The 72,089-nt window shown below is 45.0% G+C and overlaps 2 protein-coding genes across 6 annotated transcripts; one reads left to right on the forward strand and one right to left on the reverse strand.

The window, feature by feature from the left end:
* Positions 1-6,170: 6,170 nt before the first annotated feature.
* On the forward strand, positions 6,171-38,792 carry LOC120050491 (sodium channel protein type 2 subunit alpha-like). 5 transcript variants are annotated; one of them, XM_038997081.1, is made up of 27 exons: positions 6,171-6,437; positions 7,429-7,547; positions 8,598-8,687; positions 9,272-9,400; positions 12,306-12,397; positions 15,997-16,278; positions 20,628-20,691; positions 21,675-21,816; positions 22,154-22,360; positions 23,156-23,419; positions 23,658-23,855; positions 24,252-24,387; positions 24,865-25,103; positions 25,803-25,976; positions 26,240-26,596; positions 26,832-27,011; positions 27,054-27,377; positions 32,305-32,440; positions 32,826-32,980; positions 33,433-33,606; positions 33,965-34,087; positions 35,013-35,288; positions 36,010-36,063; positions 36,295-36,432; positions 36,841-36,945; positions 37,197-37,467; positions 37,591-38,792. In XM_038997081.1, exons 1-27 carry the CDS (start codon positions 6,171-6,173, stop codon positions 38,790-38,792), a joined length of 5,898 nt encoding a protein of 1,965 aa, XP_038853009.1. The 5 variants fall into 5 exon arrangements, with proteins under 5 accessions (XP_038853009.1, XP_038853008.1, XP_038853010.1 ...); XM_038997080.1 differs by lacking the exon at positions 12,306-12,397 and adding an exon at positions 12,583-12,674 and having other exon boundaries at positions 23,658-23,999; XM_038997082.1 differs by lacking the exon at positions 12,306-12,397 and adding an exon at positions 12,583-12,674.
* A 5,391-nt stretch (positions 38,793-44,183) lies between these two features.
* On the reverse strand, positions 44,184-56,076 carry LOC120050756 (cysteine/serine-rich nuclear protein 3-like). Its single transcript, XM_038997314.1, has 5 exons — positions 55,920-56,076; positions 54,964-55,223; positions 47,876-48,172; positions 46,727-47,638; positions 44,184-44,213 (listed from the first exon to the last, which is right to left on the reverse strand). The coding sequence occupies exons 1-5, from the start codon at positions 56,074-56,076 to the stop codon at positions 44,184-44,186; spliced, it is 1,656 nt and encodes a 551-aa protein (XP_038853242.1).
* Positions 56,077-72,089: the final 16,013 nt, after the last annotated feature.

The raw sequence follows: 72,089 nt of genomic DNA on the forward strand, positions 1-72,089 counted from the left end.
CACAAATATCATACCCCGAAGACATGCTAACCTCTCACTATTACAATAACTGAAGGTTTTTGGGCAGGGTATGATATTTGTGCATCTGTAACTTTCTCACTCATCATTATTCACAATTTATTCAGGACTATCCTCAATCATGGTAACATTCAAATTAATGTAGATGTGTTTAGAAACATATTCCATTTTTATTTACAATAAAGTGAATCCAAAATGGCACAATACATTATTTATTTCCGTTGGGCACAAAATAATCTGAAACACATCCAAGACAAACAGCAAATGCATCCAACCAGTTTGTAGTCACAAGCTTGATGTAATCATTGAGTGCTAGGAATATGGGACCAAATACTACTACACTTGACAACTTGAATACACATAGAAGTGAATTAGTCCCAATACTTTTGGTCCCCTAAAATGGGGGGACTATGTAGAAAATGTGCTGTAATTTCTAAACGTTCACCTGATATGGATGAAAATACCCTCAAATTAAAGCTGACAGTTTGCACTTTAACCTCAGTCATTGTATCATTTCAAATCCAAAGTGCTGGAGTAGAGACAAAACAACAAAAAAGCGTCAGTCCCAATACGTTTGCAGCTCACTGTATAAGAAGTCTACATACAACCGTCTGTCTGCTGCAACAGATATTGCCGTAGCACGAGCAAGACATAGTCTACACCATTGCATTGGGGCAAAAACAATTAGCGTTTTGTGTGATGTAATATTTGTAGTTATGCTGCCATATAGTTAGCAGTCTGCCTCAGGTTTAGCCAATGTTTGCAAAGATGCTAAACAATGGTTTAAACATTAAATCGCTATTGACTGCCTGTCTGACTTACTTGTACGATATGATGTGTAGGCTACATATAACTTGCCTATCTGCATGTAACTCCCCTCCTGAATAACATACGAAATTGCTAAACAACCCGTTTGTGTTGTGCTTATTTTTGCAATAGCCTACTGTTACAACAGATCTACGTTTCTTCAAACTGTCTCGTGAACAAGCGGAAGCAGAGTCATGGAGTGACTGAGCAGCAGCTGAGAGGTAGGCTAGTGGACCCTGCATCTAGCCTGCATCTAGGAAATCTCTGTCGTTCGCTGGAATAATTATCGGACCAAGGCGCAGCGGATGTTGAGTTCCACATAATTTATTAGAAAGTGAAACTTAGCAAAACAAAACAATAAACGAACCGTGACTACAGCGGTGCTACGTGCACTAACTCAAAACAATATCCCATAAAACACAGGTTGAAAAAATTCTACTTAAATATGATCCCCAATTAGAGATAACGATTACCAGCTGCCTCTAATTGGGAATCATACAAAATCACCAACATAGAAAGACAAAACTAGAACCCCAGAAAGAAATAATAAACTAGACTACCCCCAGGTACGCCCTGACCTACTCTACCATAGAAAATAAGGTCTCTCTATGGTCAGGACGTGACAATCTCCATATTTTTTTCAACATCAAGCCAGAAAATCCGGAATCGCCAATCCATTCTATTTAATAGCTCAGACTTCCAAATATTTTTTTTTACAGATTTTTATTATTGGATTTCAGAAAACATTCACACAAACAATACAAGACGATAACCAATGATAACCTGGATGGTTGATGCTATCTAATGGCCAATAAGAGGCTTTGAAGCCAGAAGGAGCAGTCCTCCACAGGAATGAAAGGAATTCAACAGTAAGTCAATAAAAGGACAAAATTGCATGTATTTAAATATTTCTTTTTTTGTAGTGGGCAAAGTATCATTAGCACTCTCAAATGTGTTTTTTTAAGGAATATGTTTTATATATATAAAATAATGTTAAGTTCCCTTAATATAATTTCAATGTATGCATTAAGGTGTCTGTTATAGAACATACTTGTCAAAAACGAATGTAGACATTAATAAATGCATTTCAAAATATTTTTTTACAACGGAGGGGAGTGCCAAAATGGCTGTGTGGTGGCTTTAAAACAGCCCCCCCTGTCAGACATCTAGAGATATCATTGGCAATAAGCCAGATCCATAATTATTGGTACCCTTGATAAAGATGAGCAAAAAATAGGAACACCCCTGTTTTCAATACTCTAGCGCCCTCTCCTTGCGAGGATAATGACACTGAGCCTTTGTGTAAAATGTTTTCAACTCCATCCACAGCTTTTCAATGGGGTTCAAGATGTTGATTTGTCATGAACAGTGCTTGTGCCCATAGAAATAGACGTGGCGTGAGCGCACAATGGGAGTGTTCCCACTGGGGGCCCGAGTGAAAATGTTTGGGAACCCCTGACATAGACAATTAATGACAATACATTATTATTTAGGCTACCTTCCTATGCTTCTTTCTTATCATCTCCAAATTATGGCTTTACTTTTTTTTATACATGGGTGTCGCAATTCGATCATTTAATTAGTTGTAATACATATCAATGACAAGAACCCTATTGTTTAACAGATTTGCCTTCAATTGACATATACATTTCTTGCAATGCATTTATCAAAATTGGCAGGGATTTTGTGGTCTCGAAATGTGTGTTACTCAAACACACGAACGCATTGAGCAACAAAAAAATCCAATCGATATTGTTCAAGTAGCTTGAGTCATTTGCGGTCATGTCTCGATAATGGAAAAATAGACGGCACCACTGCCTCTTAGATGACATAAGATATTCTCATGGTTATAGATGAAACACTGCTACTTAGAATGTAAAAATAGAATATAGATGCAAAATACAAATGTTTATCCATATTTCAGCTAACAGCATCCATAGTGGATCCATTACAAGGAATAAACAACCGGTAAGGAAGGGCACGCCCAGGCACTGTGAGAGGTCCATTCACACCCATTCAGTTGGGTGGATGACGCGCGCTTGGGAAGCTTTGTCACTCAATCACGTCGCTGTGTTTTCAGGGATTGTGGTGATTGAAAGAGATAGCCACTCGTGTTACTTAATGTTCCTCGCCCTTTCCAGCTATGATCTGAGTGCCTCGGTTTTTGGAGACTTGTGTGCGTGTCAGATGTTGGTGGCAGGGCGGAGATGTTACAAATGAGAAGCGGTAAATTCGAGGAAATATACGGATACGTCAATATGGCGACAGCTGCCGCCTCCCCTGCTCGTTTTGAATCCACGACAATTAAGGTATGGCTACTAGCCTCACCTTCTCTTTCAGATTATACTTGTAGCCTGTGCTTATTGTTCGTGGTAAAGCTACATAACGTATTTAAAAGCAAACCACTGCACTTGTCTAGACGGATTTATTAGCCATCCATCGATTCCTAACTTGTTTCACACCTTCATGTGTTTGGCTATGCGTTTCATGATGACAACATACCTGTGGCTCTGTTAGTAGGTTACCATTTGGTTTCTGTCTGCCGTTTGGTGTATGAGCCCCAAATTTGTGTTTTCTGGTTTGATTCGCGTTTCAGCACCATGGACAGCAGACGTGTTCAGAGAAAATTTGGCTACGCAGCAATACGTACTAATATGAACGGTTACTACTACTCATATGTCACATTTAATGTATTGATATAATAACAGTATGTATTGCTTTAATGTATGTCTTGAGTACATACGTATGTGTTGATAACAGCCTACATAAAGTCTCGAGGGATTCGTGTAACTTTGAACAGATCGGACAACATTCTAGCTGTGATATTGATCACAGGCCGAGTATGATATTCCCAAAGCTTCTTTATCCCTATCACAGACAGACATCATAATATTAAAACAACCTTTTTAAATGTGGAGGTCGACATTTTAAACATTCTTTGAATAAATGCCATCCACCCAGGACTACCTTTTGATTTGAAATGTCTTCGGAAATGTAATGTCCATTCAAAGCCCCTAACATACCAGACAGTATAGCTACCGATGCATGCTAGAACTGGAGATACCATTTAATTCATCTTTAGAGTATAGAAATAATCAGTGTCTGCGGTGTTGTTTGACTCCAGGCAAAACAAGCCGTCAGAGACTGGTTCAGTTGGGGGAGTGTGTACTAGCATAGTGTCTAGCAAACCTTTCATAGGGCTGTTAGGTGACGTGCTGTCAACTAACTCACACATCAGAGCAGTGGATCCCCAGGCTGTCTTTAGAACACAAGCTGATGGGTTTATGAAGTTCCCCATGGGAAAAGCTAGCTAGCACACAGTGACACAGATATGGTCTACAGTACAAAGAACCATAGGATATATGAGGTCACTGTAATTCCTCATTTATGCGCCTATTCCATGCCATGAATTAGAGCAAAGGTGATTTCGAGTCACACTTTATTTAGATAGTCCTGACAGTCCATCTGTAGATGCTCAAACGATGGTCATACTATCAACAAACTCTCTGTTGATAAGCAACAGGTTGCTAAGGTTACGCTTAGGGCTAGGTTTAGAATAAGGGTTATAGGGTAAGGGTTAGTGCTAGGATAAGGGTAACGGTTAAGTTTAGGATTAGGATAAAGGTTAAGGTTAGTAAATAGTTCATTGAATTGTTATTTATAGTCTGTCGAAACACCAATCAACTCTGAAAACACCTACTTTGATGTCAGTTGCTCAAACGGCAATCAGAAACCAAATGGTGTTAACATGATGAATGCAAATGAAATCCCTCCTCGGCTGGCCTAGGAGCCCCATGGAAGTGTATGCTGGGTGGTGTGACACTGTTTTGGATGTGCCATGTGTCAGTAGTAGTCTCATAAGTCAGACAGTATAGGGTTGCTAGGTGACACAACTGCAGCTCCTCCATTGTTTCAGAAATATTAAATGGTAAAGACTGACAATAAAGGCTATGTCAGTAGTACCATTCTGTAACGAGGATCACAGTGCTAAAGATGTGATGAGAGAGGAGCCGGTGGGGGAACACAGTCCTATTCCCTGGCCCCTGCTCCCAGACAGGAAGGCCCCACTGCCCTCACTGGCGTCTGAATATGTGTTGTCTTAAAGGTACAGGCTTTGTTCTAAGGGCCCACTTGGGTTTTAGGGGAGTGCTTGTTTGTATTTCTCCCTGGGCCTCTGGAGGAAACAGGGTAGGCCTTTGGAGAGAGGGGAAAAAAAGATAAATGGGGGGAGAGGAAGGTGTGTGTGGGCGTTGATTGATGTTGATGGAGAATCAGGCCATGGTGAGAGAGAAAATGAGTGTTTATTTCCATCACAGATGTATCCACAATGAGTGCGATCTATCCACAGCAGTTGGCTGTTTTTAAATCAACCACAGTGGCAGTGACAACCCTGGGGACATATTGAAAGTCACCTACATAGAATTACACTTTAATACGCTTTAAAAAATCTCTGTGGTCACCTACATCTCATTTAACTTGGTGACCACTTCCCTTCTCAGCAGAAAAAGAGTGTGTATTGTTTCATACAAATAAAAGGGGTTTTTCAATGTTTTATTCGGCTGAAACAGGCCTCTGATGTCCAGTTTGGTTGGCCTCGGCCAAGGCTGTCTGTGTCCCTCTGCATCAGTTCAGGTCCCTCTTTGGCTGTCACCAGGCTCAGCCCTCTCGCCTTGCCCTCGTCCCCGCCTATGACCCCCTGGGCATCTCGAAAGAAAGACTACCCAGAGTTCAGTGCGGGCAGAGGAACTGTGCGAACCCTCTCTAATGTCTCCCCTCCTTTTCGCTGTGTGTGTGTGTGCGTGCCTGCCTGCCTGCCTGCGTGCGTGCGTGCGTGCCTGCGTGCGTGCGTGCGGTTGACAGTCATCCAGGGTTTCACTCTCAACAGTAGATATATCTACATGTATGAGCTGTGTGCACATTACCCTGTAATGCTCTTGCCACGTTGATGTCTTCAAGTGGAAAGATACTAGGATTAAGGATGCTACACTAAGTCTCTTTGATCGTCCATCAGAGAGAGAAATAAACCAGGTCTCTGTGTATGATGACGTAATGGTATATCTGAACATGGTGCTACAGTACAGTAAGTTACAATAGAAGTCATGGGAAATTACGATTATATTGCCATTCATGCTGTTTCAGTTGTACGTATTTGACGTTCATCTTAGGGGGAGGTGAGAGTATTTGTCTAAACATACAGTAGAGTACTGGGTGTATCCCAGGCCACTTGTCATGCACAACATGTGCTATAGGCTAAATGTTGTAGCTGGGCCTTCCTGATCTCCCTCTCCCCAGCCCCCTGCCCTGGCGGAGCCCCAAGCTTCCCTGTGAAGGAGCACCATGACAAGATGGCACAGCTGCTTGTACCGCCCGGACCTGACAGCTTCTGCCGCTTCTGTCCCGACTCGCTTGCCGCCATCGAAAGGCGCATCACCGAGGAGGAGGCCCGGAAACCCCGCGTTGACCGCTGTAGCGACAGCAATGACGACAACGAGCCCAAGCCCAACAGCGACCTGGAGGCGGGGAAGTCCCTCCCCTTCATCTACGGGGACGTCCCACAAGGCTTTGTCTCCACCCCTCTGGAGGACCTGGACCCCTTCTACTCCAATCAGAAGGTACTGGACACACCCACACCTAGCTTAAATTCCAGATCTGTTTGTGCTGTCGTGCCAACTCCTATTTCATGTCATATGGGACTCAGGCTAAACCCCACCCACAACCGTTAAGGTTTGGTCTATTTTTCAATCCAAAAGCATTATGATACATTCATACTTTGCAAGACTCATTGCAAGACTCATTGGCAATCACGTTAGCCCCTGCTGGCCATTAATGACACATAGGAGTTCACAGAATGTTCTGAATTTTAAACAAAGCTAGCATACTGTGCTCCAAAGCGGCAACATGGTGCCATGTCCTCATGCTGCCTTCATGTGCCATGTTGTGTCATTTATGTATTAACTGGTTCACTCAGTGATGCATCTTCAAAGAATAACAAAAACAGACCAAATTACATTTGAGACACTGTTTCTGAGCACTCAGTTCATATTAACACACTCCAGGATCCTCCTCAGATGGTGCCAAGGCTAACTAGCAGCCAACACTCTAGGGTCCTCCTCAGATGGTGCCAAGGCTAACTAGCAGCCAACGCACAAGTGACAGGAACTGAGCTAAACTGTGGCCCCAGCTGAGTCTTTGATGTAATCATCCAGACACAATGTACTGCAGAAGCCCCTTCTGTTTACAGAGCCTGCCTAACACTTTCACACTGCCATTATCAGACACACACATACACACCCACATAGATGGCAACACACACACACACACACACATCATGAGTCCATCTGAGAGAGAGAGAGAGGGACTGCCTGGCTGCTCTCCTGTCCTCTGGGGTTTGAGCGTGCCAGACAGAAGGAACAGCACCAATAGTAACAGGACCACAGCCTCAGCACACCATCAACAGTGGAGGACAATGTCTTGGCCTTGCCTTGGTGCTGTGGTGGTGTGTACAGCTGGGATGGGTATTACTGCATGTAATTTGGGCAACTCAACCTCTCTCTCTCTCTCTCTCTCTCTCTCTCTCTCTCTCTCTCTCTCTCTCTCTCTCAGACATTTATAGTATTGAATCGCGGCAAGGCAATATTCCGTTTCAACGCCACTCCTGCCTGTTACATCCTAAGCCCCTTCAATCCTCTACGGAGAATAGCAATTGCAGTTTTAGTACACTCATATCCTTTCACATCTATATCAAGGTTTGGTTTGATATACTTATGGCCTAGTTTGGTGTCATATAGAGCAAATATGTGAGAGTAATGTGACTAAATTGTATGTTGACTTTGAAAATATGTTACGGTAGGGGGTTCCCTGAGTGGTTCGTGACCATGTGACCTGACCAAGAAAAACTCTGGGTCGATATTTCTAGGCTGTATAGGGCATGGAGTTTTTCGGGTTATTTTTATATTTTAAAAATTATTTAACCTTTATTTAACCAGGTAGGCTAGTTGAGAACAAGTTCTCATTTACAACTAAGACCTGGCCAAGATAAAGCAAAGCAGTGCGACACAATCAACAACACAGAGTTACACATGGAATAATAAACATACAGTCAATAACACAATAGAAAAGTCTATATACAGTGTGTGCAAATGAGGTAGGATAAGGGAGGTAAGGCAATGAATAGGCCATAGTGGCTAAATAATTACAATATAGCAATTAAACACTGGAGTGGTAGATGTGCAGAAGATGAGTGTGCAAGTAGAGATACTGGGGTGCAAAGGAGCTAAATAAAATTAAAAAATAACAGTATGGGGATGAGGTACTTGGATGGTATATTTACAGATGGGCTATGTACAGGTGCAGTGATCTGTGAGCTGCTCTGACAGCTGGTGCTTAAAGCTAGTGAGGGAGATATGAGTCTCCAGCTTCAGTGATTTTTGCAGTTCGTTCCAGTCATTGGCAGCAGAGAACTGGAAGGAAAGGCGGCCGGAGGAGGAATTGGCTTTGGGGGTGACCAGTGAAATATACCTGCTGGAGCGCGTGCTATGGGTGGGTGCTGCTATGGTGACCAGTGAGCTGAGATAAGGCGGGGCTTTACCTAGCAAATACAGGTCGCAGTGGTGGGTAGTATATGGGGCTTTGGTGACAAAACAGATAGCCTATGGCCTATGGTCACGGAACACTCGGGGCCTAGTCCTCATTATTAGTTAGCCTTGATGTGACATTGCTTTACATGTGTCTCTGAACTTGTTGGGTTCTTTCCTTGACTTGTGTCTCTGTACGATGTTCAGCATGTTGATCATGTTCACCATTCTGACCAACTGTGCTTTTATGACTCTGAGCAACCCCCCGGACTGGGCCAAGAATGTTGAGTAAGTAACTTATATTCTAGATTTAATCCCTGTAGGTTACTTATTATTGGCTGTTACACTATTCAATTGACACCAGTTTTTATAGCTTCCTTGGTAAGACAAAGATACAATTCTGTTTCCAGTGTGAGAATGCGTAATTGCGTTTGGCCTCAAGTAATCTCTCAGACATTTTTACTGTGAGAAACCAAAATAAATGAATTAGCATGACAATTCAAACATTGGCTACGCTCTAGTGTCCACCATAGGAGGTTGGGGGCACCTTCATTGGGGAGGAATGGAGAGGGATATGTGGAATTGTATCAAATACATCAAACACAAGGTTTGATGCCATTCCATTCGCGCCGTTCCAGCCATTATTATGAGCCGTTCTCCCCTCAGCAGCCTCCACTGATATCCACACTAGCATAAGACTTACAATTGTTTTCTTGCTATCAAAATTGGAACAGAGCCTACATTGGCACAGGAGAAATAGTGTTGTTTTGGTCTAGCCCCGGAAAACAGGTATAAGATTTTGATTGAATAGGGCTGTTGTTGTTGACTTCCATAGCAACTACCATAATGCCTTTCTGTCTTGGTTTGATCAGGTACACATTCACAGGGATTTACACATTCGAGTCTCTCATTAAAATCTTGGCGAGGGGGTTCTGTGTGGGGAAGTTCACCTTCCTCAGGGATCCATGGAACTGGTTGGACTTCATGGTAATCTCCATGGCGTAAGTATTACCACAGATGTACAGTTGAAGTCGGAAGTTTACATACACTTAGGTTAGAGTCATTAAAACTTGTTTTTCAACCACTCCACAAATTTCTTGTTAACAAACTATAGTTTTGGCAAGTCGGTTAGGACGTCTACTTTGTGCACGACACAAGTAATTTTTCCAACAATTGTTTAAAAGACAGATCATTTCACTTATAATTCACTGTATCACAATTCCAGTGGGTCAGAAGTTTACATACACACGTTGACTGTGCCTTTAAACAGCTTGGAAAATTGCAGAAAATTATGTCATGGCTTTAGAAGCTTCTGATAGGCTAATTGACATCATTTGAGTCAATTGGAGGTGCACCTGTGGATGTATTTCAAGGCCTACCTTCCAGCTCAGTGCCTCTTTGCTTGACATCATGGGAAAATCAAGAGAAATCAGCCAAGACCTCAGAAAGATAATTGTAGACCCCAAGTCTGGTTCATCCTTGGTAGCAATTTCCAAATGCCTGAAGGTACCATGTTCATCTGTACAAACAGTATTACGCAAGTATAAACACCATGGGACCACGCAGCCATCATACTGCTCAGGAAGGAGACGCGTTCCGTCTCCTAGAGATGAACGTACTTTGGTGCGAAAAGTGCAAATCAATCCCAGAACAACAGCATAATGAAGATGCTGGAGGAAACAGGTACAAAAGTATCAATATCCACAGTAAAACGAGTCCTATATCGACATAACCTGAAAGGCCGCTCAGCAAGGAAGAAGCCACTGCTCCAAAACCGCCATAAAAAAAGCCAGACTATAGTTTGCAACTGCACATGGGGACGAAGATCGTACTTTTTGGAGAAATGTCCTCTAGTCTGATGAAACAAAAATAGAACTGTTTGGCCGTAATGACCATTGTTATGTTTGGAGGAAAAAGGGGGAGGCTTGCAAGCCGAAGAACACCATCCCAACCGTGAAGCACGGGGGTGGCAGCATCATGTTGTGCGGGTGCTTTGCTGCAGGAGGGACTGGTGCGCTTCACAAAATAGATGCCATCATGAGGAAGGAAAATTATGTGGATTTATTGAAGCAACATCTCAAGACATCAATCAGGAAGTTAAAGCTTGGTCGCAAATGGGTCTTCCAAATGGACAATGACCCCAAGCATACTTCCAAAGTTGTGGCAAAATGGCTTAAGGACAACAAAGTCAAGGTATTGGAGTGGCCATCACAAAACCCTGACCTCAATCCTATAGAAAATGTGTGGGCAGAACTGAAAAAGCGTGTGCAAGCAAGGAGGCCTACAAACCTGACTCAGTTACACCAGCTCTGTCAGGAGGAATGGGCCAAAATTCACCCAACTTATTGTGGGAAGCTTGTGGAAGGCTACCCGAAACGTTTGACCCAAGTTAAACAATTTAAAGGCAATGCTACCAAATACTAATTGAGTGTATGTAAACTTTTGACCCTCTGAGAATGTGATGAAAGAAATAAAAGCTGAAATAAATCATTATCTCTACTATTATTCCGACATTTCACATTCTTAAAATAAAGTGGTGATCCTAACTGACCTAACACAGGAAATATTTACTAGGATTAAATGTCAGGAATTGTGAACAACTGAGTTTAAATGTATTTGGCTAAGGTGTATGTAAACTTCCGACTTCAACTGTATGGATGACTTGTATTTCCAGCTAGGATCAATAGAATAGGATATTATCTAGCATTGCTGACCGTATCAACAACAAGCATGTTTGAGTATAGGACTGATGTATGTATTCCTCCTAACCAGCGTAGATTTGATTAAAAAAAAGTATAATTAATATAACACTCCACTACAAAACTGCTACTCATGTCACTAATCCAAATATCAATATACACTGACTATATCAAACATTACGAACACCTTCAGTTGCTCCCCCCCACCTTCACCCCACACTCAAAATGCTGGCCCATGACGAGTGTGAAAAACCCAGCAGCATTGTAGTTCTTGACACAAACCGGTGTGCCTGGCACCTACTACCACACCCCGTTCAAAATATTTTGTCTTGCCCATTCACCCCCTGAATGGCACAAATACACAATTCATGTCTCAATTGTCTCGAGGATTAAACATCTTTCATTAACCTGTCTCCTTCATCTACACTGATTGAAGTGGATTTAATAAGTGACATCAATAAGGGATCCTAGCTTTGACCTGGATTCACCTGTTCAGTCTATGTCATGGAAAGAGCAGGTGTCCTTAATGTTTCTACACTCTGTGTATATTCTGATTCTGCCATGTAACTGGAAGGACTGGTTTGAAAAGTGTGGACACAGAGGTCTGTCAGGCCACAGAGGTCTGTCAGGCCACAGAGGTCTGTCAGGCCACAGAGGTCTGTCAGGCCACAGAGGTCTGTCAGGACACAGAGGTCTGTCAGGACACAGAGGTTAGAGTTATGAGGTCAGAGCAGTGCTCTACACTCAACACTCTAGACCAGTGGTATTCAAACTTTTTCAGTGGGGACCCCATTTTTTTTGCCAGAATTTCTGGGGACCCCGTTTATTTTGTTCTCGAGACCCCACCCCAAATCTAATGGTGCAGCCTTACATTCATTACATTTCTATTTTTACATTAACAAATAGCCATCAATTCATTCCATTTTAATCTCTCTTCAAAATGAAAAGAAACCATTAACGAAATTTACTAAATAAAATTGTATCATTCAAGTAATCTTTCTCAAAAACGTATATACTGTATGTATGATATCTAATGTACTCCTATGTTTATGGTGTAGTGCATTTCATCTAATTAATTCCACTGTGAAAGTGTGTGCTTGACGTGTATTCATATGCGCGTATGTGTGCACCTGCGTCTGTACGTGTGTGCATTTGCAAGTATGTCAGCATACAACGCTGATTTTTAACTGTGCATTTAATCCTGCAGGTATGTAACAGAGTTTGTAAACCTAGGCAATGTTTCAGCTCTGCGCACTTTCAGAGTATTGCGAGCTTTGAAAACTATCTCGGTAATCCCAGGTAAGAACCTATGTCTGCTCTCTCACCCGTCAGCCAAGATGTCTTTTGTTTGTGACATTTGTCGACCCCCCCCCCCCAACCCCCTTGTGTTGTCATGGTGTGTGTCCTGTGCGTGTGACTTCCCCCTTCCTTCCCTTGCCCCTCCTCCCTCCCCCAAACCGCCCCCATGCTGCCTTCCCTTACAGATATGTGACAGAGTTTGTGGACCTGGGTAATGTCTCGGCCCTCAGAACCTTCAGGGTTCTTCGAGCCCTCAAAACTATATCAGTCATCCCAGGTGAGAGAGCCCAGGTCAGAGGTCAGAGGTTAAATGTTAAACGCTTAAATGCTAGCAACAAGGCTATAAGCTAACAGCTAATGGCTAATTCACTCCATCTGAGATACAGTAACTGCTCATCTCACGTTAGCTTAGCCTAGCATTGTTGCCTCTGTCACGCTGCCTTTCCACAGGCCAGTAAAAGCAGGAATCCAGTCCCACTCCATCGAGATGGAGAAGATTCCACGCTTTTAGACACATAACGTTACTTTCACTTTCTTCCTGTAAATCTCTTTCTTTGTTATCTTGCCCTTTGGGGAAATTAAGTAGAATATTTATGATTTGTTTGTCTTTTTATGCATGAGACATTGCAAAAGCCAATTTGTGTGGTGAGCATTTGTGTCTAGGGTTCCCCCTCTGTCCATGTTCTATGTTGCATGTATGTCTTGTTCACTGTGTATGGTGGTTGTTGAATAGGGCTGTACTAGAGTGATGCTAGGCAATGCCATGACACACACTCTCACAAAGTTGTCATCTCTCGGTTTCATGGACGAACCAATCACATCATTGGCCCCATGATTAGTGGGGGTCTCTAACCTCAACCTACATCAGCCCGCTTTCAAATCACATCAAATCAAAGTTTATTTGTCACATGCACCGGATACAACAGGTGTAGTAGACCTTACAGTGAAATGTTTACTTACAAGCCCTTAACCAATAATGCAGTTGAAAGAAAAATACAAATAAAATAAGATTTAAAAGTAAGAAATAATTATAAGCAGCAGTAAAATAACAATAGCAAGGCTATACAAAGGGGGTACCAGTACAGAGTCAATGTGTGGGGGCAGTGGTTAGATGAGGGTAATTGAGGTAATATGTACATGTAGGTAGAGTTATTAAAGTGACTATGCATAGATAATAACAGAGAGTAGAAGCAGCGTAAAGGGGTGGGGGGGGGGAAATGCAAATAGTCTGGGTAGACATTTGATTAGATGTTCAGGAGTCTTATGGCTTGGGGGTAGAAGCTGTTTAGAAGCCTCTTGGACCTAGACTTGGCGCTCTGGTACCGCTTGCCGTGCGGTAGCAGAGAGAACAGTCTATGACTAGGGTGGCTGGAGTCTTTGACAATTTTCGGGGCCTTCCTTTGACACCGCCTGGTATAGAGGTTCTGGATACCCTCTGTAGTGCCTTGCGGTCGGAGGCCGAGCAGTTGCCATACCAGGCAGTGATGCAACCCATCAGGATGCTCTCAATGGTGCAGCTGTAGAACCTATTGAGGATCTGAGGACCCATGCCAAATCTTTTCAGTCTCCTGAGTGGGAATAGGTTTTGTCATGTCCTCTTCACGACTGTCTTGGTGTGCTTGGACCATGTTAGTTTGTTGGTGATGTGGACACCAAGGAACTTGAATCTCTCAACCTGCTCCAATACAGCCCGTCGATGAGAATGGGGACGTGCTCGGTCCTCCTTTTCCTGTAGTCCACAATCATCTCCTTTGTTTTGATCACGTTGAGGGAGAGGTTGTGGTCCTGGCACCACACGGCCAGGTCTCTGACCTCCTCCCTATAGGCTGTCTCGTCATTGTTGTGATCAGGCCTACCACTGTTGTGTCGTCTGCAAACTTAATGATGGTGTTGGAGTCGTGCCGAGCCATTCAGTCATGAGTGAACAGGTAGTACAGGAGGGGACTGAGCACGCACCCCTGAGGGACCCCCGTGTTGAGGATCAGCGTGGCGGATGTGTTGTTACCTACCCTTACCACCTGGGGGCAGCCTGTCAGGAAGTCCAGGATCTAGTTGCAGAGGGAGGTGTTTAGTCCCAGGGTCCTTAGCTTAGCGATGAGCTTTGAGGGCACTATGGTGTTGAACGCTAAGCTGTAGTCAATGGATAGCATTCTCACATAGGTGTTTCTTTTGTCCAGGTGGGAAAGGGCAGTGTGGAGTTCAATAGAGACTGCATCATCTGTGGATCTGTTGGGGTGGTATGCAAATTGGAGTGGGTCTAGGGTTTCTGGAATAATGGCGTTAATGTGAGCCATAACCAGCCTTTCAAAGCACTTCATGGCTACAAACGGGAGTGCTATGGGTCGGTAGTCATTTAGGCAGGTTACCTTAGTGTTCTTGGGCACAGGGACTATGGCGGTCTGCTTGAAACATGTTGGTATTACAGACTCGGACAGGGAGAGGTTGAAAATGTCAGTGAAGACACTTGCCAGTTGGTCAGCGCATGCTCGGAGTACACATCCTGGTACTCCATCTGGCCCTGCGACCTTGTGAATGTTGACCTGTTTAAAGGTCTTACTCACATCGGTTGCAGAGAGCATGATCACACAGTCGTCCGGAACAGCTGATGCTCTCATGCATGTTTCAATGTTACTTGCCTCAAGTGAGTATAGAAGTAATTTAGCTCATCTGGTAGGCTTGTGTCACTGTGCAGCTCTCGGCTGTGCTTCCCTTTGTAGTCTGTAATAGTTTGCAAGCCCTGCCACATCCAATGTGCGTCGGAGCCAGTGTAGTACGATTCGATCTTAGTCCTATATTGATGCTTTGCCTGTTTGATGGTTCGTCGGAGGGCATAGATGGATTTCTTATAAGCTTCCAGGGTAGAGTCCCGCTCCTTGAAAGCGGCAGCACTACCCTTTAGCTCAGTGCGGATGTTGCCTGTAATCCATGGCTTCTGGTTGGGGTATGTACGTACAGTCATTGTGGGGACGACATCATCAATGCACTTATTGATGAAGCCAATGACTGATGTGGTGTAGTCCTCAATGCCATCAGAAGAATCCTGGAACATATTCCAGTCTGTGCTAGCAAAACAGTCTGTAGGAAAACTGTAGTTTAGCATCTGCTTAACATCACTAAAACCCCAACACACTTGGTCCCTATCAAACTGAATGATCGCAATTTGTCTATTATGCCATTATTACATTGCTGTACAGATCGCTAAGTAATGATATGAATATGATACGATATCTGTAGTGATCTGAGTCTATTCAAAAAGAGAATTTGATTATCAACAAACATTAGACTTTCTGTGTAGACAGTTTGCCAGGGGTTTATCTAAGTGTGTTATGAACTGGGTGATCTTAACACCAACAACACCATCTCTGGAGAGATCCACGAGGAAAAATTATCAGTCTCTTCCTCAACTGGCTCCTGTATGAATGCCATACAGAAACTTGACATATGGATCTCCTATGCTGCTTGCTAGCTATCATTTGGTGGCTGAAGCATTTCTATATACCTTAGCATTTCTATACTATATTTCTATACTATATTATGTATCTGTTCTATTAATCAGTTGGAGCTGGTAACCAGGACTGTGCGTCGTCCCTCCCTTACAGGACTAAAGACCATCGTGGGCGCTCTGATCCAGTCGGTCAAGAAGCTCTCCGACGTCATGATCCTCACCGTTTTCTGTCTCAGCGTCTTCGCCCTGATTGGCCTGCAGCTCTTCATGGGAAACCTGAGGCAGAAGTGTATCCGCAACCTCGTCAATGACACGACCACCGACGACCGCCTGAACAGAACTCTGGGAACTCCAGACTTAAATGGAACCGATTTCAATGGAACCGATTTCAACATCACTAGCTCCGTGAACTGGACTGAGTACATCAACAATGAGAGTAAGCTAAGTGCTTGTTTGTCTGCAGGGGCGCCGGGGTAATGAGGGTCAAGTTTTATACCTCAGACAGTATCTGAGTCACACTACTCAGACAGACTTCATATTCTGTGTAATAAAACTAGACAGCCCATGCCCTGCCCACTTTCTGTGAAGCAGCATGATAAAGAGTGACAGCGATTGGCCGGAAGGCCGGGGCAAGTGCAAGCAGTGCCTGGTGGGAAATTGTGGCAAACGTGGCAGATAATCGCCCACAACAACCCCCTTCTCCCCATCCCCTCCTACACCCTGTCTGTGTGTGAGAAAACAGGCACATAGAGAGAGAGAGAGAGAGAGAAGGCTGGTCACTGGCCGCTGGTGGGGCGCGGCAGGCAGGCAGGCAGGCAGGCAGGCAGGCAGGCAGGCAGACACACAGACCAGACCAGCAACATATGACACTGATGTCATGGGGAGAGAGGGGACAAGGCGGAAAGGGAGGAGGAGATAAATGAAGAAGAGAGAAAGGGTAGAGTGAAAATGGTCTAAGGATAAAGAGGAAATGGATTTACAAAGATAGAGAGAGCGAGAGCGGGAGAGAGAAGATAGAGAAAACAGGGGAAAATGACAGTCAGTGTTGACAATGGAACTGATCCAATATCATACAAATAAATCCATTTGAGTGAGAGATGGAAAGATGGAGAGAGTAATGGAGGATGTGAGTCACAGAGGTCTGGGAGGGAGGTGTAGCAGTTAGCTGGGTGAGAGTTCCAGTAAGCCTCTCCAACTCTCTGCAGCCTGCAGCTTTTAGTATTCAAGGCCAGTAGGTCACGGGGTCAAACTCTCTCTTGGACGACTCTGTCCTCTTTCCCTGAGCTGTTGTACACTGTTAAACAGACAGTATATGTCTCCTTGACCTCCAGTCTCAGGGGATGCATTGGTTTGAATAATTGATATCCTTGTATAATGTAATGTTTACTCCTTGCATCCTTTGTTTTTGTGAATTATTTATTTATTGACAACAATCTATCATTCACCCACAGTAGTTGCTATGGTGTTAATTGTGGTCCTCCTTGGTCCATAGTGTTCCAGGTATGGTCATGATGAGATATTGTTAGAGTTATTGCCTCTGCACTATATATATATATATATATATATATATATATATATATATATATATATATATATATATATACACACACACACACATATACATATATATATATATATATATACATACACACATACATATATATATATATATACATACACATATATATACATACATACATAAACACATATATATATATATACATACACACATATATATATATATATACATACACATATATATATATACATACACACATATATATATATACACACACACATATACATATATCAAATTATATATATATCAAATTATATATTTTATATTTGAGATTCTTCAAATAGCAACCCTTTGCCTTGATGACAGCTTTGCACACTTTCTTATTCACAATGACAGCCTAGGAACAGTGGGTTAACAGCCGTGTTCAGGGGCAGAACATCAGATTTTTACCATGTCAGCTCGGGGATTTCTATCTTACAACCTTTCGGTTACTGGCCCAACGCTCTAACCACTAGGCTACTTGCATCATCACTCTTGGCATTCTCCAACCAGCTTCACCTGGAATGCTTTTCCAACTGTCTTGAAGGAGTTCCCACATATGCTGAGCACTTGTTGGCTGCTTTTCCTTCACTCTGCGGTCCGACTTATCCCGAACCATCTCAATTTGGTTGAGGTTGGGGATTATGGAGGCCAGGTCATCTGATGCAGCACTCCATCACTCTACTTCTTGATAGCCTGGAGGTTTTGCCCATTCACAATTTTGCCCATTCTTGCCCATTCACCTTCTGAATGACACACATACACAATCTATGTCTCAATTGTCTCTAGGCTTAAATCTGTCTCCTCCCCTTCATCTACACTGATTGAAGTGGATTTAACAAGTGACATTAAAAAGGGATCATAGCTTTCACCTGGATTCACCTGGTCAGTCTATGTCATGGAAAGAGCAGACCTCCTTAATGCTTTGTACAGTCAGTGTGTGTGTGTGTGTGTGTGTGTGTGTGTGTATATATAGTTGAAGTCGGAAGTTTACATACACCTTAGCCAAATACATTTAAACTCAGTTTTTCACAATTCCTGACATTTAATCCTAGTAAAAATTCCCTGTCTTAGGTCAGTTAGGATCACCACTTTATTTTAAGAATGTGAAATGTCAGAATTATAGTAGAGAGAATGATTTATTTCAGCTGTTATTTCTTTCATCACATTCCCAGTGGGTCAGAAGTTTACATACACTCAATTAATATTTGGTAGCATTGCCTTTAAATTGTTTAACTTGGGTCAAACGTTTCGGGTAGCCTTCCAAAAGTTTCGCACAATAAGTTGGGTGAATTTTGGCCCATTCCTCCTGACAGAGCTGGTGTAACTGAGTCGGGTTTGTAGGCCTCCTTGCTCGCACACGCTTTTCAGTTCTGCCCACACATTTTCTATAGGATTGAGGTAAGGGCTTTGTGATGGCCACTCCAATACCTTGACTTTGTTGTCCTCAAGCCATTTTGCCACAACTTTGGAAGTATGCTTGGGGTCATTGTCCATTTGGAAGACCCATTTGTGACCAAGCTTTAACTTCCTGACTGATGTCTTGAGATGTTGCTTCAATATATCCAAATACTTTTCCTGCCTCATGATGCCATCTATTTTGTGAAGAGCACCAGTCCCAGCTGCAGAAAAGCACCCACACATGATGCTGCCACCCCTGTGCTTCACGGTTGGGATGGTGTTCTTCGGCTTGCAAGCATCCCCCTTTTTCCTCCAAACATAACGATGGTCATTATGGCCAAACAGTTCTATTTTTGTTTCATCAGATCAAAGGACATTTCTCCAAAAAGTACGATCTTTGTCCTCATGTGCAGTTGCAAACCATAGTCTGGCTTTTTTATGGCGGTTTTGGAGCGGCCTTTCAGGTTATGTCGATATAGGACTCGTTTTACGTGGATATAGATACTTGTGTACCTGTTTCCTCCAGCATCTTCACATGGTCCTTTGCTGTTGTTCTGGGATTGATTTGCACTTTTCGCACCAAAGTACATTAATCTCTAGGAGACAAAACGCGTCTCCTTCCTGAGCAGTATGCCGGCTGTGTGGTCCCATGGTGTTTATACTTGGTTATAATTGTTTGTACAGATGAAATTGCTCCCAAGGATGAACCAGACTTGTGGAGGTCTTTTTTCTGAGATCTTGGCTGATTTCGTTTGATTTTCCCATGATGTCAAGCAAAGAGGCACCGAGTTTGAAGGTAGGCCTTGAAATACATCCACAGGTGCACCTCCAATTGACTCAAATTATGTAAATTAGTTTATCAGAAGCTTCTAAAGCCATGACAGCATTTTCTGGAATTTTCCAAGCTGTTTAAAGGCACAGTCAACTTAGTGTATGTAAACTTCTGACCCACTGGAATTGTGATACAGTGAATTATAAGTGAAATATTCTGTAAACAATAGTAAAAAATGATTGTGTCATGCACAAAGAAGATGTCCTAACCGACATGCCAAAACTATAGTTTGTTAACAAGAAATGTGTGGAGTGGTTGAAAAACGACTTTTAATGACTCCAACCTAAGTGTATGTAAACTTCCGACTTCAATTGTATATATATATATATATATATATATATATATATATATATATATATATATATATATACATATACTGTATATACTGAACAAAAATATAAATGAAACATGCAACAATTTCAATGATTTTACTGAGGTACAGTTCCTATAAGGAAATCAGTGAATTGAAATAAATGATTAGTGTGCATGTAAGCATACTCACTTGTTTCCTTAACACTTAGGCATTGAAGAGATGCTAACTAGAATAGAGCACTTGGCGCTAATACAAGAGAGTGGAGAGGACAATACTATTTCAGCAGAATTTAGTTGGTTAATTTGATGCAGTCAAGTCAGTCGTTTATATTTTGGTTCAGTATACAGTATATTAAGGACACCTTCCTAATATTGAGTTGCACCCCCCTTTATACCATATATATACAGGATATAATGACAATAACAATTATTTTAATAAAGTGCTTTTGTTTATTTTACTTAAAGCACTCAACCACTGGGCCACAGCATATTGTTTGCTTAATTCATAAATCAGAATTTTGTACAAGTTTGAAAACCCATTAAGATTATTGGCAAAATTTCTAATCTTTTAATCCAGTTTCAAACCTCCCTCCTCTTTTTCCTCCCTGCCTGCCTCCCTCCTTTCCTCCTGCGCTCCTCAACATATTGACTGATTTGTTCCTCTCTCTGTTCTTCCTTCTAGGTAATTACTATTACCTCCCCAACCGCAGGGACGCCCTCCTCTGTGGGAATGGCAGTGGAGCCGGGTGAGACTTGACAACATCCTTTATTTATATAGCCAATTACATTCACCAACACAGCCTCAACACACATCCGGAATTACTGAGCACGATTGCATGCACACAATAAATATGATTATTGTGCACTGTCAGATTAATGTAATAGTTTGATTAAAACCTTTACATGCTTTGCAAGAAGAACGATTTACATAATAATCATGTTTAAATGGACACATCTGAAAATCAGCAGACAAAATAAACGTTTTACAACACTGAACTTGTTATTTTTGCAAAGACTATTTGATTCTGAGTTTGGACAAATGAAGTTTGTTTGTGAAAAATATTTCAAAGACGCATCCTTTCAGTTTTTCCCGAACTCACTTCCCTCACGCATACGAGGGAGGCTAATGCTTCCGGTCCTGGCACATGCACAGATCAAATACACAGCTGGAACGCCGATTAAGCTGTTTACATGTCCTAATAATTAGAAAGATTGCTCAGAAAACCAGGTGTTTTAATCGACTTTGACCTTACGCCGATTTAAGATAATCAGATTAAGGTGTTTACATGACTAATGCCATACTCGGCCTTATGCCATAATCAGTTTAATATCGAGTTATTAGTGTGCATGTAAGCATACTCACTTGTTTCCTTAACACTTAGGCATTGAAGAAATGCTAACTAGAATAGAGCACTTGGCGCTAATACAAGAGAGTGGAGAGGACTATACTATTTCAGCAGAATTTAGTTGGTTAATTTGATGCAGTCAAGTCAGTCTAATAAAAACGGATGCCACTTACTGTGGATAGTGTTAATGTAGTCAGGCTGATCTTAGAAAATCAAATCATATTCAGTGTAAGTACAGTTAAGTCGATCTAATGAAAACCAATGCTGCTCAGTGGACGCTGTAAATATCCACTGTATCGCTCTGTACTGTACAAGTGGCTTGTGGTTGTGGTTTAGTGACCACCACATGACCTGTGTGTTGTGTATGTGGTTCTTCACCACAGGTTGTGCCCAGAGGGATTCACGTGCATCAAGGCGGGCAGGAACCCAGACTACAACTACACAAGCTTCGACTCATTTGGCTGGGCCTTCCTGTCCCTGTTCAGACTCATGACCCAGGACTTCTGGGAAAACCTCTACCAACAGGTGGGCCAAAGCTATTGGTTAGAAACAAAATGGCCGCTCACTGTTTGCTGATCTGATACACTTGATCCCCTTTTAGTGCTTTATCATTGAAAATAACAGTGAAACAACTCAGGAATACTGGTAAAGAAAAGAAAATGCATATAATGAAAACAATTATCTAACTACCTTCCTCTATCCCTCTCTCTCTCCTTTCCTCCCTCTATCCCTCTCTCTCCTTTCCTCCCTCTGTCACTCTCTCTCTCCTTTCCTCCCTCTATCCCTCTCTCTCTCTCTGTCTCCTTCTCTCTTCCTCCCCCTCTCTCCCTCCACCGTCCCTCTCTCTCTCCCTCCCTCTTAGACCCTGCGAGCGGCGGGGAAGCCCTACATGATCTTCTTTGTGTTGGTGATCTTCCTGGGTTCCTTCTACCTGGTCAACCTGATCCTGGCTGTGGTGGCCATGGCCTACGATGAGCAGAACCAGGCCACCATAGAGGAGGCAGCCCAGAAGGAGGAGGAGTTCCAGGCTATGCTGGAGCAGCTCAAGAGACAGCAGGAGGAGGCATTGGTATTGGCTGATTTCTGCTTGTGCATTTGCTTGCAGAGCTTGACTTTTTTTATAATTTGCATTTGAGTCATTAGAGAGACCGTCTTATCCAGAGCGACGACACAGTAGTGAGTGCATACAGCCAAAGTCCTCCCTGTCTTTCTCTGTCTTTCCCTACCCTGCCCTCTATGGCCCTTCTCTCTTAAGTCCATAATCCTCTCTTACATAAGTATGTCTTGGTGCTTGCTTGGTGTCAAGCTTCTACAGACAAGGGTGCTCCATTACTATGGAAACAAGAGGTAGATAGAGAAGGAATAATTACTCTGTGCGTTATTGGTAGTACAGCATTAGCTTCCGTGGAGGGAGGGAGGTTCCATCTGCTACATATAATGTCTTATTTACAATAACAGCTTGACCAAGTGTCCAGCAATACAATAATAACAAAAACATGGATATCACAAAGATTTTATATACTGAGTATATGCATGGTTGCTTTTGAAAAATGAATGACTTTGTCTCCCATGCTTTTTGTTGTTGTAAATGAATCCACAGTGATTCAGGTTATGCAGGGCTTGTTATTATTTCAAAGAGCAATTGGGTTGTTCACTTGCTTCCGGAACAGATAACCTTTTCATCTTTGCCAGTTTCGTTAGGAAAACAGTCAGTTTGTGGGACAAAACACAGGCCTCCATTTTTAGAAGTTCTTTGAAGCTGATTTGGGTATTTGTGTTGCCTGCCGTTCTGCTCTGTGCTCTGGCCACCAAAGACGGGTGCCGGTTGCCGTGACAACTGTGCTTGTGTGGGATTGGCCGGCAGGTTGCCGTGGCAGCAGCCACAGAGAGCCACGGAGAGTACAGCGAGAGAGGGGGGCCCTCCACAGAAGCCTCCTCAGGGACCTCCAAACTCAGCTCCAAGAGCGCCAAGGAGAGAATGAACCATCAGAAGAAGAGAAAAGAGAGGGGCGAGCACAAGAAGTTCCACAAGTCCGAGTCGGAGGACAGTACCAAGAGGTTAAGCTTCCGGTTTTCGATAGATGCCAACCGGCTGTCCTACGAGAAGAGATGCTCCTCACCCAACCAGGCGAGTACACAGTGAGGGGAAAGGGTCATTGTCTTAGTCACCATTGTCCTCATTACCATCATCTTCCTCATCACTCCACTGGGCGGAGTGTCCACTGAGTCACTCCAATCATGTTGATCTCCTTTCTTCCGTTTCATCGTCTCCATAACCTCCATCCTCCTCCTCTTTTTCAGTACTGATACCTTTCTATCCTCTCCCCTTTCTTTCTTTCCTCCCTCTCCCTCTCCCCTTCCACCAGTCTCTCCTCAGTATCCGCGGCTCCCTCTTCTCCCCGAGGAGGAACAGCCGAGCTAGCCTGTTTAGCTTCCGAGGCCGCGCCCGCGATGTGGTCTCCGATAACGACTTCGCCGATGACGAGCAAAGCACGTTCGAGGACACCGACAGCCGCCGCGGCTCCCTGTTTGTGCCTTGCCGTATCGAGCGCCGCTCCAGCACGGTGAGTCAGACTAGCCTGGCCCCTCAGCGCGTCCTGCTGCCCTCCAACGGCAAGATGCACTGCACCGTGGACTGTAACGGCGTCGTCTCGCTAGTGGGAGGGACCTCGGTGCCCACCTCGCCTGTAGGACTGCTCCTGCCTGAGGTGAGCTATAGTTTTTATCAGTCCAGGCTCCAAATATTATTAATTTTCTTTTGATTGAGCCAGATGACCAGGTTTGCACTTTTGGGATTATTCCGTTGATTGCATTGCCCAGCTAAAGTATTTGACAGAAAATAAATACTATTTGAAGTGAACCCAACATTGTTGGTATAGTCATGGTTAGGGTCAGGAGTCCCTTACAGGCCACCTAGTCCGTACACTGAATAACTCTTCCAGATGTTTCTTGATCTCCAGAGGACAACCACTGACTCTGAGATGAGGCTGAAGAAGAGGAGGTCTCGCCAGGCTTCCATGTCCTACCTAGATGAGCCAGACAGAGCCAGAGCCAGAGCTATGAGTGTGGCCAGTATTCTCACCAACACAATGGAGGGTTGGTGTCACACCAAGTTATTCAATAATATGTTTTTATACCAGACCGGTGAACCGAACATCTTGAAGACTCATAGCCTACAACACATTATAATGTGTATGCCATCAATGAAGTGTCCTCCTTAGTATGATAAAAGCACGATAGCACTTTCCTGAAAGTTAACTATATGATATTTGATACTTCTTATACGTGCTTATAACAAGTCATAATGCCTTATAGCCAAAATGTGGACATGTATACATGCCAACAGGCGGCAGGTAGCTTAGCGTTTAAAAGCATTGAGCCAGTAACCGAAAGGTCGCTGGTTCAAATCCCTGAGCCGACTGGGTGAAAAATCTGTCTGTGCCCCTGAGCAAGGCACTTAACCTTAATTGCTCCTGTAAGTCGCTCTGGAGAAGAGCATCTGCTAAATGACTAAATAGTTGAAAAAAAAGGAGGAAAATGACACCAAAATGTGTCTGTTTTAACCCTTTCCAGAGCTTGAAGAGTCCAGGCAGAAGTGTCCACCATGCTGGTATAAGTTTGCCAACACCTATCTGATCTGGGACTGCTGTCCTATGTGGTTGAGTTTCAAGGGGATCGTCAACACAGTGGTGATGGACCCCTTCGTGGACCTGGCCATCACCGTCTGTATCGTCCTCAACACCCTCTTCATGGCCATGGAACATTATCCCATGACCAAGGAGTTCAATCATGTCCTCTCTGTCGGGAACTTGGTAAGTGTTTGATACTATTGACGTAAACTTGCAAGGCTTTATCGAAATATAAAGCTGTTAAAGAGAGACTGTTACTGGGATGAGTTTCTCCCCTAACAGCCATTTCTAATTGTATATGTTTTACTTCATACAATACATCATATATATTTAGATATTTTTTTACACCCAAACCCTTCACTCAGCAATCTGATAGCATATGTAAAATGAATTGTGAAATAGAAACACAGATAAATAAATGCCTTACATAGTACATCTGTTGAACAATACTTCACAATACATACATCAGAAACAGTTACAAATGATAGAGATCCAATCATGGATGTACAGGTCTGTTGGATAAGAGTTCAGAAATGTCCGCTGCTGCTTTTTTCATTTCTAAGGAATTTGTAAGGAAAATCTCTTGCACCTGATATATCTTCTCCTCAAAGTCACACATGGCATCTTCCAAATCCCCAATCTGTTATTTTTCACAGTTTCATTGTCTAAGTCTATTTTAGAAGATTCAGCCACCAAGTTGGCCACATACTATTGAAACTGTATACAGAGATGTACATCTATCCACTATCCATAGGTACAAATATGTATGGCTAGCCAAGCTTAACCCACACACTACCCACACAACCACTAACACTCATTCTATGGAAATATTTCTAACCGTGCTCAAATCTAACTACTGTCTCTGTCTCTGTCTCTGTGTAGGTGTTTACAGGCATCTTCACGGCTGAGATGGGTTTCAAGCTAATCGCTCTGGACCCCTACTACTACTTTCAACAGGGATGGAACATATTTGACGGCATCATCGTCAGTCTGAGTCTGATGGAACTCGGCCTGGCCAATGTAGAGGGCCTGTCTGTGCTCCGGTCTTTCCGATTGGTAAGATCCCACTTCTGACACCAGTTTCTCCCGAGTTGACCCTGTCAGAGCAGATTGTGTACCTTCTAGTTGCCACATTTCTACAGGAAACAGAACTATACTACCCCCCTTAGCTGAATGACAGATGCCCTTTCTTTTACGTACTCCTTGATACAGTGGTAATATTCATCTTCATACTTTGTTGATTGATGCTAGCTAGATATTAATACCGTAGCCACAACCAGGAACAACAAAACTCCTCATGTGATTCTTCTTGTCAACAGTTGAGGGTGTTCAAGCTGGCCAAGTCTTGGCCCACCCTGAACATGCTGATCAAGATCATCGGTAACTCGGTGGGAGCGCTGGGTAATTTGACACTGGTCCTAGCCATCATCGTGTTCATCTTCGCCGTGGTGGGCATGCAGCTGTTCGGCAAGAGCTACAAGGAGTGTGTGTGTAAGATCGCAGACAACTGCCAGCTGCCGCGCTGGCACATGCATGACTTCTTCCACTCGTTCCTCATCGTGTTCCGGGTGCTGTGTGGGGAGTGGATCGAGACCATGTGGGACTGTATGGAGGTGGCTGGCCAGAGCATGTGCCTCATCGTTTTTATGATGGTCATGGTTATAGGGAACCTGGTGGTAGGTGTTTTTGCTGTTAGTCATTGTATATCCCAAAATCCCCATACCTATGGATGATATCACTGTACTTGTGATGAATCTTTCTTGGTCAATTTGTGTTTGACAATGGTGCCGCAAATATGTTTAAAGCATTGCCATATTTACGTGATATGCAATTTTCAATTTGAACTGAATCTCCATATTAACAACTGAACCCAGATCAAAATGGACTCCTTTCCTCCCTCTGTCTCTACAGGTCCTGAATCTGTTCCTGGCCTTGCTGCTCAGCTCCTTCAGCGCCGACAACCTGGCGGCCACGGACGACGACAGCGAGATGAACAACCTGCAGATCGCTGTGGGCCGCATCCAGAGGGGCGTGGCCTGGGTCAAGGTGGCCATCCGCCAGGTTATCCAGAGCCTTTTCCTCGGGGGCGGAGCCACCAAAGGGGTCAAGGGGGGGTCACTGGAGGGGGGTAAGACCCTGGACGAGCTCCACAGCTCCATCAACGGCAAGGGGGGCAACTGCAACTCAAAACACATGTTGGTCGAGATCACTAAAGATCCGAGTGGGGTCTATCTGAAGGAGGGGAACGGGCGGCCCGGAGGGGGGTTGGGGGTGGGGTTAGGAGACAGTACGGAGAATTACCCAAAGGAGGAGTGCAACTACATGTCGTTCATCCACAACCCCAGCCTGACGGTGAGCGTGCCCATCGCGGTGTGCGAATCGGACTTTGAGACCACTATCACGGAGGACTTCAGCAGCGACTCGGCCTCCGAGGAAATGTCGATGGGCAGCAAAGAGGTAAGAGAGGAGGTTTGACTAGAGACCCATGTGCTGCTCTGTTAAGTAGCAACGAGCACAGTCACATCACATCTTTTAATTGTGGTATCTTTGAGTGGTGTCTGTGTTAGTTTTGAGTGGTGTCTGTGTTAGTTCTGAGTGGTGTCTGTGTTACTGGAGGTGCCATGATTTAGCTTGACCTTAAGCAGAGTGAGCGCTTTTGGGACTATTCCATTGGTTTGCACTTTTGGGACAATTCCATTGGTTTACACTTTTGGGACGATTTCTTCAGTTAACACTATTGGGATTGTTCCATTGGTTTACTAGCCTTGTGAACCAGAACTAACCGTGCGTGCTCCCGTTACGTGTCATGTGTAGTGAAACAGAATGTGAGCTCAGGAGATCAGGATGGTTAAACAAGGCTTATTTGTTTACACCTTTTGGACTATTCCATTGGTTTACACTTTTGGGACTGTGCCATTGGTTCCATTTTGTCAGGCCAGCTAAATACAGAGCAACTCTATGGTATTTCATCGTTTTTGTCATATGTATTTGACCCAGGTCTGCTGTGTTTGACGTAGATCTGTATACAGAATCAGTGGTGAAGTGGAAGGGAAACCCACATAATCGGCGTTCACACCACCTTTTCATCTTGCCAGGCGTTTACCCGCCTAAAGTGGAAAAATGCATTGGAAATACAGACAGCGTTACTTTGTTCACTGATTATTTTACCACTACGCATCAATGGATAGAATCTGAGAACTCCAGACTTTCCAGAGGCAGTTACCAGCTAGATATTTTGCTGACTCATTGAGTCATTGCACCAAGTCTCTCTAGCCTAGTCCACTATCCAGGGAGTTGCATACTGTTATAAAGCCCTAGGCGTCAAAACAATGACGTAGCATGAGAGGACAGTACAGTCACTGTAGGTGCTTCTACACCTGCATTGCTTCCTGTTCGGGGTTTTAGGCTGGGTTTCTGTACAGCACTTTGTGATGTCAGCTGATGTAAGAAGGGGTTTATAAATACATTTGACATTTGACGATGATTGACTACAGATAATGAGTCAGAATGGCCTATGGCCCAAGTAGCAGGTCGTTTCTGGATGTTCTCATTAGATATCTATAATGGGCTGATGTGTGTGTTATCTGGTTGACTGAGTATACAGGCGGGCAAATAGGTCTTCACTATTATATGCGCTTGTTGAAAGAAATTGTTTAGTGCAGCGTCCTTGCAAAGGGTGAAGCGAAGTGAAGTGTGTGTGTGTGTGTGTGTGTGGGTGTTCACGGATGTGTGTGGAGGCTCACGGATGTGTGTGGGGGCTCATTTCTCACACATTGAATCCCTTTCATTAGAAATCACACCAGTGAGATTTTAAAATAAACCACATTTTTATGACATGTTTAATAGACTGTAAATTAAGGCCGGAAGAAAGATAAAGGACTTAAAATACCCCACTCACTGGCCTACACACACACACACACACACACACACACACACACACACACACACACACACACACACACACACACACACACACACACACACACACACACACACACACACACACACACACACACGACATTCTGGAGCAGATGTTGTAAATAAGATGTGTGTCTGCTTCGAAGACATAATGTCACGTTAGGCTCGGAGGGTAAGAGGGCCTTCTGGGCTCTGTAGCCCCGCCCCCACATCTCCAGACCAGAGCCAAGTACAGGGAGTGGAGTGGAGCTGAGCCGACCTACAGAAGTGTCGCCAACCTGCACCCAGCCAACTCCTTCAGTTATTAGAGAAAGCTAGCCTGGTCTGTTTCTGGCCATGACTCCATGCAACAAATATGGATTAGATGCCAGCTGCTGATCCCCCTTCTCCCTTATAAATAATAGCTTCAAATTAGACTATTTATTTGGGAACGGGATCATAAACCGTGTGTGTGTGAGTGTGATTTTGTGCTACGAACAGTACAAGGTCAATTGTCGTCCTCACAAACTGTTTAATCCTATTCTATATCAGCCTTGTCTTCTAAAGTGTTTCTCTGTGGATAACCTGTGTCCTTATGTGCCTTGCAGCTGATTGATGAAAACAGACATCGAGGTTGTACTGTACATTATGAGCTGGCTCATGGTTGTATCACTTTACCTTGCTTAACCCACCGTTTGTTATTGCAGCTGTGTTACAGACACTCACAAGGTTGTCAGTGAGAGAGAGGAGACTTGTAAGACCATTTTATTCTACATAGCACTAACCATGAAGACTGCCTATGCCATTTTACAGAACCAACCAAGACTTATCTTGCATTTTTTTCAATGGATTGCCTATTCTTTTGTTCTCTGCCTGACTACCCTCCCCAACTGCTTTCCTCTGTTGTAGTCCCTGGCCTTTCTTTTCTTCTATCCCCCCTTCATCTCATATCTTTATTTCTAATTTGATCACCAGGCTTTTTTGTAGTTTCAACACCATTATGAATGAGCTGAATCCACTTTTCAAATTGATAGGTGAAGTCATGTGACTTGTTTTTGCTTCTGGTTTCCTTGCTTGGTTTGTATTGATTGATTTTGGAGGTGATTGGCATTGACCACCCCAAGATTGAGAAAAAATAACAGAGAATTGATGAAGAGAGAAAAGGAGGAGAGGAAGAGACAAAGATGAAATAAATGAATTTTGCCCGAAGTACTTTAGGTTAAAATCACGAGGGTTACATGTTCTCCCTGTATAGACCTTGTGAATGTTTTGGAGTCTGAATATTCTCTTTGAACCCCTGGTAGATTAGCGGTTGCATAGTCAGCAAAGTTCATACTGAACTGATGCAGCAATTATAGCAAACACCCAAGTGAAATCAAGACACAAATTACATATTGCCTTCCAAAAGCATGTCAGGAGGGCACCCTCAATTTATATATAGTCTGAGAGAGAGAGAGAGAGAGAGAGAGAGAGAGAGAGAGAGAGAGAGAGAGAGAGAGAGAGAGAGAGAGAGAGAGAGAGAGAGAGAGAGAGATATATATATATATATATATATATATAATGTGTGTGAGAGAGAGCCCCACAATGTGTGTGAGAGAGAGCCCCACCGATCCTTCTGGAACATTGTGCATCTAGGGGCGGGAGGGACGTGGAGCGGGTAGGGTAGCATGCTTCCATCGTTCACACTACGTATTAGCTGGGTCCCACGGCAATCAGACCTGCTGCACTGTCTAGTATTGATGGCATGTTACTCCTCTGTCTACCAGCCAGCCAGACTCCCTAAACATTGCACCATGTTTTACCAATGCAAACAGGACATGGATTCCACCTACAGAGCTAAGCCTTCTCACCATACAGTACACAGAACAATTTTTTTATTTTTTATTTCACTAGGCAAGTCAGTTAAGAACAAGTTCTTGTTTACAAAGACGGCCTACCCCAGCCAAACCCTAACCTGGACGACGCTGGGCCAATTGTGCACCGCCCTATGGAACTCCCAATCACAGCCAGTTGTGATACAGCCTGGAATCGAACCAGGGTCTGTAGCACTGAGATGCAGTGCCTTGGACCGCTGCACCACTCGGGAGCCCAATCGGCATGTAGATTAAATATTTATATATAAAAAAATATCTCAAGTACTGTACTATGGATAACTTGCATGGATTGCAGGGCTCTAATGTCAAAGTGTGTATTATAATCCAATGATTATCCTGCCAATAGCAAAGAATAAGGACAGTTTTTGTCAGCGATTGTGTGCAGATATGTAGCGGAGTCAGGCGCAGGACACAGGTGTTGAGTAAAACAACGGAGTTTACTCAAAATACACGCAAAATTCCACATAGGAATAATCACAAACAAACATGCACCTACAACAACCACTAACGACACAAACAATCACGGACAGAACAGAAATGTATGCCAGAGGGTTAAATAGGGAGCATGATAGGGGAATTGAAACCAGGTGTGTGTAATACAGACAAAACAAAACGAAACTGAAACATGGATCGGTGGTGACTAGAAAGCCGGTGACGTCGACCGCCGAACACCACCCGAACAAGGAGAAGGGCCGACTTCGGCGGAAGTCGTGACAGTTTTACTAGTCAGCCCCAGAGATCCCTCCAACATTATTTCCTCTTGGAGGGACATTTCCTCTTAGTCTCCAGTGGATAATCCTGTTAGAGTACCCCATTTAGCTGTATCTCCCCTGTATGTTTTCTGGGCAGCATGGTCACAATGCATCTAATGTTATATTAGTATTCATTATATTATTATTATATGATAGCTCCAGACCACATGCTGTCTTGTAAACAGTGCACAGTACTGGTTTTTGCTGGTTAGCTAATGTGGCAATACCCATTTATTTACCGAAACAGAGACCGAAGCTTGTGCTTTTTTAAGGATTGGGAAAAATGTGTTTTCATGTCAATGAGGAAAATGTTCAGTATTTTGGGGGAGGGAGGGAAGAGGGGGAATTGATTTGTTATTGTCTTTTGATCGATGGGGCTATCCGCCAATCAAATGCTAAATCCTGGGTAATTTTTCAGTGGACATGAAAATCCGTCAGCCCACTCTTGCTTGTTTTCCGATTTCAGGATTGGAAATGCACTGGAATACTGCATGCCCCCTTCGACTGTCTGAGCCGATATCAAACATACCCACAGTGCATTGTAACACCAACCTCTCCCTGTAGCATGTATTGTTGCTACCAGGTGCTGTATACTACAGTGTGATTGGATCTCCCCTGATCAAACTGATCTCAAAGCCTGTAGGTACTTTTGATCGACGCTGCATGTAATGATGATGATAATGATGAAACGAGTATAACTCTGAGTTTATATTTAAGCCAAAGTCATGTCTCCAGTCCAGATCTGGAATCTGGTGAGACTACTGTACTGTTACAGTCCATGACAATGGAGAATGAACCATTACAAGAATCTCAAGATCTCTAGTAGCTCAGAAGGTTGTCCCCCCCCCCCCCCCCCCACAGAAGCTACCTATAGAGCCCCAGCACCTTATCTCATCGGAGGGCAGCTCGGTGGATATCGGTCCCCCGGGGGATGGAGCTGAGTCAGTGGAGCTGGAGGACGAGGAGTCAGAGGACCCAGAGAACTGCTTCACTGATGGTGAGGGAGGGAGGGGCTGGGGGAGAGGACGGGGAAGAAGGAGGGAAAGGGGGGGAAGGGAGAGAGGGACTGGCGAGAGGAAGGTTTGAGAGAGACTGACAGAGACAAATGTTTTATCTTTGACATACTTTGTCCTTTCACACATCAGAAGTAGTCTAGAGGGAATTCCGAGCTCTGATAGGGGGGGAAACTGTTTGAAAAATGTGAGGAGAAGTTTCTTTCGGGCAAGGACAAGGCATTATTTTATCTTCTCTCTCTCTCTCTCTCTCTTTCTCTCTCACTCTCTTTCTCTCTCTCTCTCTCTCTCTCTCTCTCTCTCTGTCTCTCTGTCTCTCTGTCTCTCTGTCTCTCTCTCTCTCTCTCTCTCTCTCTCTGTCTCTCCCAGGCTGTGTGCTCAGGTTCCAGTGTTGCCAGGTGAACGTTGAGGAGGGCAAGTGGAAGATGTGGTGGACCTTGAGGAAGACGTGCTTCATCATCGTGGAACACAACTGGTTCGAGACCTTAATCATTTTCATGATCCTGCTCAGCAGTGGCGCTCTGGTGAGTGGCTGCTGCTCACCTGGCCTGTGTAATGTTGTACCGCTCCTTTAAGAAAAGTCAAGTAAACGTGTGCTCTAGTTGTCTTTACATCACAATGTGAGTGTCAAATAATTACAGTCTGCTTACTTTGATGTAGAGTGAAGATGAGCTTTATGGCTTCTTGGTTAGCCTAACACTTCTGTTTTGAAGTGAAAACTGAAACGTTGATTGGTCAGAGTGTACTCATCAGTAGGGTTGAGTCCGGACAGGGAAAACTCTGATCCATATGCATAACTAGGGCCCAGAGTATTTCCTGGCCATGTCTTGTGTTCAGAAAAAACTCAGAGCCCTACAATTTACCAAAAAAACACCAACCTATGTGACTCAAAACACTTGACAAACATGACCTTAGCCCAGACCTCAGGCACTATCAACTATCTGATGCTTGATTTCTCGTTTGTGTCTCTGTGTAGGCGTTTGAAGACATTTACATAGAACAGCGGAAGACCATTAAAATTGTGCTGGAGTACGCAGACAAAGTCTTCACCTATATCTTCATCCTGGAGATGCTGCTGAAGTGGGTGGCCTATGGATTCAAGAAGTACTTCACCAACGCCTGGTGTTGGCTGGACTTCCTCATTGTTGATGTATGTATTTGCTGGAGTTGTATTCCGAACTCCGTGCACACGCGATGACCTTGAACACGCTTTGTCAGCAGATTAATTCAAATCTAAGCTTTGGATAGCAATTTAAAGTGATTTGATTAATTTTGTGATTATTCATTTACCAATTGGAATGAATGGAAATTCCATAACATTTTTTACCCATGTACCACACATAGTTCTCCTTCTGCAAATGTCTCTCCTGACATTGCTCATTTCTCTGCCTCTCTCTCTCTCTCTCTCTCTCTCTTTTTGTTTTTTTCTTTCTCTCTCTCTCTCTCTCTCTCTCTGTTTTTTTCTCTCTCTGTTTTTCTTTCTCTCTTTTCGTCTCTCTCTCTCTCAGGTGTCTCTGGTGAGCTTGGTAGCCAATGCGTTAGGCTACTCTGAGCTGAGTGCCATTAAATCCCTACGAACACTGCGGGCCTTAAGACCCCTGAGGGCCTTGTCACGGTTCGAGGGCATGAGGGTAAGGGTTACTGGAGAACATGTTTCGTGCTGAACTGCAATCAGAAAGAGCCTCTCAAGCAGCTTTTAGGATATTTGTTATGATAAAGTCCACTGCGATTGAGTCTTTTGAAAATAACTAAATGTCATAACTAAATGTAACTTATTTTAGGAGACGAATGCCTTGTTACATTTGACATCTTGTAGCATTCTTAGCCACAGTCCTTTTTAAATGGCTGAGGCTTCTAGAAGGAGGAAAATAGACACCAGTGATGTATTTTAAATGGGCGCATGCCTGTGTACAGAGCTAGATTTCGAGATATGTCTCTCGTGTGTATCTGCATGACTTTCTCCACATTGTGTCGATAGATTCTAACATTGCTCTGCCTCGATGTTGCTTGTGTGGGGCCTTTTGATGTGTAATTATTTTCTTTGTGTGTCTTTTCATTTACAGTAAACACTGTTGTGACTTCATCCTGACTCTTCTAAGGTTTTTTCTGTTTTGCTTTTTAACTTTGAGTGGTTAAATGTGCTCTGTCGCCACTCCTTTGAAAGAGCATTTCCTTCCTTTTCCTTTCCTTAAATAGTTAACTGTCAAACTCTTGTGGTAGTGCTCGTAAAATGCTTTGTACTAAAAATAACATAGTGAAAATACTGTACACATATTCTCATGTGTTCCTTAACCTAACACAATATTTAAATATTACCACCGCTATTCACCCTCCCTATACGTTATTATATTATTATTGCATATTTTATGATCTATGGTAACCAGGATTCTTGGATAAGCCTAGAAATACATGTTTTCTTGAGTAACAAGAGTGTGCATTTCAGCTTCGACTTTATCTCACTCAACACATTGTCACATTACTTTCTAGTCCTATCCAGAGAAACCTCAGAGAACCGGTTTGATCGAGCCCTCTAACCGTGTCATCTTTGATTGACAGGTGGTGGTGAACGCCCTCCTGGGTGCCATTCCGTCCATCATGAACGTGCTGCTGGTGTGCCTCATCTTCTGGCTCATCTTCAGCATCATGGGCGTCAACCTGTTCGCAGGGAAGTACTACTACTGCGTCAACACCACCAACGACGAGACCTTTCCCATCGAGGTGGTCAACAACAAGAGTGACTGTCTGGCCCTGGCCAATGACAGCGCCCGATGGAAGAATGTCAAGATCAACTTTGATAATGTCGGGGCCGGGTACTTGGCCTTGTTGCAAGTGGTGAGTGGGACAGGCATGAGTGCAGGGTCAGTTGTCTGTTGGCGTTCAGGAAGATTATGCTTTAAAGCTGGTTTAAAAGTGTAGTTATTATGAAATGTGCATATATAATGTTCATTTACACTGAGTGAACAAAACATTAGGAAAACCTGCACTTTCCATGACATAGACTGATCCGATGAATTTGAGTGTGTCAAGAACTGCAACGCTGCTGGATTTTTCACCCTCAACAGTTTCTCGTGTGTATCAAGAATGGTCCACCATCCGAAGGACATCCAGCCAATTTTGACACAACTGTGGGAAGCATTGGAGTCAAAATGGGCCAGCATCCCTGTGGAATGCTTTCGACACCTTGCCCCGACAAATTGAGGCTGTTCTGAGGGCAAAAGGGGATGCAACTCAATATTAGGAAGGTGGTCCTGATGTTTTGTACACTCAGTGTATATACCTTATGCCTGTATGGCAGTCTTGTTTTTGACCTTTTATGCCACTTTTGTGCTTTTAAATCAGTGTAGAGTATTTTTTGTTTGAGACATAGCTTAGCACCTTTCACAGAGTGTTCATTTAATATTTTCTACCTGCTACCAAAATAGCTCTCCTTAACCAAAAGTAGTGGAGCGGAGCCTGACTGCAAGGCTGCAGCAAAGGAACAGGGAAGTCAGATGTAAGTAACCACTTGAGAGTGACCCCTCGGAGAGAAATTCATTCTGTTCTCTGCTCCTAGGCAACGTTTAAAGGTTGGATGGACATCATGTATGCAGCTGTGGACTCTCGTAATGTACGTGTTTCTTTGGGGCTCTGGTCATGGAGAATGGCTGACAGTTTAAAGTCCGGTTGACTCTTGTATTTAAGGTTTTGAGTTGACATTTTTTTATTGGAATGTTGGTGTTTTTATGGCTTTTGTAAAAAAATGTTTATTCCCTTAGGAATGTCCTGTAAATAAGGGTTTGACTTGAATATGTGCAATGATGAAACATTTTGCTGTATATCTTTCTTGTTTGTGTTTCAGGTGGAACTTCAGCCCCAATATGAACAGAACCTCTACATGTATCTGTACTTTGTCATCTTCATCATCTTTGGCTCCTTCTTCACTCTCAACCTCTTCATTGGTGTCATCATTGACAACTTCAACCAACAGAAGAAAAAGATACGTATTCTGTAGTGACCAGGTGTTCGTATACACTGCGATATCGATAGCTCAGTGTTTTGTCAAACCTGCTGCTAGCTGAGAGATTATTCTAAATACAGCAGGCATACGAGTTACACACACACACACACACACCTTCCAATCGTTAAGAGAGCTAACACTGTGAATTCAGTCTCCGTGATACAGAGACAGAGGAGACAAGAGAAAAAGAAAGACAGGTCAAGGAGGAAGAGGAGAGAGCGTAAAATAGCCTGAGAGATATCGAGAGGAGAGGGATGAGAGAGCGAGATCGGAAAAGTGCGCCTAGCCCTGAGCTAACAATGACTGAAAGAAACTTGAGAGAGAGAGAGAGACGCTCTGGGTGTACGTGTGTTAGGTTTTTACCAGGTTTTGTATTGTTCCCTATACTTTGGAGGTCAGGACATCTTCATGACAGAGGAACAAAAGAAATACTACAATGCCATGAAGAAGCTCGGCTCCAAGAAACCCCAGAAGCCTATTCCCAGGCCAACGGTTTGACACTGATATTGACATCTATTGATATTACAATAACCATTCAACCAAGCAGTAGCTCAATATTTAAGACTGATTAAGAATTAATATTTAAGAATTAATATTTGCTTTGAGAAAGCAAAATAACAAAAAATGTAAATCAACATTTATTTTGAATTCTCACAGTAATGATGATTAAATATATATATATTTCTATCGCTCTCTACCACTCTCTGGTTTTCTCTCTCCCTTCGTCTGTCTTTCCATTCTAGAATGCATTCCAAGGCTGTGTGTTTGACTTCGTAACGAAGCAGGCTTTTGACATTGTCATCATGATCCTCATCTGCCTCAACATGGTCACTATGATGGTGGAAGAGGACGACCAGACACCAGAGAGGGAAAATATCCTCCACTGGATTAACTTTGTCTTTATAGTGCTCTTTACTGGGGAGTGTACGCTCAAAATTATATCCCTCCGCCATTACTACTTCACAATTGGCTGGAACGTGTTTGACTTTGTCGTTGTCATCCTTTCAATCGTAGGTAAGAACCCTGACTCTTCATAGTCTTTTGAATCGAAATGTAGCATTCAGAATAAATGTTTGGAGCTGTAACCGAGAAATTGTATGTGTTTAATTGGTGTGGTTTTTGTCTCTGTCCTTACAGGTATGTTTTTATCAGAATTGATTGAGAAGTACTTTGTTTCCCCAACGTTATTCCGAGTCATCCGACTTGCCAGAATCGGCCGCATCCTCCGTCTCATCAAGGGCGCTAAGGGCATCCGGACGCTTTTGTTCGCCTTGATGATGTCACTTCCTGCCCTGTTTAACATTGGCCTCCTGCTCTTCCTGGTCATGTTCATCTACGCCATCTTCGGCATGTCCAACTTCGCCTACGTCAAGCACGAGGCGGGAATCGACGACATGTTCAACTTCGAGACGTTCGGCAACAGCATGCTCTGCCTGTTCCAGATCACCACGTCGGCGGGCTGGGACGGCCTCCTGGCGCCCATCCTCAACAAGAAGGAGCCCGACTGTGACAGCCAGATGGAGCACCCAGGCACCTTGTACCGGGGAAACTGCGGCAACCCGCCAGTGGCCATGTTCTTCTTCGTCAGCTACATCATCATCTGTTTCCTCATCGTGGTCAACATGTACATCGCCGTCATCCTCGAGAACTTCAGCGTGGCCACCGAGGAGTCGGCCGACCCGCTGAGCGAGGATGACTTTGAGATGTTCTACGAGGTGTGGGAGCGCTTCGACCCGGACGCCACGCAGTTCGTGGAGTACCACAAGCTGTCGGACTTTGCAGACGCGTTGGACCCGCCGCTGCGAATGGCCAAGCCCAACCACATCCAGCTGATCAAAATGGATCTGCCCATGGTCAGCGGGGAGCGCATCCACTGCCTTGACATCCTGTTTGCCTTCACCAAGCGTGTCCTGGGAGAGGGCGAAGGCTTGGACCTCCTCCGGGGCCAGATGGAGGAGCGCTTCATGGCCTCCAACCCCTCCAAAGTCTCCTATGAACCCATCACCAGTACCCTGCGGCGCAAGCAGGAAGACATGTCTGCCTTGGTGATCCAGAGGTCATTCAGGCGCTACCTGGCCCGACTCGCTCTGAAGAAAGCAGCAGAGCTCTACAAGAAGCAGCCTAAAGGCAGTGTGATGTATGAGCTGGAGGACAAGGAGGTGCTGGTGATAGGACAGTCCGCGGACAACTCCACCCTCACTGAGAAAACGGACATGACGCCCTCCACCGCCTCGCTGCCTTCGTACAACAGTGCCACAAATTTGGAAAAGGACCAATATGAGAAAGAAAAGAGGGAGAAAGAGAACAGAGACAAAGATCTGAGAGAGCAAAATAAATAAGCGAACAAAAGGACAAATGATGAGTACTAAGACGTTCGCTTTGAAGAAAAACGTGTTTACAGATTTGGAGGACCGATGTATGCTAATGTCTTGGTGGAGGGGGTGTGGTGGTGTTGGGTGCTAGGCCAAACTGATGTGTAGCTAGCTAAGGCTGAGGCCTGAGACCAGGATTGGAGCCATTTAAGGGGACTGTTCCAGGGGGTTACATAGTAACAAGGCAGGGGAAGATTATTGTTATGTATCACTGCCAGGAGTAAGTGAAAGACGGCAACTCAAAAAGCCATTGCGAAACCGCTTGTGATTTTCTGTAGAGTGTTACTATCTGACACACATGAGTATACTGTGAAGTTTTCTGTAGCTAGTGCTGCTGCTACCATTATACATCCAGTGTCTTGAATAACGATCGCCGTGTTACTTAAGGTTCTTGCATTTTAGTATAATTTCATTTTTGTTAATGGTAAGGAATGTTTTATCGTGTAATTGTGAGAATGTGTCCGCTGCTTTTCACGGTTGTAAAAACACCATGTACAGCAAAACTCAGCGACTAAACAAATCCATGTTCCAACACTAATGCCACATATGTTTTGTTACTCCCAGAACTATTTGTTCTCAGGCAGCAGTTTTCATGTATCCCTCTGGGAATAAGCATAGGTACTGTATATGTAACTAACCGGGTCTCCTGCACACCACAAGACTGTGCTAGCCCGCTGAGGTAAGGTCTGAGACTTAGCTCGGGGAGCTAACCCAGGTCTTCAGGTCTCAGGCAAGGTTACTCATCACGTGAACGTTACATTATGCACAAGCTTAATTCCACAACCTATCATCGGTGACACTTGGTAAAGATATATCTTGTACATCTATATGAATTGCTGTTGTTCTCCCCTCGCTGTTTCTATGAACATGCCCACGGACACAGAGATCCTGAATGTATGTCAACAGATTCATTGAGAGGGATTCAATGAGATCTTCATTTTCGTAGACATTCATTGTCATAAAGCAATGGGTCCGACAGATGTATTTCAATATCTCTCTCTCTCTCTCTCTCTCTCCACTCCTTGTTTCTGTCGAAGCACTCTTGTAAAGAAAGATGACTAACAAAAATATAATAAAGGGAACACATTGATGGTCTTTTTCCAAAGATGTCTAACTTCATTATAATATGTGCATATGACACCTGGCGTTGAGTTTAGCACTCGTCTGTACTGCACACTGTACTCATAGTTCATTCATTATTTGAATTCAAAGCCTGATTCTTTCAACATAGTGATTTGGTTCGATTTATAAATAGTATGGTGTACTATATGGACCCACAGTTTGCATAACACTTCCATTTGATGTAAGAGCACTTTTGATCTTTTCATGGCCACCCCCCAATGGGTATTATGTGAGCGTGTGTGTGTGTGTGCGCAAACACGTGTGTGTGTGTGCGTGAAAGTGTGTGTGACTGGGGTCTACGGTTTACTTGTATTACAAGTATTATAAATAGCACTTCTATTGTAGCTACTGTTGCTTTTAAAAGTAACTTTTAGGTTGCCATTTTTCTACAACTTGTTTTACAATCTGCACACATTGACACATGAAACAGTTGTATGGTCCACATTTCTGTAGATATGAAACATAAAGCAATCGGCAGCCATTTTCCCTTCAGCTAGTATGTTAGTGAAGGGCATGCAGGTCAGGACTAGTATCAGTTCATCTGCTAACATGAATTAAAACATTCAAAAGAATAAAGAACACACCTGTTACCTTCCTCTTTTAAGCTATGCTCTATCAGAAAGTATGACGATTGCTGGATATTTGGTTGACGGGATCATCCATGTGGTTGAATTTCATGTTACACTGAAATGTATATACATTTGCAAATGTGTGATGAGTGACATTTTTGCTAGAACCAAAGATGTGACCACAAAACACAAAATCAAGATTTCCAAAATAAAACCGATTTTGGAAAGCATACTTTGTACACAGAATATTTTCAATCAGATTAAACTGTTGCGTTATGCAATCTATTGTTAGAATGTTGAATGGTCAATAGGCAGCAGGGAGACATATATCAGCTGTATACAGAGGGAGAGAGATTGAGATTACCCCCACCCTTACCGCCTCAAAACACTTTGCTGAACCTGCGGCCAGATACTCCCCTGCTGTTGCTTGGCAACCTTACATCACAGCTCCCCCGCTTTTGATTGATCAGTAGTGTCTCCCAACTGCCTACCCACAATACCTTACTGCGAGCAGGCATACCCTTTCCAACCCCTGTCCTTCCCTCCTTCCCTGCATCAGAAAAAAACACCATGATCAGAAGCCATGGAATACACTTGTTGAACTGTACAATATTACAGTATATGCATCGTATCGATGAACTGCCTTCATATCCCTGTGCTTTAATCCATACAAGTCCTTTGTGTGCTCAGCACCTGCTGTAGTGGGGGTCTGTTTGAGTAAATGTTAGTTTAATACACACCCATAGGCAATAAGCCATGACAAGGTCCCCATACAGGAACAGATTAGCCTGTGTGAGGTGGGAAGACAGGACCACTTTATACCCTAACCTGCCTGCCACCAAAGAGAGGACTCCCTGCAAAATAAGGTCAGTGGCTCCACCTAGAGGTGGGGAGACGCATGACCAGTCTGGGTAGCACTTCTGGCTGATTTCAAGGAGATTTTCAGTAAACATGTTCTATGAGTGCTTGTTGACTGGCTCAAATCACGCAGTAGGCTGAACTTATGCGCTCAATTAAGTACTCAAATTATGTCATTATAGTAGGTTATTATGTCTGAACTCTTGAGAATAATTTCCATGATTACCTAGAAATAGTTGCTCAGCAACAGCACAAAGGGGCAATAAACATCCCCCCCATAGCAAGGGAATTTTGGTTTTGTCATCAAGTTCCATTGAGTCAAACCGTATAACCTATTATCATTTATTGTATTTGTATTATGTAATTTTAATAATATTTTCATTAATGTAATAATGATCATTTCAATGTTGTTACTGAACTCCTCATTAAGCCATGATTTAGACATGATTAAATCTGTTGTCAACTATCCAGGTGTAGAGGTATAGCACAGGGCTGACTTCTCAAGAACACCAGAGTAGACTGACTGATCTGACAGTCAGTTTAAACCTAAGACCTTGTTCCTAATGTATTTTCGGAATATTTCTCAATTCATTACAATCACTACTTTCGAAGGTATCAACAAGAACAGAATTGTATTAGCTATAACTGACTTTATACTAAATAACAATACATACAGTGCCTTCAGAAAGTATTCGGACCCCTTGACTTTTTCCACATACAGCCTTATTCTAAAATGGATTAATCAAACAAAAAATCCTCAGCTATCTACACACAATACCCCATAATGATAAAGGTTCATAGAAATGTTTATATATTAAAATATATTAAACAAACTGAAATACCTTATTTACATAAGTATTCAGACCCTTTGCTATGAGACTCCTGTTTCCATTGATCATCCTTGAGATGTTTCTACACTTGATTGGAGTCCACCTGTGGTAAATTCAATTGACTGGGCTTGATTTGGAAAGGTACACACCTGTCTATATAATGTCCCACAGTTGACAGTGCATGTCAGAGTAAAACCAAGCCATGAGGTCGAAGGAATTGTCAGTAGACCTCCGAGACAGGATTATGTTCAGGCACAGATCTGAGGAAGGGTACCAAACAATTTCTGCAGCATTGAAGGTCTCCAACAACACAGTGGCATCCATCATTCTTAAATGGAAGAAGTGTGGAACCACCAAGACTCTTCCTAGAGCTGGCCGCCCGGCCAAACTGAGCAATCGTGGAGAAGGGCCTTGGTCAGGGAGGTGACTAAGAACCTGATGGTCACTGACAGAGCTCTAGAGTTCCTCTGTGGAGATGGGAGAACCTTCCAGAACCATCTCTGCAGCACTCCACCAATCACGCCTTTATGGTAGAGTGGCCAGACAGAAGCCACTCGAAAGTAAAAGGCACATGACAGCCCACTTGGAGTTTGCCAAAATGCACCTAAAGACTCTCAAACAATGAGAAACAAGATTCTCTGGTCTGATGAAACCAAGATTCAACTCTTTGCCCTGAATGCCAAGCATCACGTCTGGAGGAAACCTGGCACCATCCCTACGGTGAAGGATGGTGGTGGCAGCATCATGCTGTGGGGATGTTTTTCAGCGGCAGGGACTGGGAGACTAGTCAGGATCGAGGGAAAGATGAACGGTGAAAAAAGATGAAAACTTGCTCCAGAGCGCTCAGGACCTCAGACTGGAGGCAAAGGTTCAGCTTCCAACAGGACAACAACCCTAAGCACACAGCCAAGACAACACAGGAGTGACTTCGGGACAACTCTCTGAATGTTCTTGAGTGGCCCAGACGGAGCCTAAAGAACTGTTTTTTCTTTGTCATTATGGGGTATTGTGTGTAGGTTGATGGGGAAAACAGTTTAATACATTTTAGAATAAGGCTGTAATGTAACAAAATGTGGAGTCAAGGCGTCTGAATACTTTCCGAAGGCACTGTATATCCTGTAATAATCAGTTTCTGAGACATTACTGAAAGAACTCCTCAAATTCCTTACATAATGTAGAGGTCTTGAGTGCAAGACAGCAGTCTTAGCTATGTGTTACCCTGGGAAACAGACACATTCCGGAGAATCCATCTCACTCTGACTCTGTGGGGCGAGACAGTCAACATGGCACTGGTTTTCTCTGGGGATTTCAGAGGCTACATTTGGAACTGGAAAATGGGTGTTGACAAAGACTTTTTCAAAATAAACTGAAACAGCCATATTTTATGTTTAGGGTGTACATTTTGTCTTCCTAATAATTACAACAATACATTACTGATATGTATGATTCATCTTGACAAAATCTCAAGGTCATAATAATCCGTAACCAAAATGATTGACAAGGGACACAATTGTTCCATTGGTTATTTATTCTCTAAGTCTGATGTTTGTGGAAAAAGGAACAAATGGTGGTGCAAAAAAGAAGAGACAGAGAAAATCTATTTTTGGCCACCAGTTCTAGGCAGTCTTGATAAACAAAGAGACATTCTGTAACAAAACTAAACAGAACAGGAAGTCTATGTCCCAAATACCCTATAATCGTACTGCTTCCTTGTTCAAAAAAAGTGCACTATAAAGGGAATAAGGTGCCATTTGGGACAAAGCCAAAAACAACATGAGCTCTGTGCACTTCAAGGCCTTCATGACACAACAGACTGCTGCGAGAATAAACCACAATAAATACCCATTTTCACATTGACCACAATATAGACTACCAAATCATATCTACAGCAGAATAGCAGAGACTGGTACAGACGTAGCTTACTTCACTATAGATCACCTGAACATGAACGCTTTGGCACCCTTACGCTACACACCACCTCATTGGCTGATGTGATATGATGTCACAGGCTGGGTGAGAGGAGAGAGAGGTCATGAGAGCAAGAGAAAGAGAGCGTGAGAGAGAGAGCGAAAGAGAGCGAGGAGAACCATAAAAGGGCTAGATGAAGAGACTGGATACATAGAGAAAAGAGAGTGGAGACAAAGAACATATTTTGATTGAGTAGGTCCATTCCTTCCTCAATCCCTCCAGTAGCCCTGCACATTGAAATAACAGTACTGGCACTGTACTGACCTGTATATAAGAACGTTATATAACTCTACTCTTCTGTTTTTCTTCTGTCGCATTTCACGTGTTTTATTTCTTATCTGTATTACTACCGTTATTGTGCATTTTTGGGAAAGAGCTCGCAAGTTAAGGTTCTCTCTGTACTGTTTTACACCTGCTGTATCCTGTGCATGTGACAATAAAACTTTATAACAAATCATAATAGCAGCACTGAAAATATAGCTGGTCTCATGAAATTGAGCAAGACGTTTAAAACGATTTCAAATGACGTACATTTCCCAAGTTTCATGGTCCAATTGAAAATGGACCTAAATGTAGTGGTAAGACTAGAGACGATTATAAGTCTGTGGCTCTAACGACAGTATCTTGGAGGATTGTCCAATCTAATGTAAAGTATAAATGTTCTTTCATTTGTTTCCTTTTGACATTCTCACTGCATATATATATAAAAAAAAAAAACGACTTTCATTTTTAAACGGGGCGTTTTCCTTTCAACAAAACACATGCAAAGTATTCAACATCTATGAGACAACACAAATCAGAGACCGACGCTTAATAATTGTAGTACCTCAAAATCCACAGCATGCTCTCATTATCAAAACGCACATAATATTACATAAACTTTGTATAGCCATAAATAAACTGCAGCTATATACATTTTCCACTTGACTCCATATAAAAGCTCAATCTACTAAGGCTGGGACTATACCAGTACTGCAATATTTTTTCCCATGGCAAAAATTGAAACACGAAGCAGACAAAACGCTCCGGTCTTTTAAAAACCTGCTATATATAAATGTTGTGAGCTATAACATGGAAAATAAAGACATGTGACTCTGGCCGACAGCAATGTTTATTTCCAACATTAGGGCTGTTTTCCTAAAGAAGTTAAATCCGCTTCGTGTTTTGTTTCATTGACACGCTACTAACAAGTATCGCGTTACTGATATCGTCCGAGCCCTACTGTCTATCTTAGTTCATTCATTTAACTAAAATTAGATTATCTTTTCATTTTCCCATTCAACATGGTTATATTGTTGAAATAAGGAATCGTTTTGTTTAATTCTAAATATTTCACAGTCATTGTCCAATAGCTGTTAGACATTCAGATCCAGGACATGGAAACTGTGTGTGCAATAATGTGCAAAGATCCTTCTGAGGCAAAACCCCACAACTTGCCTTTGAAACCTAATCGTTCACTTTAAAAAGGTACATTCATCAGGAGTGAAAAACAACAAACACTGTCCTTCAGGTTCTATTCAATCAAACTGACAACCCAGTTTCTAGGATAGGTCAAAAACAGCATTATTCCTGTACAGAAAATGAATTGATACTGACATCATGTAGTTTCACTAGTAAAGGGATACTTCAGGATTTTGGCCATGAAGCCCATTATCTACTTCTCCAGTCCTAGTCCGATGAACTCATGGATACATCTTTATGTCCCTGCATCCTTCATCCAGTACGAAGGAAGTTAGAGGTAGTTTTGCAAGCCAATGCTAACTAGTGGTAGTGCAATGACTGGTAGTCTATGGTCACAGCTAGCATCTGGTTTCCATAGACTTCCAGTCATTGCGCTAACTCTAGTTAGCAATTGCGCTAACGCTAGTTAGCAACTTCTTTCAAACTACATGCAGAGACATACAAATGGTATCCACGAGTTCATCTGGATCTGGAGAAGGCGATAAAGGGCTTCATTGTCAACATTCTGAAGTATCCCTTTAACCCTTTAAGTTGGTCAGCACATGAATTCAAATGTGCATACTTACTGCAAAGGAATGCTTATTTGACTTATCACACTAACCAGTTTCATTGAACTTGCCACAAGTCTACCTGACACTGCTAGTGACTAGTGTTAGTCTCTAGAATTGGTGGATCCCTTTTATTCTCAGGTAGGAGAGAGGACGCCTCAGCCAGCCCGTTGAAAGACCCTTGGCTTTGCTGCTCCTCAGTCCCCACAGATACCTCAGACCGTGTGCTATTCTTCAGTGACAGTATAAAATCATTACCGTCCATGTCTGTCTGAAAGGCTGATTGACAATTATTGTCATGAGTCTTGTCCTGGAGGCAGAACTGAGCGATTTCCCCTTAGATAGGCCAGCTACTGAGTCAAAATTGGTTATATTGTAAAAATTCTAAAATGTGCTTTTGGTCTTAACTTAAGGGTTAGCAGTGTGGTTAGGTTTAGGGTTAAGGTTAGGTTTAAAATCTGATTTTATGACTTTGTGGCTGTGCCAGCTAGTGACCACTCCGCAGAGCTGCCACTAGAACAAGATTCATGATGAAAAACGCTAACCTGTGTCTGAAAGGGCTGCTCATGGTGTAGTGTACTAGTCTCCCCACTGTGGGGAGTGTTGCTCTGCTGCGGGGCTGAGGAACAGGCGTTGGCTGCTGGTGCTTTGTCAGTGTGGGGAAAATGCATATACGGTCCCTCTATCTGGCTGAGGTGGTCTGTGTGCGGCTCGGAGGTGGTTTTAGGCTGTTCCTGTGACACGACCGTGGGGCCATCGGTGGCCCCCTCCCTGTTGGGGAGTGAGAGGCGGAGTGAGGGAGCTTCACTAGGGGCTTTTGGTATGGGGTTCAGGTTGGCTGAGTTGTCCATCTGGTAGTACCCTGATGAAGGGTTGTGGTAGTATGAGATGGGGTTAGCGCGGTTGGTGTTGGTGTGTGTGCCATCAGTGTAACCCAACACAGAGGAAAGAGGAACCACCTCTGTGTGAGAGACTGGGGGTCCACTCACCCCCTCCTCCATAGACTCACAGTCATCTTCCTCCTCCTCTTCCTCCTCAGAGTCACTAGTGTGCAGGCTGTCGGTGCTGCAGTCCGAGAGGCCACTACATAAACTACTACCATCGTCCTCATCCTCCTCATCATCATCTTCCTCATCTTCATCCACTTCCTCTTCTAGATGCTGCTCAGCGTCGCTGGCAGTCGGTAGGTGCATGATGGGAGCCTGCGGGACTGGGATGTTGTCAGACATCAGGGGGTACTGCAGAGCACGCTGGACAGGGACGTTGACTGGTAGTTCTCCATGGTAACCATTGGTGACCTGCGGTTGTTGTTGTTGCTCGTGGCTCTTTTCCAGCTCCAGCTTCATGATGGTGTGCAGGAAGTGGGTGCGAACACGGATGGGGTTGAACTCGATGCGGCCTGTGCTGTTACTGCAGCCCTCCTTGCTGCAGCCGCACGGGAATGACATGCGATCTACCTGTACAGACAGACAACCAACGCCTCAGTTAGCCTCCAATACTGGACGGTTCCGTTTCCAATGAATAACGAACACATAGACAGATGCATAAGCATAGCAAGACGGTCAGACAGAGACAGGCAAACAGCCAGGCAAACAGCCAGCTAGCCAATAGCGGGCCAGCCAGCCAGCCATCATTTAACAGGCAAACATACTGACAGAGGTAATTCAGGAGACCCTCACCACAGCTCCATTTACCTGGCACTTGATGCCGGCCAGGCTGCAAGCGCAGGTCGCGGGGTTGCACAGCCCCCTGCAGTCACAGCCGCACTCCTCCCGGGACGCCCGGATGGCCCGCAGCTCGTGCTTCTCCTCCACGTCGATGCGTCGCACCCCGGACGCCCGGAGGACAGCGCGGCGCCGCCTAGTGGTCATCGGCTGCAGGAAAAAGTACTCGTCCACCTCCGTGTTGTCCAGGTCGATGTCGTCCTCTGAGATGTCGTCCAGGGTCAGTGACTCGGCCTCGTCCGACTCCACAGTGCCATTATTGGTCAGCTGGAAGAAAAAAACACGAGTAGAAGGTGATGCTCTCTAGTGATGTACATTGAGTAAACCGAACACCTTCCTAATATTGAGTTGCAACCCATTTTGCCCTCAGAACAGTCTCAATTCATCAGGGCATGGATTCTACAAGGTGTCAAAAGTGTTCCACAGGGATGCTGGCCCATGATGCCTCCAATGCTTCCAAACAGTTATGTCAAGTTGGCTGCATGTCCTTTAGGTGGTGGACCATTGTTGATACACACAGGAAACTGTTGAGCGTGGAAAACCCAGCAGCGTTGCAGTTCTTGACACAAACCAGTGCGCCTGGCACCTACTACAATACCCCGTTCAAAGGCACTTAAATCTGTTGTCTTGCCCATTCAAGCTCTGAATGGCACACACAATCCACGTCTAAATTCTCAACGCTTAAAAATATTTGTTTAACCTTTTTCCTCCCCTTCATCTACACTGATTGAAGTGGATATAACAAGTGACATCAATAAGGGATCACAGCTTTCACCTGGATTTACATGGTCAGTCTGTGTCATGGAAAGAGCAGGTGTTCTTAATGTTTTGTATACTCAGTGTATAATGTATCTAGGCTCTTGTAAAGTCCTGCCATATAGACTGCTGTAGGTGCTTATATGTGTATCCTTGTATCTATGAAATAAATGCTCATCTCCTGTTTATAATACCTTAGGTGGTGATGTAAATCAATTCAACACAAGTGGTTTACACAGGTTGTTCAAAGAAAGTTGTTACTCCAACACACTGTCCGAGGTCACAGCGAGGTGAGAGGAATCGGCATAAACCAATGAGGGGGATTATTATTGATAATAACTACATGGCTGACTGCTTGTGTTAGCGCATCCCCTTGTGTTGGATTAGAATCTCTGCGATAAAGCAGCTGAAAGTGCTCGTGAATACACTGAAGAAATACATTATAAGGAATGTAAAGGTCATTTTGACTGGAAAGGACTGTGCCACTCAGGTTTTTAATGTCATTTGTCATTAACCTTGAACTCATAACCTAGTCCTAATGCTATCCTGCTTTCCTGGTTATCCCCGGCTTACAAATGGGCAAACATTCCTTCCTCATCTCTCTGCTGTTAGCTGATTTCTAGCACAAAAATAGTTGCCATGCTACACATTGGTGTACAATGTAATGCACTTTAGGAACTTGGAGATGTGCCACTGTGTGTGCTTTATGCAATCTATTATTAATACACTGAATGTGCCACTGCACTGCTGGATACTTTAACACAAAGGCATAGTCCAAACTTTCAGTTAGACAGACTCGGCTGCCTTCCGTTAGACAGACTCGGCTGCCTTCCGTTAGACAGACTCGGCTGCCTTCCGTTAGACAGACTCGGCTGCCTTCCGTTAGACAGACTCGGCTGCCTTCAGTTAGACAGACTCGGCTGCCTTCCGTTAGACAGACTCGGCTGCCTTCCGTTAGACAGACTCGGCTGCCTTCCGTTAGACAGACTCGGCTGCCTTCAGTTAGACAGACTCGGCTGCCTTCAGTTAGACAGACTCGGCTGCCTTCAGTTAGACAGACTCGGCTGCCTTCCGTTAGACAGACTCGGCTGCCTTCAGTTAGACAGACTCGGCTGCCTTCAGTTAGACAGACTCGGCTGCCTTCAGTTAGACAGACTCGGCTGCCTTCAGTTAGACTAGTGGTTCCCAAACTAGGGGTTGTGACTCCGTAGGGGGGGACGGGTCGCCTGATATGAAAATGGGGGTCACGGGAGAATTTCCAAAATCCTGAAGAAAAAAATATAAAAAAGATATACCAAAAAATATATTATAACATCGTCTTTGTGTCTCAAAATCATTGTAATGTGGTTAACCTTAAAAATCGAAATGAAAATGATTCAAATCGAAAAGATAAAATTCAACCAGAGTGCCCTTACATCATGGAAAAAGGGCACACTTGACCGTTGCACTTGAATCATTCCCATGGTGAATGGCTAGGCCTGCTACGCTACAGTATGAAACCACACACTATTGCAGAGACTTTGATATTACTGGAAGCAATTTCTATGGTGAAAACAATGTGTGGGGAGGCAGGGGCACAGAAACTCACATCAATACCTTTGTCAGATAACACTGTTAAACAAATAATTTATGCTATTGCTAGTGCTATTGCTATGCTATTGCTAGCAATCAAGAGGAAACTGACTGAACAACAAATAAACGTTAGCTGTGTGTGCCGAGATGCCCATGCATTGACTTTTGTTACGCACACCTGGTTCCCATTCCCCCTGATTAGTATGTAATATATATATGACAAAACACACATGACGAGAGAAAACACTACATAAAGAGCGACCTAAGACAACACAGCATGGTAGCAACACAACATGGCAACAACATGGTAGCAACACAACATGGCAGCAGCACAAAACATGGTACAAACATTATTGGGCACAGACAACAGCACAAAGGGCAAGAAGGTAGAGACAACAATACATCACAGCCTATGTAACAGAAATATTTGGGTAACTAAACTACCTGAACGCAAGCATGCAGGGCAAATACAAAAACATTCTACAGATGAGTGACCGAATCAGTGGATTCAGAGGAAAGAATTATTATTGGAGAGTCTTTCAAAAGTGAACCATGCCCACTTCCCTCGGCTGTGCATGTTTCTAACAGAAAACAGCATCAGTAAGTGTCCCACACGAGTGATGACTGCTCACCTCCAACGCTTGGAAGAGCACTTTGGGACCTACTTCCCAATCCATTTGACTGTGATCCTGGCTCAGTTGACATGCCGGTAAGTGAAATCGAACAGCTGATCAAGCTGTCATGTGATGGAATGCATTTACGTGTCACTATGGAGGAGTTTTGGTTCCTGACTCGAAGCGAATACCCTGCCGTCTACCTCTAAGAATTATTGCCGAGTTCAAAACAATTGGGAACTCGGAACTGGGAACTTGGAAATCTCAGACTGGGAAAATGTGTTTTGAACGGTCATTCAACTCGGAATCTCAAGCTCCTTTCTAGAGCTCAGACTTTCCGACCTGAAGATCACTGACGTTTTGATTTGACCTCATATTTTTCAGAGTTCCTAGTTGTCTTGAAAGCACCATGAAACTCATGGTATACCCTTCACCAGCTCATATCTGTGTAAAGCTGGATTCAATGCTCTCGTCTACATTAAAAATAAATATCGATCCAGGTTGGATGTGACAGCAGAGATGAGGTGCGCACTGTCGACCACGCCCCCTGACTTTGAGAAGGTCTGACGCGACATGCCTCAAGCACACCCATCAGATTAGAGGTGGTGAGATAATGCATCTTATGTCAGACTAATTTGCAATGGACTGTCATAGCCCACATTAAAAGTATGTGATGGTCGCAAGAATTTTCAGATATCAAAATGGGGTTGTGGGCCAAAAAAGTTTAGGAACCCCTATGTTAGATGGAGTTGACTACCTTGAGTTTGATGGAGTTGACTACTGTCGTGTCTGGACTATCATTAAATGTGAAGACTGTATATTATCAAAGCAATGCTCTATTTGTAATTTAATTACGCAATTAAACTAATCATGTAACTTTAAACTAGGAAGTCGGGGCACCACGAAAAATGTTGTTCATAGAGTGTCAATTTTAGAGTGTCGATATACAAATTGGCTTAATTATTTATTTACTATCTAACCACACCGAATTAAATAAAACAAACTGTAGATATGTGGGTTACTACATGATACAAAGAAAAAGTCCCCAGCGGACAAAGCCGATATGACGGCTTGTAGGACAAATGTAAGGGGTGGGGACTGAGAAAAAGCGGGAAAGACGAAATGGATTCACTACAGACAGTTGATAATTATATTCATTGAAATGCTAATCCTTTGCACATGAGCGGCCGCTCATTCGAGAATAATTTCAATGTATATATTTACTCCCGTATGTCGTTGTTGTCTTCTCTGTTGGAATCGCCTGTCCGTCTGCTGGAGAGTCAGTTCATCAGAGAGTTTCTGGTTAACTTCCTCAGAAGTCACAATGTCCTTCGTGGTTGTAGCTTCCTCCGCTGCTCTGGATAGTGTCTGTTGTAATCGATACGTCAGGCGTACAATGTTCTTAGAATAGATGTTTCGGCGATTGTCGGTATTCTCGTACTAGACTTACAGAATTTCTAGCTGCAGACTAGTAATTATACGTCTAAGATTTGCTCTTATTCTGTAGTGATCGATAGTCTCGGAGTTTAACCATTTCAAGCCGTGTAGCCAAAACTACAGTTGTATGACCGAATGATCTATAGAATTCTAGCCATTCCAACGTGGGGAGTCCCAGCGTTCTCTGACTTGATGTAAATTTTGTAGGAAGTGGGTTTTATACTCTGTGGGAAAAGGCGCGAGTCCATGACGCCGACATAATGCCTACGCTTACGTGGGCGTGACCACTGATTTGGTTAACTTTATATGAAAACCCATATTGTCTCATTTAGAAGGTTAACATTACTTTTCACAAATAGTTTAACGTTTAATTACATATGTTTCACAATATTTAGATGTGTTCCTGACAGCTGGGAAATGTACACTTTAAGAGATAGTTATGTGTGTTTCCTGTCCTTCATGAGATCACCAATTGAACCATACTCTTCATGACTGTCCCTTAAAAACTTCTTGTCAATATGGGGGCGCTGTTTCACCATTGGAAAAAATAGTGCCCAAATTAAACTGCCTCGTACTCAATTCTTGCTCGTACAATATGCATATTATTATTACTATTGGATAGAAAACAATCTATAGTTTCTAAAACCGTTTGAATTATGTCTGTGAGTGAAACAGAACTGGACTTAGAGCAATTTCCCTATGTGTATGTGAGAATGCAGAATTTTCCAACCTGCTCTCAGACCTGTGTATAAATCTGCCTGTCTTCTATTGGTTGAGATGCACTGCATACGCCTTCCCCTGGGTGTCAGCGAATAGAGGGTCTTGAAATGGAGTCTCTAGGCAGATCTGAAAGTCTATAAATTGATTGGAATCAAGGTGTCCCCTCTTTTGACTCTTCGCTCTGACGCAGGGAGGATCTTGGCATGTCGTTTTAGAAGCTCCTGTTTTAGCTCCTAGATATATCCGGCTCTGTTTTTATTCGATATAGGCTTTAAAGACATCATAATCTTGTTATTTTAAACCGAGTTATATCAGTTTATGTCAGTATATTGCGATTTTCGGGTATTTCATTTTCTGGCGTTGTAGGAAGTTGGGTATCTCTCTCTCGCATGCTATTGTTTACTGCTAATTGCAACGTGGAAGACGACTTTCTCCAACCCAGCAACGATTCTTTTGGACAAAGGACACCTATCCCAAGATTCTGATGAGAGGTCATCAAAAAGTAAGAACTATTTATGCTGATAATTCATTGTTCTGTTGAAAAAAGTCAAATGCATAAGACGCCATTACTTGCAGTGTAGCCTTGCTTTATCGCACGCTGTATTGCGCAGTAACGTTAATTTTAAAAATGTAACCCAGCGATTGCATTAAGAACTAATTTGTCTTTCAATTGCTGTCCAACCTGTATTTTTTTAGTCAAGTTTATGAATAGTTTTCGATAAGAATAGGTGCCTTTCCAAGATGGCGCCGGACAGATTGCTTGAGGTTTTGGACACTATTCTCATTGTATAAGCACGATTTGTGCCGCTAAATATGCACATTTTCGAACAAACTCTATATGCATTGTGTAATATGATGTTATAGGACTGTCATCTGAAGAATTCTGAGAAGGTTAGTGAAAAAATTAATATATTTTGGTGGTTTATACGTTATCACTATTTTTGCCTTGAATCAATGCTGGTGTGATGTTTGCTATTGTGGTAAGCTAATATAACGCTATATTGTGTTTTCGCTGTAAAACACTTAGAAAATCTGAAATATTGTCTGGATTCACAAGATCTGTGTCTTTCATCTGCTGTACGCTGTGTATTTTTAAGAAATGTTTTATGATGAGTAATTAGGTAATACACGTTGCTCTCTGTAGTTATTCTAGTCGCTTTGGTGAGAGTTGTGATGGTGGCTGCAATGGTAAACTATGATTTATACCTGAAATATGCACATTTTTCTAACAAAACATATGCTATACAATAAATATGTTATCAGACTGTCATCTGATGAAGTTTTTTCTTGGTTAGTGGCTATTTATATCTTTATTTGGTCGAATTTGTGATAGCTACTGATGGAGTAAAAAACTGGTGGAGTAAAAAAAGTGGTGTCTTTTGCTAACGTGGTTAGCTAATAGATTTACATATTGTGTCTTCCCTGTAAAACATTTTAAAAATCAGAAATGATGGCTGGATTCACAAGATGTGTATCTTTCATCTGGTGTCTTGGACTTGTGATTTAATGATATTTAGATGCTAGTATTTACTTGTGACGCTATGCTAGGCTATGCTAGTAGCTTTTCTACTGATGGGGGTGCTCCCGGATCCGGGTTTGGGAGGCGTTAGAGGTTAGGTGTCCACGGACCATTCCCACATTCTCAAAAGTAGAAATATTGTTTAATTATTCAAACTTTTGATGTTCGAGGGTCTCTCTGTGTTCCACAGTTTACATTCCAATCTCGAACACTACAGAGCATAGGGGCAGCGTATTTTATGACCGACCATAAACAGTCGACTTCCCGCTCTCCTTCTCTACGAGAGGGAGCATGCTGTAGAGCGGACCCAGATCGTCACAGGAGAGTTATGACACTACCTTGAGTTTGATGGAGTTGACTAAAGTTGACTACCTTTAGTTAGATGGAGTTGACTAAAGTTGACTACCTTGAGTTTGATGGCGTTGACTAAAGTTGACTACCTTGAGTTTGATGGCGTTGAGTTTCTCCTCTTTGAGGTGGTCTCGCAGCATGTCTCTGTGGCTTCTCTCCTGCTCCACAGCGAAATCCCCCAGGGTGTAGCGCTGCACCCAGCTGTGGCGTGTGGACATGCCCAGGGTGCTGCCACCCTGCGTGGGCACGCTGGTGAAGCCCTGGCGCCGGCTGAAGTAGTACACCGTCACGCTCTCAAAGTGCACATTGCGCACCAGCAGGCGCTTCTCACACCTCAAGATAGAAGAGGCTGTTAGAAGGAGGGATAGAAGAAGGGATGGAGAGAAAGGGAGCATTTAGAGACAATTTATTATTTTACCTTTATTTAACTAGGCAAGTCAAATTCTTATTTACAATGACAGCCTACCCCCAGCCAAACCTGGACGACGCTGGGCCAATTATGCGCCGCATTATGGGACTCCCAATCACGGCCAGATGTGATACAGTCTGGGTTCGAACCAGGGACTGTAGTGACACCTCTTGCACTGAGTTGCAGTGCCTTAGACCGCTGCGCCACTCGGGAGCCCTTAAGTGAGTATTGCTGCTATTGATATCCCTATGGACCCCTTGAGTTCTAGCATCCCTAACATCCTCCCTGTCATCTAAAAACCCACAGGGAGCAGGAGCTAGGGGAGATCACCAGCTAGAGATGAAATCACACTACTCCCAAGAGTTACTTCCTGTTTCTCTCTATCATTCTAATCCCGCTGAGGCTCTCTATGCTGGTGGTGCTTGAGGGAATCCCATCTGATTTGAAAAGCAGTAGGTGAGGAAGTGGCTCTATTAACTGGGAGTTTTTTTCCACTGAAAAGATGGATGGCTACTCACTAGCACAACGCTATTTCATTCACTTTGTGTCAAATAGTTGACAGTGTTGTCTGAAGTTGGCAAAGCTGGCTGTGTAAGTTAAGCAGTCAAGTATATGCATGCTGGGTAAGCAACTCACGGGCGACGGGGGTGGAGGGGCCGGGGGTGACGCTGTCGCTGCTGTTCCCGCTGTCGCTGCCAGCAGAGACCTCGTCATCGGACCCCCGGAGAGAGAGGCAGGGGGAGGGGCTGTCTACCTCCACCTCCTCAAACTTCCTCTTCAGGATCCCACTCATCCTGCCGTAGGTCTACCACCCAACGTCTGGCCCTGAGAGAGAGAAAGAATGTTGTCATTGCCGTTATTGCACAAGTGTGTACATGGTCGATGAGCAAACCCATTCTACTGTACATGGTTGCTCAGTTCATGGCATAGTGGGCATTGATCTCTCTCAATAGGTATATGTGATGAGTGTATGCACATCGAGTGCATAAAAGTAAACTTAACATTATGACTATAACTACTGTTCTCTGAAGGAGGGAAACGAGGTACAACATACTATGGGGAGTCGCACTCTTGCGACTTCGGTTGAAGGATCTACAATCACGCCTGATAAGGCCACGCCTCGCTGGAAGCCCCGCCTTCCACAGGTGATAAGCGTGAGGCTCGGATTCATTCCTTCAATTTAATACCGCTCTTCACCGAGCCCAGGAATGGGCGGCGTGGGGCCAAACAGGTGTTGTACCTCGTTTCCCTCCTTCAGGGAACAGTAGCCCAAAGCGAGAGCATGTGCACACTGCTCCCCAGAAATAGGGAGCAAGCCAAGGTTAGGAGGAAGAGAGAGTCTCTCCCCATCTGTTGATGCACACCACCACTGGCATATTGTTGGTTCTGACCAACACAAGCCAGCCCGACAAAAGCAGGGGGAAGTGTTTGAGCGCCGATATACCGTTAGGAGCTCTGGGTAATTGATATGGTGCACTCCGCACCAGTATCCATCCCTCCCGAATCGAGTTGCCACCGTACACCCCTTGGAAGGGGGGGTGCGTCTGTCGTGATCACCTTGCCAGATATAACTCAGTCCATGGGAGCCCCCTAACAATAGCAGAGGGTCCCACCACTGGGCCAGGGCCCGAAGGCCTGACAAGGACACCCGAAGCGACTGTTAGGCTGCGAGATGCGTCCAGGTGAGTGGCTAGCACACTGCGTTGGAAGGGCCGCAGCAACAATAGCCCCACGGGAACGACGTCCATCACAGAAGCCATCATCCCCAGTGGGCGTAGCCCAGACTAAATTTGGCTAAGCAGAGCCGGAACCTGAACACCCTCCGCAGGGATAGAAAAGAGCGATATGCGAGTGAGTCTAGCTCCAGACCCAGAAACGGTATGTGCTGAGATGGAGTCAGACAGCTCGTTTTATGGTTTCTTATGAAGCCTAGAAACTGAATACGGGAAAGTAGTATGGATGTGTGTAACACTGCGTGCCACCTCGACTCTGCCACCACCAGCCAATAGGCTGTAACAGCCAGCGGCTCATGAGCATTCTGAGTTTGTAGTCTGAGGTGCTAGCTGAGGGCATGTAGGTCTAGAATGGGATGCAAAGTCCTGTCCCTTTTCGGAACCAGGAAATACCGGCTGTACCAGCCATTCAGGATTTTCAACATAGAAACCACTCGGATTGCCTGCTTCTGGCGACGGGAGGATATTCCCTCGCTCAAAACGGGCACTGAGGCCTCGGGACAGTCGACGTGATAATGCTGCAGGAGCGTGGGAGACACAATAAATTGTAGTTTGTACCCTGATGTCACTGTTCGCATGATCTAGGGCGACACTGCGCATGCACGCCACTGGTCGGAGCAGACAGTGAGCCTCCCATGCAGTGCCATCTGAAGGGGACTGGGAGAATAGTTCTTCTTCCATTTCCACCACTCTTGACAACTGTGTGTATGAACGTGGAGGAGGGACACTTTTCATTGAACTCACATGCGGGAGACAACACTTTTAACACCCGTGAACACTGGAAGTTACCATGGAGGTTACCCTACCGACCAGCCATAGGTACTGGCGACAAAGCGCCCTGTAGCCTAGCTGGGAATGGGAAAGACAGCTCTGATAAACTGACCCCTTCTGTGGTAACAGACAGGGGCGATTTGTAATCTAATTCCCAGGAATGAAAAGCTCTGAGCTGGAGACAGGAAGCTAATTTTAGGGTTCATATGAACCACAGAGATTGTGTTGGATAATAGCATGGTCGTGTCCAACACTTGTCCCTCGACTCCGCTACCAACCACCAATAACCTGTATCATTAGACAACTCATAGGGACTAGCTGTCACACCCTGGCCTTAGTTATCTTGGTTTTCATTATTATTTTAGTTAGGTCAGGGTGTGACATGGGGAAGTTTGTGTGTTTTTGTATTGTCTAGGGTGTTGTATGGTTTAGGGGGTTTAGTAGAGTAGATGGTTTAGTGTTCAGTGTAGGTGTCTAGGAAAGTCTATGGTTGCCTGAATTGGGTCTCAATTAGAGACAGCTGGTTATTGTTGTCTCTGATTGGGAGCCATATTTAAGGCAACCATAGGCTTTAGCTGTTTTGTGGGTAATTGTCTATGTGTTGTGTTTGTGTCAGCACTATCTGTATTTATAGCTTCACGGTCGTCTGTTTGTTGTTTTGTTTCATTTTTCTTCTTAAAATAAAAAGTTGTATTTTTCACGCGCTGCGCCTTGGTCCTCTCTCTCTCCCTTTGACGATCGTGACAGAATTACCCACCAAACCCGGATCAAGCAGCGTGACAAGCGGCAACAGGATCAAGGCATCAAGGATTCATGGACATGGGAGGAGATATTAGATGGAAAGGGACCTTGGGCACAACCGGGAGAATATCGCCTCCCTCGTGAAGAGCTGGAGGCAGCGAAAGCCGAGAGGAGGCGATATGAGGAGGCAGCACGGAGGCAAGGCTGGAAGCCCGCGAGTACTACCCAAAAATGTCTTGGGGGGGGGCTAAGAGGTAGTGGGCCGAGGGCAGGTAGGAGACCTGCGCCCACTTCCCAGGCTAACCGTGGAGAGCGGGAGTACGGGCGGACACCGTGTTACGCAATAGAGCGCACGGTGTCTCCTGTACGTGTTCATAGCCCGGTGCGGGTTATTCCACCTCCCCGCACTGGTAGGGCTAGATTGGGCATTGAGCCAGGTGCCATGATGCCGGCTCAACGCGTCTGGTCTCCAGTGCGTCTCCTCGGGCCGGCATACATGGCACCAGCCTTACGCATGGTGTCCCCGGTTCGCTTACATAGCCCGGTGCGGGTTATTCCACCTCCCCGCACTGGTCGGGCGACGGGGAGCATTCAACCAGGTAAGGTTGGGCAGGCTCGGTGTTCAAGGGAACCAGTATGCCTGCACGGTCCGGTATTTCCGGCGCCACCTCCCCGCCCCAGTCCAGTACCACCAGTGCCTCCTCCACGCACTAGCCCTATGGTGCGTGTCTCCAGCCCTTTACTACCAGTGCCTAAACCACGCACCAAGCCTCCTGTGTGTCCCCAGAGTCCTGTGCGTCCTGTTGCTGCTCCCCGCACTAGCCCTGAGATGCGTGTCCCCAGTCCGGTACCACCAGTTCCGGCACCACGCACTAGGCCTAATGTGCGCTCCCAGGGTCCAGTATGCCCTGTTCCTTCTCCCCGCACTAGCCTGAAGGTGCGTGTCCTTAGCCCGGTGACTCCAGTTCCGGCACCACGCACCAGGCCTACAGTGCGCCTCATCCGGCCAGAGCCATCCGTCTGCCCAGTGCCATCTGAGCCATCCGTCTGCCCAGTGCCATCTGAGCCATCCGTCTGCCCAGTGCCATCTGAGCCATCCGTCTCCCCAGCGCCATCTGAGCCATCCGTCTCCCCAGCGCCATCTGAGCCATCCGTCTGCCCAGTGCCGTCTGAGCCATCCGTCTGTCCCGAGCCATTAGAGCCGCCCGTCTGTCCCGAGCCGTCAGAGCCGTTAGTCAGTCAGGAGCCGCTAGAGCCATTCGTCAGTCAGGATCTGCCAGAGCCGCCAACCAGACAGGATCTGCCAGAGCCGCCAACCAGACAGGATCTGCCAGAGCCGCCAACCAGACAGGATCTGCCAGAGCCGCCAACCAGACAGGATCCGCCAGAGCCGCCAACCAGACAGGATCTGCCAGAGCCGCCAACCAGACAGGATCTGCCAGAGCCGTCAGCCAGCCATGAGCAGCCAGATCCGTCAGCCAGCCATGAGCAGCCAGATCCGTCAGCCAGCCATGAGCAGCCAGATCCGTCAGCCAGCCATGAGCAGCCAGATCCGTCAGCCAGCCATGAGCAGCCAGATCCGTCAGCCAGCCATGAGCAGCCAGATCCGTCAGCCAGCCATGAGCCGTCCAGCCAGGATCCAGCCATGAGCCGTCCAGCCAGGATCCGCCAGAGCCGTCCAGCCAGGATCCGCCAGAGCCGTCCAGCCAGGATCCGCCAGAGCCGTCCAGCCAGGATCCGCCAGAGCCAGCCAGCCAGGATCCGCCAGCCAGCCAGGATCCGCCAGAGCCAGCCAGCCAGGATCCGCCATTCAGTCCGGTGCTGCCCTTCAGTCCGGTGCTGTCCCTCAGTCCGGAGCTGCCGTCCCTCAGTCCGGAGCTGCCCCTTATCCTGGTGCTGCCCCTTATCCTGGTGCTGCCCCTTATCCTGGTGCTGCCCCTTATCCTGGTACTGCCCCTTATCCTGGTGCTGCCCCTTATCCTGGTGCTGCCCCTTAGTCCGGTACTGCCCCTTAGTACAGTGCTGCCCCTTAGTCCGGTGCTGCCACTTAGTTCGGTGCTGCCCCTTATTCCAGTGGGGTTAAGAAAGCGGGTAGTGACTATGGTGGGGTGGGGACCACGACCAGTGCCAGAGCCGCCACCGTGGACAGACGCCCACCCAGACCCTCCCCTAGACTTTATGCTGGTGCGCCCGGAGTTCGCACCTTAAGGGGGGGGGGTTATGTCACACCCTGGCCTTAGTTATCTTGGTTTTCATTATTATTTTAGTTAGGTCAGGGTGTGACATGGGGAAGTTTGTGTGTTTTTGTATTGTCTAGGGTGTTGTATGGTTTAGGGGGTTTAGTAGAGTAGATGGTTTAGTGTTCAGTGTAGGTGTCTAGGAAAGTCTATGGTTGCCTGAATTGGGTCTCAATTAGAGACAGCTGGTTATTGTTGTCTCTGATTGGGAGCCATATTTAAGGCAACCATAGGCTTTAGCTGTTTTGTGGGTAATTGTCTATGTGTTGTGTTTGTGTCAGCACTATCTGTATTTATAGCTTCACGGTCGTCTGTTTGTTGTTTTGTTTCATTTTTCTTCTTAAAATAAAAAGAAGATGTATTTTTCACGCGCTGCGCCTTGGTCCTCTCTCTCTCCCTTTGACGATCGTGACACTAGCAAGCTACAGGCAGGAATCAGCAATGAATCCCAGTAATGAGCCACCTATGGAGGAGGGGTGCCCCCTTGTGGACAGAGAGCGAATTGTCCAACTTATTACCCATAGTGTAACGGAGACACGGAGAGTCGAAAAGCAGGTGCAGGTGAAACGTTTAATAAAACATGGAACGAGACAACAGTAGCGTCTACGCATAAACACGGGAACAGTACTGACTGGGGAAAGAACATAAGGGAGTGCCAGATATAGGATAGATAATGGAGTCCAGGTGTGCCTCATGACGTGCAGGTGTGCTTAATGATGGATCCTAGGACCGGTGGTTAGTATACTGGCGATGTCGAACACCGGAGGGGAGGAGTGGGAGTAGACGTGACAGTACCCCCCCCCCCCCCCCCCCATGATGTGCAAACCAGGGGCTCAGCGTCTTACAGAGCAGGTGGAGTGTGAGGTTCCTGGTAGAGAGCCAGACACGATCCCCAGGGTGGTCGCACTGCGGTAGCAGTCTGCCTGCTCCTTTTGACAGTGGACGGTGCACTGGAGTCTCACGTGAGCGTCGCTCCACACTTCTGCGTGCCTGTACTACTCATCAACCACAGGAGCTCCGCCAATGGAAGGAATCGAGCCCACTCTCCCTGCCGGTCCTGACAGTGACTCCTCAGGAACCTACCCAGCTCCTGGTTGATCCTCTCCACCTGCCCGTTGGGCTGAGGCTTATACCCGGAAGTGAGGTTGACCGTGACCCCGAGCTTCTCCATAAAGGCTCTCCATACCTGTGATGTGAATTGGGGGCCACGGTCGGAGATGATGTCCTCCGGAAGGCCATAATGCCGGAAGACCTGCTGGAATAGTGCCTTAGCAACCTGGAGAGCAGTAGGGAGACCAGAAAGCAGGAATAAACGACAGGATTTTGAAAATCTATACACAACCACCAAAATGGTGGTGAAACCGTCAGAGGGGAGATCAGTAACAAAGTCAATGGATAGATGGGACCGGGGACGCTGAGGCACGGGAAGGAGTTTACCTGCAGGAGCGTTCCGGGGGGGATTTGGTTTGGGCACATACGGAACAGGAGTTGATGTAGCGAGTGACATCCTGTGCCAAGGTGGGCCACCAGTACTTCTCAGAGATGGATTGGTAGTGAGAGAAATACCTAGATGTCCAGCAACGACAGCTGTGTGTGCGCAGGTCAGCAGCCGATCCCTTATCCCCGTGGGAACGTAGATCCGCTCGGGAGGACAGTTAGTGGGTGCTGGCTCCCTCTCCAGAGCCTGGTGAATGTCCACACCTAGGTCCAGGAGCTACGGGAGGGTGGGATTATAAGTGCATTCTGGACAGGACCTTCTCACGAATCGTAGAGATGGGACAGGGCATCCTCCTTAGTGTTTTTTTAACCTGGGCGATAGGTCAGCGTGAAGTCGTACATTGTGAAGAAAAGGCCCACCTTGCTTGGTGCGGATTCAGCCTCCTCGCTGTCCATATGTACTCCATGTTCTGATGGTCGGTGCGGATGACGAATGGTTCCTTGGTGCCCTCCAGCCAGCGTCTCCACTCCTCTAATGCCAACTTCGCCGCCATGAGCTCTCGATCACCGACGTCGTAAATCTTCTCTGCAGGGGACAGTTTCTTGAGTAATATGCACATGGATACAATTTCTGTGTATTACCCTGTCATTGAAACATAACTGGACCCCACGCCCACCTCTGAAGCATCCACCTCCCCCACAAAGGATATCTGAGGAATGGGGCGAAGGTGAAACGTCCCTTGAGTAGACGGAAGGCCTCATCGGCTGCTGGGCTCCACACCAACCTACAGGGACCAACCTTGAAGAGAGAGGTGAGAGGGGCGGAGACGGAGCTGAAGTTCCTGATTAAATGGCAGTAGATGTTGGCAAACCCCAAAAACCGTTGTAACCCCATTATGGTGGTTGGGACTGACCATGACCTGACTGTATCTACCTTCTTGTCATCCATCCTCACTCCCTGCGGGCTGAATTGGTAGCCTAAGGAGACAGCCTTCTGAAGATATTGGCACTTTTCAGCCTTGACAAACTAGTGATTAACCAGAAGGTGTTCCAGGACTGCTCGAACGTGAGTGATGTGATCCTCCAGAGTACACGACCACCTGGCATCCGAGCATGTCCTGAACACCTCGTTAACAAATGCCTGGAACACTGATGGAGCATTGGCATCACCAAGTACTCGTAGTGGCCAGACATCGTGCTAAACGCTGTCTTCCATTCATCCCTCTCCTGGATGCGGATGTGATTGTGTGCACTCCGCAGGTCCAGTTTGGTAAAGAACTGGGCCCCGCGGAGCTGTTCGATGACTGCCTGCAACAAAGGGAGAGGGTAACGGTACTTTGTGGTGATTTCATTGAGTCCTCTGTAATCAATACATGGATGTAACCCTCCATCCGTCTTGGCCACGAAGATGAAACCAGCCAACGCAGGAGAAGAGGATGTGCGGATGAAACCTTGTTGGAGCGCCTCTTGGATGTAATCCTCCATGGTCTGGGTCAGGTGGCGCGGGTCTTGGAGAATACCAGGACCTGCGGGAGGTATATATCCGGGTTGTTGGGCTGAAGGGCAACCACAGGACTCTCAACCGACGTAGAACAGGGGATGAGGAAGCAGGTCCTCCGGCATTCGGGTGACCAGTCTGTGATTCTCATCCTCCACCATGAGATGGTGGGATTATGGCGTTGAAGCCAAGGGAGGCCGAGGAACATCTTGTGAACTGGTGCCCTCGTGATGAAGAAGGGGATGTTCTCCTGATGAATGGACTCTACGGTGAGGGCGAGTGGTTGGGTGATGTGTGTAATGGTTCCGGATCCTAGTGGCTGACTATCAAGGGCTTGAACCCGGAAAGGAGAGGAGAGCGGGTATGAGATGTTAAGAGATGAGGCAAGGGTCTGGTCAATAAAGTTCCCTGTGGCACCGGAATCCACTAACGCTGTAGACACAGTACATGAGGGACAGTCAAATAAACTCGGCAAAAAAAGAAACGTCCTCTCACTGTCAAGTGAGTTTATTTTCAGCAAACTTAACATGTGTAAATATTTGTATGAACATAACAAGATTCAACAACTGAGACAAACTGAACAAGTTCCACAGACATGTGACTAACAGAAATTGAATAATGTGTCCCTGAACAAAGGGGCATTCAAAAATCAAAAGTAAGTCAGTATCTGGTGCGGCCACCAGCTTCATTAAGTACTGCAGTGCATCTCCTCCTCATGGACTGCACAAGATTTGCCAGTTCTTGCTGTGAGATGTTACCCCACTCTTCCACCAAGGCACCTGCAAGTTCTCAGACATTTCTGGGGGGAATGGCCCTAGCCCTCACCCTCCGATCCAACAGGTCCCAGACGTGTTCAATGGGATTGAGATCCGGGCTCTTCGCTGGCCATGGCAGAACACTGACATTCCTGTCTTGCAGGAAATCACGCACAAAATGAGCAGTATGGCTGGTGGCATTGTCATGCTGGAGGGTCATGTCAGGATGAGCCTGCAGGAAGGGTACCACATGAGGGAGGAGGATGTCTTCCCTGTAACGCACAGCATTGAGATTGCCTGCAATGACAACAAGCGCAGTCCGATGATGCTGTGACACACCGTCCCAGACCATGACCGACCCTCCACCTCCAAATCCATCCCGCTCCAGAGTACAGGCCTCGGTGTAACGCTCATTCCTTCATCGATAAACGCGAATCCGACCATCACCCCTGGTGAGACAAAACCGCGACTCGTCAGTGAAGAGCACTTTTTGCCAATCCTGTCTGGTACAGCGACGGTGGGTTTGTGCCCATAGGCGACGTTGTTGCCGGTGATGTCTGGTGAGGACCTGCCTTACAACAGGTCTACACGCCCTCAGTCCAGACTCTCTCAGCCTATTGCAGACAGTCTAAGCACTGATGAAGGGATTGTGTGTCCCTGGTGTAACTCAGGCAGTTGTTGTTGCCATCCTGTGCCTGTCCCGCATGTGTGATGTTCGGATGTACCAATCCTGTGCAGGTGTTGTTACATGTGGTCTGCCACTGCGAGGACGTCCTATCTCCCTGTAGCGCTGTCTCTCGCCTCGGCGAGTTAGCTAATCTGGCTAGCACGCTATGCAGCGCTTGTTCACTAACCTGGTCTCGAAAGTATACGTAGGATCGGATCACTGAGGTGGGACCCGGACCCTTCTGGGAAGAGAAGCAAGCGGTGCGTAACCCCTGCAGACACAGGCGGCGGGGATACCCACAGAACCTGGTCGCCCTCTCTCTTCGAGTAGCCTCCCGTAACCGGCGACAGTGCGCACAGGAGTCGGGAGACATTCTACCCGACCAACAACCCAAACCATCAGCTGAGTTACGGGCACCCGGGAGAGGAAGTCACTATCGGAAACACCAAGCCCCCTAAAGAATGCTACACGATTGTCGAGAGAACCTGTGCCACAGATTAGTAGGAAAACAGTGTCAGCCATCCCCTAGTCTCGCACACGAACCCATTCAAGTGAGGGCAGCCTGAGCACGCACCAAGCCGAAACCTGAGCACGCACCGAGCCGAAACCTGAGCACGCACCGAGCCGAGACATACAAGACAACTAACATGAGTATCTTTTAATTCATTGGGGCATGGTTGCGAATCCAAACCCGGCTTGTCAGCCTTCGTCGTTTCGGTCGTGTAAGCCAGCTTACTTATTGCTATAGCCAGGCCAAGCAATTCGAAGAATAACTAATTGTTCGTGATTAAGGAAACGTATGAGAACCATACAAACTTCAGCACATACCATCCAGGGGGTGAACACTCTCTACCACTACGGGACAGTTGAGATGGCACGACGTCAGACTGTCTTGTCTTCCAATTGTGTTTTCGCTAGGGTGCGACTCACTATAGTATGTTGTACCGAAGTTGACTGACTGAAAGGGAACACGCATCAAGGAATGCACACACATGTAATCACCTGCACTCTGCGTGCACACACACAGGACTCTCAGAGGGATGTTTAAGACATAATACACGGATGTTGCAGCTGCAGCCCTGCCCCCCCCCCCCCCCCCCCCCCCCCCCCGCTTCCCATCCCACTCCACATACAGTACAGGACAGCTCGCTGTCATACTGTGTTGAAACGTGTTGCATCTTGCCTAGCCATCTTGTTTCAAGAGGACCACAATGGAAAGTCCCAGATGTTATTGTGTGTTATCCTCCATGATTTTACTCATGCGCATGTATGGCTTTACAAGTTTTATGTGTGCTTGTTTGTAAAAAAGGTTGAATGAGTAAACAAACCTAAAATGCAAACACAACCCCCCACAGTGACAGTATGGGGAGATGGTGGGAACTGGGTAAGGGTTTCCATGGCTATATCTAAGCATCATGTACCGACTTCCTACAATTCATTTCAGTCATGTATTCTCATTCCCATCCTCAGAATCCAGCGCTCCGTGCTACCTATTCCTTGAAAACCATGTGGTGGTTGCCATGACAACAGTGTCATCGTATACATGTATCTTATTAAGAGAAATTTTTAATTCAGACAGTCATCGCCTGATATATAGACATTGTGGATACTCTGTGCAAAACAATACCACTTAAAACTGTGGATTACTGTCCACACAAATCACAATCTCATTATAAATGCCTCCTTACTGATGGCCACAAAACAGGACCTGAGGCTGGGAGCTTCTCCCTCTGTGAACTGGTACCGGATGACATCATGCACCAGAGCAGAACAGAACAGAACACAGGAGCAAGCTACCCTGCAATTGCAGTGAGAGAATAGGTGTAGGGAGCCTCCCCTCCCCTTCCTTCCCTCCCTTTTGCTAACCATCTCTCTCTCTCTCTCTCTCTCTCTCTCTCTCTCTCTCTCTCTCTCTCTCTCTCTCTCTCTCTTTCTCTGTTCTCTCTCTATCTCTCTCTATCTCCATGCTCTATCTCTAGTTCTCTCTGCTCTATCTCTAGTTCTCTCTCTCTCTCTCTCTCTCTCTCTCTCTCTCTCTCTCTCTCTCTCTCTCTCTCTCTCTCTCTCTCTCTCTCTCTCTCTCTCTCTCTCTCTCTCTCTCTCTCTCTCTCTCTCTCTCTCTCTCTCTCTCTCTCTCTCTCTCTCTCTCTCTCTCTCTCTCTCTCTCTCTCTCTCTCTCTCTCTCTCTCTCTCTCTTCTCTCTCTCTCTTTCCAGGAAGAACAGTAAGCCCTGCAGCAGGATATTCGCTGGGAACACAACGCTGCATAAGCTCCCTCCACACCAGATGCTACAGATAGTGTCCTGTGCTGAATGGATCCCACTCGTGAGTTTCCCCCATAACATGTAAAAGTACCAAAGGTGAGAAACTATTACCACTACACTTCAATAATGCATATTACCACTGACTGACCTGTGTCGTATCGCCTTGCAAACTCCAGGAATTCTCTAGTGCATCCCCACAGTATTCACTACATAAACGTCCACATCGACAGGGCTCCCAGAAGAACAGACCTTGCTGCTACCCTCTTACGCTATTGTTTAGCGCCCGGGAGTCTGTCTAGCGCTCACTATCTTTCTCTCTCTACTCCCTCTCTGCCTCTCCCTCTGGTGTTGCTTGCTGTCAGCTCTCTCAGCCAGCTTCTCTCTCCTCTCTAGCTCTCTCTCTCTTTCTCTCTCTCTCTCTCTCTATCTCTCTTTCTCTCACCCTCTGTTTCTCTTGCTCTCGCTCGCACTCTCTCCCTTTCCACACAAAGACTCGTTGGCTTGTGCTGGCTGAAGTGCTGAAGCCTGACTGAGGTAGAGGAGGAAGTCCTTGGAATTCACGTAAAGAGAGAGGATATAATGAAAGAAGAAGAGGAGAGAGAGAGAGATGGGAGAGAGAGAAGGGAAAGAGAGAGGGCTGGTGTACTCAGACAATTTCGACAAAATAGCAAAAAGGGCAAGGAGACAGATCGGCAATACTAAATCTCCCTTTTATAATCCCAAACCCTGCACTGCCCCTGTATAACAGGCAGACACAACACCACGGTGTCACTTTACAGGCTCAGGTTGCCGCAAATAGCATGGAGATGAGTGACAAAGCTTAGTGGGAAGCACCGATGCCAGCCCCTGTGCTGACCCTGTCCACAGACACTCAGTCTCGATGATGAATACGGGCCAACTGTCAACTCAACTTCACTCACTGACCTAAAATACCCTCCTGCATCTCTCTCTACTTCCCCTTTCCTCTCTACTCCTCCTCCTCCTCCATTCATGTTTGGATTCATTGGGTTAATGGTGTGTGTGTGTCACACAGCAGAGAGGAGCCCTGACTCACTCACTGCAGTGAGACTGGTTGAATTAGCGCTAGGCTAGCTAGCCAGCCTCCAGGCAGGGAGGTTGAGAAAGGAAGCCCTCTCTAGATTCTAGAATGACCTCACAGAGAGGGTCAGTTAAATGGGACAGACCCTAATGTCATCTGGCGCTGAAGAAGCCTATTGCCGCAGACACGCACATGCTCGCACGCAGGCAGGCAGGCAGGCAGGCAGGCAGGCAGGCAGGCAGGCAGGCAGGCAGGCAGGCAGGCAGGCAGGCAGGCAGGCAGGCAGGCAGGCAGGCAGGCAGGCAGGCAGGCAGGCAGGCAACAATGTCTCCTCTTCCTATCCACCCACTCACAGAAATGTGCTCTTTCTTTCAGTTTGAGTTGAAAATGTTGCTGGATTGACAGCATTTAGAGAGAGTGAGAAAGAAGTGGACAGACAAAGACTAAGAGAAAAATCTCAAATTAGACTAGGCGCCATCGAACAAATCACGAAACGATGACTCCATGCCATTCATATGTTCTGCCATTATATTACAAATAGACATGAGTCATGAGCAATACCAGACAGAGAGCTGTATCTCCCTTATTCAGAGAGCTGTATCTCCCTTATTCAGAGAGCTGTATCTCCCTTATTCAGAGAGCTGTATCTCCCTTATTCAGAGAGCTGTATCTCCCTTATTCAGAGCGCTGTATCTCCCTTATTCAGAGAGTTGTATCTCCCTTATTCAGAGAGCTGTATCTGCCTTATTCAGAGAGCTGTATCTCCCTTATTCAGAGAGCTGTATCTCCCTTATTCAGAGAGCTGTATCTGCCTTATTCAGAGAGCTGTATCTGCCTTATTCAGAGAGCTGTATCTCCCTTATTCAGAGAGCTGTATCTCCCTTATTCAGAGAGCTGTATCACCCCTTATTCAGAGAGCTGTATCTCCCTTATTCAGAGCGCTGTATCTCCCTTATTCAGAGAGCTGTATCTGCCTTATTCAGAGAGCTGTATCTGCCTTATTCAGAGCGCTGTATCTCCCTTATTCAGAGAGCTGTATCTGCCTTATTCAGAGAGCTGTATCTGCCTTATTCAGAGCGCTGTATCTCCCTTATTCAGAGAGTTGTATCTCCCTTATTCAGAGAGCTGTATCTGCCTTATTCAGAGAGCTGTATCTCCCTTATTCAGAGCGCTGTATCTCCCTTATTCAGAGAGCTGTATCTCCCTTATTCAGAGAGCTATATCTCCCTTATTCAGAGAGCTGTATCTCCCTTATTCAGAGAGATGTATCTGGTGCATATAATGGTGCCTTGGGTGAAAATAACAAGAGAAACATCTGCTTTAAGATGGAAGGTGACAGAAAGGTGTTACAACGTCAGTCCCTCTACGACTATTCTGACTGTCCTGCGCGTGTGTGTGTGTGTGTGTGTGTGTGTGTGTGTGTGTGTGTGTGTGTGTGTGTGTGCGTGCGTGCGTGTGTGCAGCAGCTACAGTTTACCCATACATTAATGAAAACTGGTTGCTATAGCAATACCAGACATATAGCACCCAGACAAACATCCCAAATCCCACAGCCTAACGAGAGAAGGAGTACCCTTCCATCTTCAACCAGCGCACCACTCAAATCCTGTAAGGGCCATTCTACTTACGTTCTACTTCTAAATTCTACCTAGACATGACAGAATAGAATGGCTTGTTAGGATGATATAGTATTGGGGAGGGTTGACATTCTGTCAGTATGCACTCACAGTCTAAAGCTTTTGGAGAACAAAGACCAACGTAAGATCATGAGCTATTTGCAAAGTTGATCGCTTGTCTCATGGGCTAACACGTCACTGGAAATCAAATTCAGTCTCTAGAAAATGTTAAACAAATGCACTCTAATGGGAGGTATAACATATATGTATTTCCCACTGACTGAATAAACAGTCGCCTTTACCACTGCACAAAATATGGCCTAGCTGTCGGAAGCACGATAAGAGGAGATAGTGGAGACGTCCAATTACTACTGTATGTTTCCTACAGCGAGTTAGTGAGCCCTTTTCGCTGCTCTCTTCGCCCTCTCTTCTCCTAGTGACTGGGGAAACTAATTGTGCTGCATTTCAAATCTGCCACTGACTTCTCTCCCAGCCACTGCTCTCTCTCTTTCTCTCCTCTCCCTCTCTCTCTCTCACCCACACTCCCGCTTTCTGTCTATTTCTCTCTCTCTTTCTCGTTTCAACTTCTCTCTCCCTTTTCCTCTCTTTCTGTTTCTCTCTCTCTAGCTCTCTTTCTCTATCTGTTTCTCTGTCTCTCTCTCTCTCTCTATATATATATATATATATATATGTTTCTCTGTCTCTGTTTCTCTCTCTTTCTACATCTGTTTCTCTCCCTCTATCTGATTCTCTCTTTATATCTGTTTATCTCTCTATCTGTTTCTCTCTATATATCTGTTTATCTCTGATCTGTTTCTCTCACTCTATATCTGTTTCTCTCTCTATATATCTGTTTCTCTCTCTTTCTCTATCTGTTTCTCTCAATATATCTGTTTATCTGTCTTTCTCTATCTGTTTCTCTGTCTCTCTTTAACTCTATCTGTTTATCTCTCGATCTGTTTCTCTCACTCTATATCTGTTTCTCTCTCTATATATCTGTTTCTCTCTACATCGGTTTCTCTCTATATATCTGTTTCTCTCTCTTTCTCTGTTTCTCTCTCTTTCTCTATCTGCTTCTTTATATATATCTGTTTCTCTCTATATACCCGTTTCTCTATCTGTGTCTCTCTCTCACTCGATCTGTTTCTCGCTATATGTTTCTCTCTCTATCTGTTTCTCTCTCTATGTTTCTATCTCTGTCTGTTTCTCTCTCTCTATATATATATATATATGTTTCTCTCTCTCTTTCTCTTTCTCTATTTCTCTCTGTCTGTTTCTCTCTCAACATCCCTCTCTCTCTCTCTCTTTCTGTGTTTCTCTCTGTCTGTTTCTCTCTCTATCTGTTTCTATCTATCTCTTTCTCTCTCTCAACATCCCTCTCTCTCTCTCTTTCTCTCCTCTCCCTCTCTCTTTATCCATATCTATTTCTTTCTCTCTCCCTTGCTCTTTCTCCCTCTCATATCCTCTCTCTCCAATCAAACGTGGAGCAAGGAGATGCAAAGTAATTATCTAGACGAAAGTGGAAGGTGAGCGGTGCTGTGTATCTCCTGTCTGCATTCTGTCTGCTAGTTTATTTCATGGAAAGTCTCCAGACAGAAGCCTTAAAGAGGTGTGAGCATGGTTGGCTATGATTGGAGAATAAGTTGACTAAAGCTGCAAATAAAACCCTGATTAAAATGTGTCCACTAAACCCGGGCAAATATAAAGAATACAATACATTTACAATGGTTTGCTAGGTTATAATATATATTTTTTTATAATACTAAATAATCCCAAATAATGACCATCTCTTACAAGTAATGAACGTGTGAAATGAATTAATCACACTTTCAGCTGCCCTCAGCACCCTGGTTAATTCCTAGATGTTACCTTTTGTAAGCGGCTTGTCCTCTCCTAGGGGGTGAACAGCAATATGCTGCTGGAGACTGAGTGAACATTCCAATTAGCTGCCATGGCAACCAGCCACGAGGAGGAGGGGGAGTGAGGAGAGGGGGGTGGAGGCGAGGGGAGAGCACTATGCTGAAGCATGAGTTGGACTGGGAAGTATAC

The sequence above is a fragment of the Salvelinus namaycush genome, chromosome 7, assembly GCF_016432855.1.
Source record: "Salvelinus namaycush isolate Seneca chromosome 7, SaNama_1.0, whole genome shotgun sequence".
Taxonomy (NCBI): domain Eukaryota; kingdom Metazoa; phylum Chordata; class Actinopteri; order Salmoniformes; family Salmonidae; genus Salvelinus; species Salvelinus namaycush.

Excerpts from the sequence above, each read along its gene's own strand:
- LOC120050756 (XM_038997314.1), bottom strand. The coding sequence starts at position 56,076 with ATGAGTGGGATCCTGAAGAGGAAGTTTGAGGAGGTGGAGGTAGACAGC. Across the intron at positions 48,173-54,963 it reads TCAACGCCATCAAACTCAAG|CTGACCAATAATGGCACTGT; the intron begins GTAGTCAACTTT and ends TTTTTCTTCCAG. Across the intron at positions 44,214-46,726 it reads AGCAGCCCTTTCAGACACAG|CCTGTGACATCATATCACAT; the intron begins GTTAGCGTTTTT and ends CCTCTCACCCAG.
- LOC120050491 (XM_038997078.1), top strand. The coding sequence starts at position 6,171 with ATGGCACAGCTGCTTGTACCGCCCGGACCTGACAGCTTCTGCCGCTTC. Across the intron at positions 8,688-9,271 it reads GACTGGGCCAAGAATGTTGA|GTACACATTCACAGGGATTT; the intron begins GTAAGTAACTTA and ends TGGTTTGATCAG. Across the intron at positions 9,401-12,305 it reads TTCATGGTAATCTCCATGGC|GTATGTAACAGAGTTTGTAA; the intron begins GTAAGTATTACC and ends TTAATCCTGCAG.